Source organism: Lepisosteus platostomus, chromosome 12 (genome assembly GCF_059453375.1).
Source record: "Lepisosteus platostomus isolate fLepPlt1 chromosome 12, fLepPlt1.hap1, whole genome shotgun sequence".
Classification (NCBI taxonomy): domain Eukaryota; kingdom Metazoa; phylum Chordata; class Actinopteri; order Semionotiformes; family Lepisosteidae; genus Lepisosteus; species Lepisosteus platostomus.
In genome coordinates, this window is record NC_142622.1 from 1265489 (window position 1) to 1335335 (window position 69847).

At 50.0% G+C, this 69847-nt stretch overlaps 3 protein-coding genes across 12 annotated transcripts; 1 reads left to right on the forward strand and 2 right to left on the reverse strand.

Moving 5' to 3' along the window:
- Positions 1-1460: 1460 nt before the first annotated feature.
- Positions 1461-14491, forward strand: gsdmeb (gasdermin Eb). Of its 4 annotated transcripts, XR_015925562.1 has the most exons (11): positions 1462-1588; positions 4204-4432; positions 4751-4943; positions 7483-7654; positions 8236-8356; positions 8631-8792; positions 10629-10756; positions 11278-11461; positions 11719-11792; positions 12338-13485; positions 13914-14491. XR_015925562.1 is itself a non-coding variant. In XM_088600355.1 (10 exons), the coding sequence occupies exons 2-10, from the start codon at positions 4222-4224 to the stop codon at positions 12569-12571; spliced, it is 1479 nt and encodes a 492-aa protein (XP_088456481.1). In that variant the 5' UTR covers positions 1462-1588; positions 4204-4221; the 3' UTR covers positions 12572-14491. The 4 variants fall into 4 exon arrangements, 2 of the variants coding, with proteins under 2 accessions (XP_088456481.1, XP_088456482.1); XR_015925563.1 differs by lacking the exon at positions 13914-14491 and having other exon boundaries at positions 1461-1588; positions 10629-10788; positions 12338-12478; XM_088600355.1 differs by having other exon boundaries at positions 12338-14491.
- A 948-nt stretch (positions 14492-15439) lies between these two features.
- On the reverse strand, positions 15440-51074 carry LOC148650810 (protein PALS2-like). 7 transcript variants are annotated; one of them, XM_088600349.1, is made up of 15 exons: positions 50952-51074; positions 38178-38282; positions 36866-36896; positions 32281-32411; positions 23838-23956; positions 21967-22119; positions 21107-21262; positions 20531-20758; positions 18749-18880; positions 18531-18627; positions 18327-18395; positions 17898-18059; positions 17455-17657; positions 16971-17099; positions 15440-16558 (listed from the first exon to the last, which is right to left on the reverse strand). In XM_088600349.1, exons 4-15 carry the CDS (start codon positions 32309-32311, stop codon positions 16382-16384), a joined length of 1656 nt encoding a protein of 551 aa, XP_088456475.1. In that variant the 5' UTR covers positions 32312-32411; positions 36866-36896; positions 38178-38282; positions 50952-51074; the 3' UTR covers positions 15440-16381. The 7 variants fall into 7 exon arrangements, with proteins under 7 accessions (XP_088456475.1, XP_088456478.1, XP_088456477.1 ...); XM_088600352.1 differs by lacking the exon at positions 50952-51074 and adding an exon at positions 44479-44500; XM_088600351.1 differs by lacking the exon at positions 36866-36896 and having other exon boundaries at positions 32281-32403.
- Positions 51075-61291: 10217 nt separating this feature from the next.
- On the reverse strand, positions 61292-65354 carry npy (neuropeptide Y). The gene is made up of 4 exons (XM_088600357.1): positions 65195-65354; positions 63889-64076; positions 62590-62670; positions 61292-61575 (listed from the first exon to the last, which is right to left on the reverse strand). Exons 2-4 carry the CDS (start codon positions 64074-64076, stop codon positions 61551-61553), a joined length of 294 nt encoding a protein of 97 aa, XP_088456483.1. The 5' UTR covers positions 65195-65354; the 3' UTR covers positions 61292-61550.
- Positions 65355-69847: the final 4493 nt, after the last annotated feature.

Here is a 69847-nt window from a genome sequence, read left to right on the forward strand (position 1 = left end):
AAGTGTCAGAAAGCTTGAAGTGTGGTCTTCTGAGCCTCAGGTGAGCTCTTGGCCTTGTCACACAGAGGGGTCAGGCTGAGGTCAATGAGGACATGTGTTAATGCTTCCCTTCCATTGTAATATCCAAGTGCACTGTGGCTTTTTCCCAGCAGGGGGCACATTACCCACCTTTCCTGACAGCCTGGAAAGTCTCACTGGGGCCTGGAAGGCTTGTAGGGTCCCACTCTACAGCAGGGGGGTCACACTCACACAGTGCAGGCAGCAGTATGCTCTGACTTTTGTTCCACATTATCTCTCAATTAATTATACGCCTGTATACTACTTCTCTTCTGACCTGCTATTTGTTAAGGGTGCTGGTGCTGTACCTGTTTTAAGTTGTGTCTGAGAGCATACAGACACAAGCTGTACAGAGTCACAGACAGCACACAGAGACACAGACAGTACACTGTTATGGAAATCTATTTGTCAAGGAAGCCACAAGAAAGAGTTCTCACCTGAGTAAGGTCTTTATTGCAATATTAGGAGCCCTGCTGTCACTCTGCAGAGTGCGTCAGAGACTCAACTCGTTACAGGCAGTACAGGGTTTTATAAATGTTGTAATGCAAGGGAAAGTACAGCACTTTGTCCCTTCTAGTACTACTCCTTTCCTTAGGACAAAACAGATAACATCATAGAAACGAAAGAAGCTTAGCAGTTACCCTCGGCTAATTTAGTCATCTAGACAGTACGTACTGTGTTTACAAACTTGTTTATCCTTGTTAAACATCCTAAACATCCTTGTTAGATATTTTCCTAAAGCTCTTTACATTTTAAGAATCAATTCACTTTTTAGATTTCCATTTCAACACAGACACAGACAGCACACAGGGACACAGATAGGACACAGACACAGACACACAGGCATTTCCAAATGCTCTCAGGTACACTACTGGTGCTGAGCACTAACAGGGCAACAGAGGGGTCTCTGTACAGTACACAGGAGAGTCTGGCTGGCAGGGCAGTAGAGTCTGCTCTGTGCTGATGCCTCCACACACTCGAGTCAAGTATTTCACTCTCCAGTGTGAGTGTTCTCCCGCCACTCACGTCTCAGCAGCGCAATCTGCACACCCCTGCACACCTCTCAGTCTGCTCTCAGGTAGGGGTGCCCTCGCCTGCGCTGATGGAGGTTAACAGGGTAGTCACAAAGCAGCGCAGCCTTCAAAGGGGCTTTTGAACGGTCTTCAATATTGTCTGAACAGTACAGTTTCTTTTCTGTGTCATACAGAGGGATATAAACCCACGTTTCTATTTGTTTTTTTCAAGCTGGAAAACGTGCAGACCCAACAAGTCTGTTCTTGTCCCAACATAAGGATTTAATTTTCCTTTTTTTTTTTAACAGTCTTCGCCGGGGCTGGCCTGCGGAGAGCGGAGATAGCCCCGCCCACGGCTGGCCGAAGACGCGCTGATTGACAGGGCGGCTGTCCAGTGAGGCTGGCGGGAGGGCGGGGCTCGGGGCCCGGTTTAAGAGCGACTTGACGGGACCCTCCCTGCACGACTCTCGCTGCTGCTGCTGCACCGGAGGAGCGAGGCGTTGGGCTCGGCAATCGCGGTGAGTTTTGTGTGTCTTCACATGCAGAGCTTTGGCCGGGAGTAACTCGTGGTCTGCGGCTCGTTTGCCAGTGTTTGGGGAAGAGCGGGCGGCGCTGGAGCCGGAGGCCCGCCCTGCTGCATCTTCACCCCCGGGGCAGGGAAACGGAGCCGGCGGCCGGCAGGCGTGCTGCCGGGGAGGCGGTGGGTCCAGCATCGCCGCAGCCCGGCTCAGGGCCGTCGGTGGTTTGCACCGGGTGGGCCGGGTGCGGCTTGTCCTGATGAGCGCAGTCCCGAGCGGGACCCCGGGGCGCCGCGCTGGGCCAGTGCAGAAGGGGGCGCCTCCTCTTTGCCCACCGGCGGCGTGTTTCTGTCTGTTGCGCCGCTGTGGCTCCGGTGAGCCCTCGCTGGAGCCCGCGTGTGACTTCGGCTGCCCCGGTTGTGAATTTTAGCTGCACCGCTGAGGTATGTCATGCAAAATCTGTTTCCTTGGGACATGTAGAGATGTAGCACTAAGTGCTGCTTTACTTGACGTGTCGTCTGCAGTTGCAGCTGTGAAGTCTCTCTCTCGACTGCAGCTTTAATGAAGTACCTTCTGTACAGAAGGGGTCCTGGACAGCTCCCAGTACCTACACTGCGTGTAGCTTCAGTCTGAAAGCCTACTCGTTAATACTATAGAAAACAGAACCGGAACTGGGAGTGGGGGTGGAGGAAAACGATGTGACCATCTGGAGTGAAGTGTTTGTACTGTGTTGGGTGTATCTGAATTGGACTCGTTAGACACCTCCCGGCGCTGTAGTACCGACAGCAGCTGTGATCCCTCGGATTGCGCTGTGCTGTGAGGGTCCTGATGGCTGACCTGTGTTTGAGAAAGTACCGAGGCTGGCTCCGAAGAAGACCGTGCAAGTCAGAGCCAGAAAACCTCAAGTTTTCCTTCAATCTTCAATCCTTCGGAAAGTGACCCTGAAATCTCTCTGAGAGAAGGTCTGTCAGAGCGCCGATCTGGCGGAGCCGGAGAGGGAGTCCTGGAGTCGTGTGGGGAGTCTTCAGGAGAGCCGGACGGTTGCCTTGCTCCGGCGCCCCTCCCCGTCTCTCGATCGTGCGCCGGCACCAGATCCGGCCGGGCTTCGCTCCTCGCTGGTTCCTGGAGTTGGACTAAGAAACGTCAACTTTCTTAGATAGTTTTTGTTGTTGTTGATGATTTCTCGCAGAGTCTCCCGACTCTGGTTAACAGTGGGAAGACGCTGGCAGCCCTATGTCGCTGCCTCTGTGGCTGTGGCCTCCTCGCGCGGACCGTCTCTTCCACATGTCAGCCTGGCGCTGGGGAGGACTGGACTGTAAAACTCAGGCCTGGTGTTTACAGTAGGTTATTCCCAGTCTGGAAACCCCCCTGCCCACCCAGATGATCGGCAGACCTCCCGGACTGTATACACTGTTGCTCATTATCAAGACACCCAGCCAACAAGTCTGCCTGCAGTTAACATCCAGTGGGGTTTTTATTACAAGCTTTTCGTGGGCCTCGATTAGGATGTGAACTAGGCTGCAGAGCTCGAGGCCCTGAAACACTGCTGTGCTCTCCTGAGGTCCTGGCCTGCTGGTGTGAGCTCTTCTCTTTCACGTGCTGCTCGTCGAACCCCTGTCTGTGGGCCTGGCCTTCGCCACGCGGCTCCCACCTGCCAGCACCTCGGCTCCGAGGGAAACGCCACCTGATCTGCACATGAATTAAACACGCAGCTGGCTTGCACCTGCTGCTTCTAGTGTGAGGTTGAAATATTCATGTTAATTGAAGTGATCTTGTGAACGCCAGGGGTACTTTATTCCAGAAAAGGAAACTGAAGTCCTTCCCACGCCGGGATCTTCAGTGGCGTAGAGGGCCCGAGCTGTGCTCTTCATGTGTCATTGTGAAAGGCTGGGCTCCACCAGGCATGCGCCTGGGAGGAACTGGGCCGCACACCGTCCACAGCTGCTTGGGGGGAAAAGCCCGTCTGTTAGGGTTCGAGTTCAGGATGTTCGCTCATGAGAGGAGGACGTTGGTAACCTTGGTGTTCATTGGGAATGATTAGAAACGTGCTGTATGTCTTTAGGAATTCTTTCCGCAAAAGGAGAAATGTGATTCTTCTTTCGCAGTTCTTCAAAATGGTGGCTACGGTTGTCTTAACCCAGTGTTAATCTGTCGGCCCTTCAGATATCAAAATGGTCATGCGGCCTCTCCCATCTTGCCCTGGGGTATTTTACCTCTGTGCCGGGCTCCGCGTCCAGCCTGTGTCCCTGTCCAGGTGTGCTGCTGCCTGGGGTGTCGGAGTGGAGGAGGAGAGCTGTCAGTCCTGTTGCCGGGCTGGGCTGTGTCACGGGGAGCTCACAGGTCACAGGTCACGGGGACGAAGTCTCAGGGATGGAATCGAACCCCACTGCTGGCCAAGTCCGTGTCCAGTTTCTCGCTTCTGGAGAGGAGTGGAGCAGTCCGATTGTTTTGTCTGCTCAGGGCAGGATTTCTGCCACTGGTCTTGCGGTGTCTATTTGACTTTCTCGCACGAGGTGTTTTGCTCACCGTCTCTCTCCCTCTCTCTACGGTGACTCCTGGAATCGGCACCGCGAGGTGTCTGGGTGGCTGATGAGGGTGTTCTCTCTCCCCGCCAGGCGCGCGTGTCCCTGGAGATGTTTGCGAAAGCCACCAGTCGCTTTGTGAAGCAGATCGACTCGGGCGGCTGCCTGATTCCCGTGTCCTGCCTGAACGACTCGGACAAGCTGCAGCCCCTGGCCCTGCTGGTGAAGCGCCGGAGGTTCTGGCTCTGGCAGAAGACGAAGTACATCTCTTCCGACTTCACCCTGGGCGACGTGCTGCATGGAGACCAGCCCCTCGAGCCCGGTACTCTTCCCCGTGACCCTCCACTCGTGCGTCACGCCTGTGTGTGTGCGCATGTAGACGTGCACCAAGCTGCTGTCAGTGCTGAGACACAGCGCGAAGTGGGGAGGTCAGGATTGGGCCGTTTTTTTAACCAGTAACATAAGTGGGGAGCATCATAATCTCATCATAAAAGTTGAAATAACGGCTTGTCTTCGCGTTCGTCTGCTGTGTTTGTGGAAATGTTGATCCATGGGCAGAAAACGGGAAACGTCCAATTCCAAAACCGGGAGGGTTAGGATTCGCTGCCCATTGTCGGTTCTTGTCTTCTGTCCCTTCCAGTCGTCGTGGAGTCGGATTTCCTCACGTACGAGGGCACCTTCGGGGACAGTGTGGCGGGGAAGGTGGAGACGTCGGTGGGGCAGCTCGGCCTCAACGTGGAGGGCAAGGGCTCGACCAAGTTGCAGTCCAGCTTCGGCAGCCTGCGGAAGCAGGAGGTGGACGTGCATCACCTGCTCCAGCACTCCGAGGGCAGGTGAGCGCCGGTCTGGCGGGGCGAGAGGGGCAGGTGAGGGCGGGGCGAGAGGGGCAGGTGAGGGCGGGGCGAGAGGGGCAGGTGAGGGCGGGGCGAGAGGGGCAGGTGAGGGCGGGGCGAGAGGGGCAGGTGAGGCCGGGCCGGTCCGGCGGGGCGAGAGGGGCAGGTGAGGGCGGGCCGGTCTGGTCCGGCAGGGCGAGAGGGGCAGGTGAGGGCGGGCCGGTCCGGTCCGGCGGGGCGAGAGGGGCAGGTGAGGGCGGTCCGGTCTGGCGGGGCGAGAGGGGCAGGTGAGGGCGGGCCGGTCCGGTCTGGCGGGGCGAGAGGGGCAGGTGAGGGCGGGCCGGCGGGGCGAGAGGGGCAGGTGAGGGCGGGCCGGTCCGGCGGGGCGAGAGGGGCAGGTGAGGGCGGGCCGGTCTGGTCCGGCAGGGCGAGAGGGGCAGGTGAGGGCGGGCCGGCGGGGCGAGAGGGGCAGGTGAGGGCGGGCCGGTCCGGCGGGGCGAGAGGGGCAGGTGAGGGCGGTCCGGTCTGGCGGGGCGAGAGGGGCAGGTGAGGGCGGGCCAGCGGGGCGAGAGGGGCAGGTGAGGGCGGGCCGGTCCGGCGGGGCGAGAGGGGCAGGTGAGGGCGGGCCGGTCCGGCGGGGCGAGAGGGGCAGGTGAGGGCGGTCCGGTCTGGCGGGGCGAGAGGGGCAGGTGAGGGCGGGCCAGCGGGGCGAGAGGGGCAGGTGAGGGCGGGCCGGTCCGGCGGGGCGAGAGGGGCAGGTGAGGGCGGGCCGGTCCGGCGGGGCGAGAGGGGCAGGTGAGGGCGGTCCGGTCCGGCGGGGCGAGAGGGGCAGGTGAGGGCGGGCCAGCGGGGCGAGAGGGGCAGGTGAGGGCGGTCCGGTCCGGCGGGGCGAGAGGGGCAGGTGAGGGCGGTCCGGTCCGGTCCGGCGGGGCGAGAGGGGCAGGTGAGGGCGGTCCGGTCCGGTCCGGCGGGGCGAGAGGGGCAGGTGAGGGCGGTCCGGTCCGGTCCGGCGGGGCGAGAGGGGCAGGTGAGGGCGGTCCGGTCCGGTCCGGCGGGGCGAGAGGGGCAGGTGAGGGCGGGCCGGTCCGGTCCGGCGGGGCGAGAGGGGCAGGTGAGGGCGGTCCGGGCCGGTCCGGCGGGGCGAGAGGGGCAGGTGAGGGCGGTCCGGGCCGGTCCGGCGGGGCGAGAGGGGCAGGTGAGGGCCGGACTACTGCTCAAGCTTTCTATTTAAGTTTAATTCTCACCCCTTAGAAATATATTTCATTACACAAAACTTAGTTTGGGGAAAATCCATCCTTTGTCCATCCACCACTTATTCCTGGTGAGTGTCATGGCTACTGTAAGTAAACTGATTTTAAAGAATTGCAGTTCCCAGGATTCAAAATGATGTTTCTAATTTAATAGTTTCATAAAGCTCTTATATACTGTATATGTGACACCATTTATTGCAGCGTTTCTCAACCTTTCCCGCCTGACAGCGAGCTGCACCAAAGTATCAATTCATCAGCCCAGCACATTAGGATAAATTAAACCCACGAGTACCTTGTTTCACTGTAACAGCCGCTGACACATGCCAGTCTAATTTCAACACTGCCAGCAGGGCACCCTAGTTTTTCATGTTTTTCATGGGATTGGATCTTGTGTTTCCGATCCCAGCTCTTCCTCGGTGTTTAGTGCACAGCCCTCTTCCTCCTGGGTAGAAAACCTGGGTAATAATCGTATGCTTTTTGTGATTCATATGATTTTCATTAATTTCTCTACATGCCCATCACACTTATTAGATATTCTCTTCATTGATCACCAGGCACTGGAGCGTTACAGGGTTACAGTATGCCTCTTCCGGTGATAGCGCCTCTCTTCAGTCCTGTTTCAGCTGGCCAGCTCTGGTCCTCTGTTACAACTGTGCTGCAGTGCGCTGGCTGAGAAACGTCTTCTTTGGCGTGATTTGCCTCAGTTTTGGTGATGCACCGTTGAGAAATACTCTAGAAACATGACGTCTGAATGGAGAGAAGTCTTTGGCTGTGGTTGCCTGCACATCCTTCCCTATTCCCCTATTCCTCTAGCACTCTAGTCTGGGAGTCTGGGAATCCCCGCTTTGTCGTAGAACAAACGTATATATTCTTGTAGAACTGATTCAGCATATTTTCAGAACGCTTTCTTAGAAGAAGGAAAGAAAATGCTCAACACTCTACACTTGGATAAAAAATGACAGGATTGGCAGAGTATTCCCCTGCCTGCGGTAAAATGGTGCAACGGTAATAATATCAATCATTCTGTACACGTTTAAGAAGTGTGATTAAAAGGAACAAATGGGTAGCTGTGGAGCAGGGGTTGTGGATCTGTACCTGTAACCTGCAACTGAGAGGTTGTGGGTTCGAGTTCCAGGTGAGACACCGGCTCTGGCCAGGCGCCTTACCCAAACTGGTTGAGTAAAGCACGCGTGTGCCCGCGCGAGTGCTGGCCCAGTCAGTAAACGAATGTGCAGCCTGCCCATTCCAACATGACGTGTGCCGCAGCGGGGGTCCTCCTCCTCACGCAGGGTCCTGAACATGGAGCACAGCCTGGTGCAGCAGTCGCGGGGCCGGAGGGGCGAGGTGTTCTGCCTGCTCAAGGAGAAGGTCTTCACCACGCAGACGTGCTCCATCGCCGAGCAGGTCCAGGAGCAGGAGAGCTGCGGGGGGCGGCTGAGCTTCGCACCCAGGAGGATCCAGGCACGAGCGGGGCGAGGGCTGCGGGGGGCGGGTGCATTCCCTTTCATTCTCCAGCGTCCCATTCTGTGCCCTGGCTGTTGTAACACGTCTGCTGCAGCTTTTCAAGGGCTCTTGCCCCATTCAGCTGCTCGAGACGTTTTCCTGAGAAGTTGGCGTTTCAGTGTAAAAATACGAGTGAATTTCCTGTCTTGTCCTTGGTACTCCCATGTGAGGGAGTCTGAATCTCTTTCTCTGCTGCTGCTTATTTCAGCAGACGCATGCCTGCACTTGTGCGAACTCGGCCATTATCGTATTATTTTACTCCCCAGTTGTGGGTAATCCCCACTGTCCTGGCTACACTCCACTCTGATTGTGTACGTTCCAACCTCACTCAATTCCTCCTTAATTCATCTGGAGAGAGTGTTTCTCTCTCCTCCCCGTGGTCCGCTGTGCAGTTGGGGATGATGAAGCACCTTGGGATCCTTTGGGATGAAACCCTCTGTATAAACCCAAGGAACTATCATTAAAACGCTCTGTAGTGGTAGGTGATGGCTCACACAGCTCCACGCCATGCTGACGCAGTCTGGTTTTCTGTCTGCCAGGTCTCGGTGAATGAGAATGGTAGCCTCCAGCTGGACAGCAGCGTCATCCTGGAGATCCCCCCCAAGACCACTCTCGCTTACAGCATCATAGAGCTCGATGTGAAACTGAACGGGGAGTACGGTGAGCAAGCTGTAGTCCGGCGCTCTCTTCCATCTGGAGCTGTGCAGGGCGGGGAGGGTCTGAGCCCAGCGCCCCTCGGCAGCAGGGCGGGGAGGGTCTGAGCCCAGCTCAGGGGAGGGTCTCGGAGCCCAGCGCCCCTCGGCAGCAGGGCGGGGAGGGTCTGAGCCCAGCTCAGGGGAGGGTCTCGGAGCCCAGTGTGCGCAGGGTTATCTTGTGTGAATAGCGAGGGGGGTTCCTGTGAGATGAGTGTGCTCCTTCTCTCTTGCTGTGGCAGAGCTCTGCCTGCTGCCGGACACCCACGGCGGGTTCGAAGTGGACGGAGTGAAGAGGGTGCCGCTGTACAACATGGTGTCCGTGGTGGACGGCCTGACTGACCGCTGGCCTGGCTCTGCGGGGGCTGTCCCGAGCGAGGCTCCACTGACCGTTCTGAGGGAAGGTAGGTCACACTTACCTCTGCATCATCCTGCGGTGCAGCTGTGTGCTGTTCTCGCACGGCCAGGCCCCAGTGTTGTTGTGTGTCTTGAGTGAGCGTGAAGAATCCAAACTGCCTGTGACACTGGGGACTGTCCCACTGGTATCCGAGATACACTACCCACCCAGAGCTGCTCTTCGTGTGTTAGAGAAGTCAAAATATGTTGATTGGATTCTTTTCCTTTGCTATCCTGAACCTGAAATGGTTCAGGTGCACAAAACTCTCTTAACGGGCCACACAGATAGGCAAGTGGCCTCCATCTGCGTGCCCCAGTGGGTCACGTGAATTAGGAATAAGTTATATTTACATACGTTTTTGTCTGGTTTATTTACAATGATGTTGGCAACTATTTTACAGTTTGTGTAAGAAGTTATCATTTATTTAGCAGATGCCTACATCTAAGGCAACTTACACGGGTTCAACTGTGCACTACACAAAAATATTCACTGTGGCAAAATAATTAGAAAACAGATTATTTCTCTTTCAAAGGACAGAGTTGCCACTTGGACTTGGCAATTATCAAAATCAGTTTTTCTCCACAAGAGTGGGCCTTCAGCTGAGCGTGAGAGTTTTATTTGTAATTGAACATCAACTCCCCAGACGACATGCACTTGTTTCCCAGGGGGTGGGGCCAGCGCCTGCCCTGCATCGTCCCCTGAGCCGTGTGCAGAAGCCTGTGTCAGAAGTTTGCTTAGCAGGGTCTGACTTGGCTGCACTGGTCCCCTCTGTGTGTGTCCACTCACTCAAGCCCAGCTTGGCACAGTGGCACGCCTCAAAACTGCTCTGCACAACTCGGCAGCTCTGTGCCCTCAGTCGACAGCGCTCACTGTTCCATATGTTGTGTTGGTTCTGGTACTTCAATCGGTAGGGAGGCATATATGTAGAAATAAAAACATTTATGAAAAAAGATGCCAGACATACACCAGTGCAATTTAATGCTCTGTTTATTATGGACCTTGATTTTGTGAGCAAAATGTCCAGAAAATAAGATGCAGAACCATCCTGCTTTTGTGTACCAGAAAATGTCAAGTTCAAAATCAGCCTGCATATAGTACATATAGTCATATAGTCTGGTCTGAGGTGAGGAGACACCCAGAGCTTGGCAGTGTGTCTGTTGTCTGGTCCAGCAGAGCAGTGAATATACTGTATACACGTGTATGTAGGCTCATAGTCCACACTTCACATGTATTTTTTCCTCATGCGGTGCTCTCAGTTCTGAGAATTCCACTTCCTGCTCAGTGTCTCATATTTTTAGCTTGTAGGATTGCGTTTCCTGAGGTCTGGTTTTGAGAGAAAGCCTCCCTGACACGGCTCTTTTAAAATGCACTGACTTCTGCCACCATCAAAACTGCTTCACAAAGAAATGGCAACGAGTCTCTAACGCTCTTGCAGACTGGTTCCTGGCTCCAGAGCTTTGGCCTCAGTTCGGGCCTTGGTGCTTTGCCTCTTGATCAAAATCTGGCCTGAAATGTCTTTGCATTCTTCAGGGAATGTAGGGTTTTGTCTCCTGTTTTGCATTCGATTCTTTGCATTGGGTTCGAGTAGAGAATTTGAAGAATTTCTAAGAAGTGATACTTCTGCAAGGCTTTGGGCCGGCATGTGGCCTAGTCCTGGGGCAGGAGTGATGTCCCCGCAGAGCCCCACCAGCAGTAAGGTACTGCGAGGAACAGGCCAAGTGAACACCACGCTTCAGGCTCCTGCCTGTGTGCCGGTCAGTCAGGCTCCATCCCTGCGCGGAGCTGCTCTCCCTGCAGCTCGGAGGATCCGAAGTGAAAGAGCTGTGCCGGTTGTTTCTTGTAGACTTGGAGGCGCTGAGCGCGCTGTTCCGGGTGTTCGTGGAGCTGCCGGCGGCGCGGCGCTCGGCCTTGTTCCGGGCCGTGAGCGAGGTCCTGGCGGAGAAGGAGGTGGTGTCCGTGGTGGGGAGCGCGGTAAGGACAGCAAAGACGGTAAAGACAGCGCGGTAAGGACTCGGGAGGAAGTGTCCTCAGCTCAGAGCCGGGGCTGGCGGTGGCCCGGTTCCTGAGACAGTCTGACAGACAGCCCAGACTGCTTCATACGGGAGTCATCTGGGCCGGCTCTGGGTGGGGGTGTGGCTGGGGAGTCCTCAGAGTCTACTGGATTCTCTATGGAACAGGCCGTACTGGCCCTGTATTGGTCTGACATGGAGAAAGCTGCAGTGCAGGCTTGTAACTTGTGTATTCAGATGGTATGAAGCCGAGAGAGGTTTGGTGGAGGAAATTGCAGAATGTGTGCCAAACAACTTAACCTCGGGGGGTGAGAAGACCTCGGATTTATGACCTTTGTTGGCATTCGTTTGGCAAAATAACCCGCACACAGTAAGACCCTGTCTCTCTGTCTCTCTGTCTCTCTGTCTCTCTGTCTCTCTGTCTCTCTGTCTCTCTGTCTCTCTGTCTCTCTGTCTCTCTGTCTCTCTGTCTCTCTGTCCCAGCTTGAGCAGCTGTGCCGAGGGGAGCAGCCCGCGCTGGCAGACCTGGCGGAGCTGCAGCCTTCCCAGAGACGGACAGCCCAAGCCCTGCTGGCAGAGATGGGGCACGAGGAGGGGGAGGACACGGGCGCCCAGCCAGCCCCCCGTCTCCTCTCCGCCACTCACGCGCTGCTCAGCGCGGCCGACGGTGAGACTGCGTCATGGCAGGGGATCGCCGAGGGAGCAGTCCGTCCGCTCACGAACGGGGGGGGGCTAGGTTACTGGCGTCGCTGCCAGGGGCCAGGGGAGTGTGGTCCTTTTACCAGCTACAATCTACTCGACTGTCATTTTAGGAAGCTCATCAGCAGCTTAATGACAGAATCCTGTAATGTTTTGAAGGTCGTGTTTAAATGAATGTATGAATAAGTATTAAACATCATTAATTCTCATCATTGTTCTTTTCAGAGATGCCTGATGCTGGTCTAGCGGCGCTGAGCTGCTGCTGTAACCCCGAGACCCTGCTGGCTGTGGAGTGCTTGGTGGGTATTATGACTAATCCAGAGCCTTGACACTTGCAGCCATTCAGACTGCTAGAGCAGTGCAGGTGAAGTACTGTGCAACAGCAGGGGTACAAGAGCAGTTTCTCGCCTGGGAATTGAACCCACAGCCTCCTGGGGGTGAGTCCAGGACCCTGAACACTGCTCCACGCTGGTGCCCTGTCCCGCTGGGTCCGTGTAGATGGAGAGTTTATTCCTGAGCACTTCGGTGCCGGGAGGTGAGCGAAACCCCGCCTGCCCCAAGAAGGAAGTGCAGGCGTGTCGTGGTCCGGCACCGCCCTGCCTCCTCCCTGGCTCATTCCTCGAGACCGAGGGGGCTGCGGCCGAGTTTCACACGCTTTCTCTTCGTCGGCGTGTTTCGTCACTATTGGAGTCTGAGAGAACTCGAATCCCCCCCGACAGGCTTGTTTAGTGTAGTGCTCCTGGGAGAGAAGCCGCAGGGTCAGTTAGAGCAGGCTGGTCACAGCTCGAGGGCCACGGTGCGGGACTCTGACTGAGCGTCTTCCATCTCTCCGCTGCTCTGCCAGCTCCGCAGCTTCCTGAGCGGAGGGGAGGCCTGCCTGGGCGACGGGGCCTTGTCCGCCCTGACTGACGAGGAGACCCTCCGGACCGTCGAGCTGCTGTTCTCCTCCTGCGGCATCGCCCTCCAGAGGGGGCCGGCGGCGCTCGTGGCCTCGACCGGGCAGCAGCCGGGCTTCCTGCCTTTGGCCCTGAGCGCCACCGTGACGGGCCTGGCTGCCCTGGGCGCGGAGCGCGGCTGAGCGCCGGGCTGCTCCGGGTGCGATCAGCTCAGCTGCGCGGGGGTCCCGAGACCCACAGGCTGACCGACGAGAGCCGGCTCCTTCTCGCTGCTGAAACTCGCAGTGCTGACGGGGAGAGTGCCGGCACAAACAGAGCCCTCTGCTGGGCTTGTGTCATATTGCAGCAACACCAGAATCACCTTCCTTTTCTAACAGCTTGTCTTTTTAACCCGCTTCGTGTGTCCTGTGAAATACGTTTGCAGCAGTTCAAGACTCTTCTTACACGAACAGAGAGCACAAGACAGCACTTTTATTTTCTTTCCTAACTGCTTTACTCCCTCTCCTTAGAATTGCACCTTTTATTGTTTAAGCAAGCGTGTTTTTTTTTTAAAAAAGCTTCAGTTTGTATTGACGTGACAAGGCATATCCCAGTATCATTCGGCAGTGTGAAAGCGTCCTGTACAGCGTTGCTGGGGGGAATTACACTTCAATTAGTCTTCCCTGCGATCTCTAGATGGGCTGTGGCTGCCCAGAATGTCTTCTAGCAGAGCTGTACGGGGGAAGGGTGTGTTTGCACAATTATTCCGTAGGTTTTTCTGTAAACCCAGTCTCTTATCGTGCGGCGTTCTGTTGCGAGACAGTGTTCGTGTTGAGTGTAAAAGGTTGAGAGAGTCTTTTCAGAGACATGCACGGCTCTGCGAGTCTGGGAAGTACAGAGACGAGGGAACGTTGTGTTGTTTGCGAGAGGTACAGTACTGGTGGCTTCTGGAAGTTGCACATGTATTGGTGTCGGGAAATTACTTCAAACAAATGTTATCCAAGCACAACATTTTAAAGTGAATTTTCAAATGATATTCCTTCTTCTGTCATTGTGAAGAATTGGAGTGAGAATTGTGGTGTATTTGATCTGTCGGAGCGACAGTCTTCTAAGACGTGTAAGTATGTTTTATGAAGAAATATGCTGCCCCATGTACTTGTCTTGAGCAAACATCAAAACAAAACCAACATTCGTGACTTTTTATATTTTATATTTTTTATAGACTATTATATTTCTGTAAGTGCATCATCGGTTTTAAAATATTCTAAAGATTTTTTAAATGTTTATTAAGGATATTTTAATGCAAAGAAAATTTAATCTCTAATAATCTAATCTTATTGCCTGCTTTCCAATATTTTGATTGCAACTGACAATTTATGTATACATTTATCTGGATTTAATTGACAATTTAATTAAGTTGATAAAGTAAGCCTCACTTTTAATTTCAATTAGAGGATGTGAATGTTTAAACTTCTGTAAGGAGTTGAAAACTGTTTTATTGTTGAAACATTTCTTTAAAAACAAAATGCATGTTGTGCCCTTCAGGCTTGTTACAGATATGGCCTACCAAACCCCAAGCAAGCATGAACTGTAACAGTTCAGCCTCAGCTAATAGGTATGTTTAGACATTTCTTCTCTGTAAATTCTTCTGTGTAAGTTATATGTATTAATACATGTAGTTAGTAATATGCTGTTTTTTAAAACTTTATAAAAATGTATTTTTTAAACAAAAAAAGACATGCTCAGTCTTTATCCTGAAAATGATCTTAATATGATTGTTGTAAGAGTACAAGCCACAGGACTGCGAGAGGAATAGGCTGGACAACAGTGTCATTAGGGAGATCATTTAACTTTAGCCCATGCTGGCCCGGTGTCAGTGTGTATTTCTAACTATTTTAATACAGAAAATGCAAACACCTGCTCTATCTGCCAGAGAGAGCATGGGACCCGTATTGTCCTCGTCAGTCTGCAAAAGGATAATGATCAGTCAACCTCCAAATTCTTAAGACATCTGAAGAGGCTGTGTGTTCTCGCTTGGTTTCTCTAACCAGTTATTCAGCATTTATAGTGTATGCGGACTGCAGCTCTGCTCCTGACCAACTATTAATAAACCCTGTACTAACGCCCCCTTTATGTATAGTGTATTATTTAACCTCTATTGCGGTCTCATTGGGCTTGAAGCTGGGATGGGCAGTTTGCCTGATGCTTGTACAAGCATGTTTCACTCAGACCTACAGAGAATAAAATGAGTGTTGATGAACAATTGGGAAAAACGTTGATGAATGTTGGGGGAAAAAAAAAATACCCAAGCCCCACAGAAGGAAAACCAGGCAGTATTTATAGATATATAATTTATAGTTTTTATTTTAGTTGTAAATGGCAGTGTTAGAGATCATGGACCAAACTGATTTACAGAATAATTGATATGGCACAGTGTTTTATATGAAAGTTGAAATAAAATGTTTAATAAAAAATAACCTTGGAAAAGCATGAATTTCTTGTGTATTTCACAGGAGAAGAGATTCACTCAAACAGTGCATTAAAAACCAACAGGGCAAATGTTTATATGATGGGTTAAATGCTTCTAAATCAGCCAGGCTTCTTGCAGGTGACAAGGAAGCTGACATGTTCCACATCACCAGCATGTAATCGGTGGTGCTACGAGCACGGAGCTCTTCCTTGTTATACTTGCGTTTAAATCCAATTGCAAGGCCTGCACTGGGAACCAAGAAGAAGAGTGGAACTGCTGTCCTAGTGTTTGGGCCGTGCTTGTGCTGCTGAAGTTTGAAATCATCCGCTTGCCACACACTTAATACGCACTTGCCTGAAGTGAAAGGGACTCGGTCGGCAGTTCTCCCAGACATCGCTGACCGCATGCGTGCCTGTGGAGGTGCTGAAGGTCGCTCGCCCGCCCACATGTGCCATTCATCCCGCTGCCAATGATCAAAGACCAGGGGAATTTTCTGTCCTGCAACTTCAGTGTTCACTTCTGAATGCCAGGTGCGTGCAAGGAATTTGTCACTGCACAATGCTTTGTTAATTATGCTTTACGGTAGGCTAATCGGCAAAAGTAAGCAAAATCTTTAATTTATTGGGTTTACAAGTGCTCCCAAACATTTTCCTCCTGTAGAACACCTCTGTCTCCAGTCCTGTCCAACCAGGACATGAACGAAAGAAATGACACCACACTAACGCACAGGACACAGAAAAAAAAAGTACACATGAAAAATAACAGCTCTCTAGAAATTATAACAGTAACTGCATTGGAGACAGACATTTAAAACAATTCCTTGTTCCATGAAGAACATCATTCCTTTTTTACAACAACAAAAGCAAAACAATTCAACTAGACTGTCACAAACATTACAATCTAAAGTAGAACACTGAAAAGAAACAAGCTTGCGCCTAAAACTACAACCAAAAAACAAACAGACACAGAGGGTTTTAATGTAACAGAAGATTCTTTCCTTGAAAGTCAATCTAAAACTCCAGTACTGCCTTGGTTTTCACAAAATTCAGAAGCAACGGTTCTGGGTTAGAAAGCAGCTCTGGAACACAGTGGAATTACTGAATTAGGGAAATCCTGGTACAAACATGAGAGATGAATACAACTGGAAACCTGCCTTCATATCATTCACACGGAGCAGGTAGCCCTGCACCGCCGTGACATCGCCCCCCTTCGGGGAACACATCTGTAATCATTCTTAACGCAGAGTAGTGTCCTGTCTTGGTTAAAGCTATTGCATCCGACCACCTTGGACTTTGCAATAAATAGAAAATTAAAATCATTTCAAGTATCGTCTGTGTTTATCTGGTGGTGAGACAAAGGGACGGGCTCACCTGAGCCCCGCCGCGGTACAAAAGCTCTCCAGCCGGTTCGGCGCATTTTTTTTTCTCCATTTTTTCTTTTTTTTTTTTTACTTCAACTTGATATGATTAGAAAGATACTCTGTAAAAAGTTAGAAAAATTAAAATAAATAAGTCCGCTTTCCCTTTGGGTGTGCGCAGGAGCTTCAGTAGACCCAGCTGACCGGGACCCACTGCGGCTCCGTGCACAGCCGGTCCACCGCCGCCTGCAGCTGCTCGAAGGCTTTGTCCAGGTTGTCATTGACGATGGTCAGGTCGAAGTAGTGGCTGTAGGCTCTCTGGATCCGCCCGCTCTCATCCACCGTCTTCTTCAAGTCCGTGTCCTGTGGGAAGCCAAGCGCCGAGCGTGAGAAGACCTGCGCCGTGTATCCAGTCTGCGGAGAAGAGCCGGGCTGTGCTAGTCCTCTCTGTCACGGTCTGCCGGTCCTCTCTCTCACAGTCCAGGTGAGACGCCAGCAAACAGGGCCCGGGGTCACCATGCCCGGCCCTCAAGACAGCCCACTGCCTGCCCTCAGCCTGGGCTCCTGGCACCAGGCAGCCTCGCTAACCACTGTGAGGAGCAGGAGGGGCAGAGGGGAGAGCAGGAGGAGAGCAGGAGGGGGAGGAGGAGAGCAGGAGGAGAGAAGGAGGGGGAGGAGGAGAGCAGGAGGAGAGCAGGAGGGGCAGGAGGGGAGAGCAGGAGGGGGAGGAGAGAAGGAGGGGCAGGAGGGGAGCAGGAGGGGAGCAGGGCCTCACCGTCAGCAGCTTGGTGGTGATCCCGGCGTCCACCACGGCCTTGTGCATGGCCCGCAGTGTGTCGAGCTCGGGCGCCGCAATGAACACCACGTAGGGCATGAACTCCGGGGTCTTCAGGACCTTCAGAGCCTGCAGGCAGAGACAAGGCCTTGACCTCTCTTTACACACAAACCCACTCAGGGACCACAGCACCTGGGCTCCTGGGGCCACCCTGCACACAGCCTGGCGAGTCTGGACCAATCGCCCCCAATTTATTCACTCTCACAGTCTCTCACTCACTCACTCAAACTCTTTACACACACACACTGAAGACACTTGACATACAGCACACACACATATTAAATGTCACATGTTAATATATAGTGTAAATACTCTTTAGAACAATGAGCCGGTGCCTATTCTTTTTAGCACCTGTGTGTAAAGGGTGGCCCCTCACACCCCCAGCCCTCGGCCCCCACGCGCCCCGAGCTCCCGGCCCCCTGACCTGCGGGTTGACGTCGAGAATGCAGGTGCGGCCGGTCTGCACCACCTCGAGGATGGAGTCGATCTTGGTGCCGTACAGGTTGCCCTCGTACTCGCCGTGCTCCAGGTACCGGCTGGCCTTGACGTCCAGCTCCATCTCCGTCCGCGACACGAACCGGTAGGACTGGCCGTCCTTCTCGTCCTCCCGCGGCCGCCGGGACGTGACTGTGGCACGAGATCCGCAATTAACACGAACCACACGACCCTGCGAAGCAGGCCAGCCTGAGACGTGCACGCTCTCCGGCTGCACTGCTCATTTTGACCAGGGTGAGACTGTTAACTCCAAACAGCGTTACTAAAAAAACAATCCTGCAGTTTGAGGGAGACACGAGAGCAAGGCTTCAGCGGCTGCAGCTCCGCAGACGGCGCATGAGCCGACAGGAGGATCGCCCCAAGAAGACTCACATGGGACTGTTGTTCCGAATCTCGTAGGGTTCAGCACCATCAGCCGGTTCTTCAGGCTCCTGCGCCCCACGCCCTGGGCCCCGATCAGCACCAGGGTCTTCCTCTGGAAGGGGGGCACTCGGGCCACCTCTTCGTAGACCTGCAGCTCGTGCCGATCGAACTCTGCAGGCGCGAGCACAAACAGGACGGGGCCGCCTGCAGTCACAGCGGCCTGCAGGCCCCTCGACAGAGGACACCCCCCAGCACGGCCCACTCCCCCCTGCCCGCCCGGCTGACGCCCCCGCCCCGTGTGCACCTGACCAGCTCTCCAATGACCAGGGACAGAGAGGTCGCTGGACTTTTTCCCTTCAGTCCCTGTTTGCTTCCACTGAAACGACATGTCCCACCGTTCAGGCAAAACCCCCCCCGGCCGGGCACCTCTCTCCACACCTGCGTTTCGCGCTGTAAGATACATCATCTTCTTTTTCTTCTTCCCGCTTATTGTGCCGCACAGGACTCCTTGGGAGAAACGGAGAAAAGACGGATCAAAACCACCCCTAGGTGGTGTACACGGTGCGCCTCACACAATTCAGGCTCCCCCGCCTGGCTCACCCAGCGCTGCTCCGCCGAGTTTCTGGTGGACGAAGTACACACCTGAGCCCTCCCAGTCTCTCCTCACGAACGCTTTCCTCTTCTCCTCCAGGAACTGGCTGGGGATGAGCCCCGTGGAGCCCCCGACAACATGGCAAGCCTGTGGGGAACAAAGGGTCCAGTCACCCGCTGCACAATATGAACGCAACTGCGAGAATATGTGCAGAGACCCAGCTGGACGGTTTTCTGCTCCCTGAGCACAGCGGTGAGCGCACTCCCACCTGCCACCAGTTGGGGTCCTCACGGTTGACGATCTGCAGGACGTCTCCTCGGGAGAAGGACAGGCCCGCCTCTTTACAGGGAATCAGGGTGTCGCTGGCTGGATTGTAGTCGAAGTGAGGCTTCACGTACACCTGAGGGATGCAACGCACACAGACCAGGGTTTTCAAACCAGACAAAGCAGAGCTGTAAAGAGTTTCCCAAAGCTCAGTGCGAGAGATGTACGTCATTAAAGTTTCACAAATTTGCTCGACAGCTGAAAACTGTGAGGGAGAACAACCAAGCCTGGTGAAGACCTTTTAATAGAGGGGTAAGACTTTGTTTGCCTAACAGCAGATATTGTAGCAAATTATTTGATTTCTTAGCAAACAATTTCAGAAACTGAAATTGCGTTGTAAGAGTGTTAACTCTTACACCTGCAGGGGAGGTGTGAATGCAGGCCACGCTGTCACAAGCTCTCAGAAGGTGCTAGCAGTAGGCAGGAAGGCTGACAGTATTTAAACAGCCTCTCCACACCAGCTACAGTGCAGTTACCCCTGGTGTTTACACCTGTCCCCGCTTGCCTGACATGTGCACCAGCCTTGAGCTGCCCCTGGGGAACAGTGTCAGCTCCTGTAGGAGTCTGTATAAGGCTCTGCCACTGTCTCACTGAACAGGCTGGTGACGGGCTGACACCATATCTCACTCAAGCTTCCCTGCGTAAGAGATACTGCTAAGGCTTGAGACCTCCGCTGCTACTAGACTTCAAATAATTTACTATAAGGGGAGACCACCGGCCCAGTGACGTATTACACACTGTTCTCAGTGAGCCCGTGTGGTTGTAGGGTACAGTGTGAACGTGGGGTACAGTGTGATCCTTCTGGAAAGCAGGCTCTACCACAGAGAGAACATCCTCACAAACTGAGCTTCGCCTCAGCAGGGCTGTACGGAGACACAAGACACAAGCGCTGGTCTTGACAAGCGGAGAAGGCGGGCAGCGAAATGGACACAGTTCTCCTCTCGGAGGACAGAGAACTGCAGTTCGGTTCATTGGCACGGACTGCCACAGGTCCCCTCTGGGAGGACACTGACAGCACTGGACTCTGGACGTCCGTCTTAAGAAAACACTTGCAGTTCGAGTATAGTACTCAGTGCTATTAATAGTCTGGCTCTGTGTAGAGTTACAGGCATGATGGATTCTTAACCCAAATTTAGAGATCATTAGGACATAGTTCGTTAAGACACTTACAGACACGTGGATCTGCTTACTACTGGGAACGATTACATAACCAAGCAAACCAAGCAGCGAACCAGACAGCACCGGTGAACCGCAGTCACAGCCGCCTAGAAAGAAACGAGGCGCCTTCTCTCGGGAGACGAGCCAGCGTCGTTTCCAAACAGCATTCGCTAAAGAGGAGTCTTTTTCCTCTCGCACACAAACGGGTCACTCACCCCACCCAGGCTGACCGCGCTCCTCTACATACTGGGAACCCCAGCATCTCTGACTCTGTACCAGTTCAATAAGCACGTCCACAACGACCGCTCCTCCCGAGAGCCTTCGCTTCTCTCACCGACTAGGGCTCCTGCTTCCACCCCCCATGTTAATTCACATTACTAATTCCCTCATAACTCCGAAAGGCCCCTCTCGGCCACCTTCAGCGGAGACTGGAGAGACTGTTTCAGTTGCTCGGGGCGCTGGGGAGAGCTGTGCTGCGGAGCTCCAGAGGGGCTAACCCTAACCCTAACCCTCCAGCACGTGCCCCAGTGATGGCTGGGGTGGAGGGGCCGAGGGACTGGGGGGTTACCTGCTGAGGAAGAGCGGCGTCCCTGTAGCTGGGGAGGATCTTCAGAGTGATCCCCCCACAGCAGCTCTTCAGCATGTCCTGCAGCTCCTTGGGGTTGCTGCCCACGTCCTTGCCGTTGACCTCCTTGATGATGTCCCCCACGTGCAGGAGGCCCTGGCGGTCGATCATGCCCCCGTGCAGAATGCGGGCGATGACCAGGTCGCTGTTCTCCACTCGGAAGGTCACGCCCTGCGCGGCACGGAGAGGGGCAGCGATCACAGCCTCCGGTCTTTTTAAGGCTTTTTTACTTCCTTCCGCTTTAAACACGCGGGGCAGTAACCGCTGAGGAGCCGACAATGTGCCCTGTACAATAAATGTGCCATCTGCTCTCCCTCCTCCCCGCTTTCTTTCCTAAGCACCTTATTTCTGGTCCCTTTAAGAGAGCCTTCCCTTCAAAAACAAGACTTCTGCAGTTCAGTGAGAATTTAAAGACTACTGCTTTTTTCCTCAGACATGCTGTGCAAAGGGACATATCAGCGGGCTGACACAAGGAAAAGTGGCGCAGGGGAACAGGGGGTGCGAAGCGGACACACTTACCAAGGGCTCCCCTGCCTTCTTGCGGATGCCGATCATGCGCACGGCGTCGGCCTGTACCGCCTGGGGCGCGGCGGGCACGCCGTGGTTCGCTTCCGATCCCCCCGGCGGCGGCTCGTAGCTCTTCGACGCCACCTTGTCGTGAGCCTCGAGCAGGGACTGCGACAGAGACGCGTGCTCAGAGCTCAGAGGGGAGAGCGAGCGGGCCGACCGCCCGGCCCACAGCGCAGTCCCTCTGCTCTGCCCTGCCCTGCCCATTTCTTTCTGCTTGTCCTGAAGAAACGCCAGTGTTTGCCGTACGAGACAGAGACAAGATCCGTCACCTCACCCACGATTCAGGTGCCTTTTTTGAGAAGAAGAGAACTAATTCCTACTATAGATTTCTCTACTTCTGATAAGTCCTTTCCCCTCTCAATGCCCTGTGAGCGCTGTAAGTCTAATGTGAAAATCGATACTAGACTGCACAAGCATATGGCACCGCCTCAGTAATCTGTTGTGCTAAGTACTGCAGGGGGATTAAGCATCAGCCTGTTATTTAACCAGAGGAAGACTAGCAACATCACGCCCATGGCTTTCACAGCACAGAGCTCACAGCTCTTCTGTCTGGAGAGCTCGGCACTCCTCCCTCAGCGCCGAGACTCGGAGGAGAGAGAGAGAGAGAGAGATCCCCACCGCAGGAGCCTCACGGCTCCCTTTCAGCTCTCTTTCTTGTACTTTAAATAACCAACACATCAGCGTTTCTCTCAGTTTCCGAAGGCGTAGGAAAGAGCAACAGCCAGCCCCAGGTGGCGGAAGGGCCGACGAGCACCGTGACGGACACCCAGCAGGACCGCGGGCGTGACGAGGGCTCGCAGGTGGCTCACCTGGAAGTGCGGCTCCTTCAGGATGCGCGACAGCTCGGCGGCGCTGTCGTCTCTGCTCGCCAGCGGGCTGATGTCCTCCAGGATCTCGCTCACCAGCTCCACGTTGTTGTCGCGGACGGCCTCCAGCTTGACCTCCTCCAGCCGTTCGTGAGCCTGCGGAGAGACGCAGCACTGTAAAGGCCAGCCTGCTGGGGGCGCCAGAGAGGCGCGGTCGCACCACGGTGCTCAGGAACACAGCCTCCTCATCTCCTTCATCCCTCTGACGCGACAACACTGCTCTGCGCAAGCCGGTGTGGAATATGGGAGGAAATACATTTAAGTTTTTGAAGGCTAAAATTAGCAGATAACGTTTTTTCTGGCCGCCATCATGCTATGAGTTGTGGTTGGTGAATTTCTTTCAGAGGCTTGCGTTACACTGTGAACCTCCATTGTGCTGCCAAAGAGAAGTGCACACCCACGAACCACACCTGGATCAGACAGTAGGTGGCGCTGCAACCCGTCACCTCGTCATGACGAAGAAGCCAGTCAAACTAGTGCCGCCAGGACTGCCTGGACACAGTTCCTCTTACACCGATCAGCTCAGAACGCAGTCAGGCCCTGCGGTCAGCGGCTTGGCACTGAGGTCAGGCCCTGGGGTCAGCGGTCAGGCCCTGCGGTCAGCGGTCAGGCCCTGCGGTGCTCTGCTGATCCAGAGCTCTGTCAGGGCTGTGTTTCACAACGCACTTCATTCAGAGGGAACAGGAGCCACGGCGCAAACAGCGATACAGCACTAGAACACAACATGTCTTTGTTGGCCTGAATTGTTGTTTTTGTGTAAAAAAAAACCCATAAGTGGTCATATACTGCAGGAGCGTTTCATTTGTTAGAGAGAGAAAGTTCTCATTGTGTACACCAATACAGCTGCACGTTGATATTCTGAGGTTATTAGGCTGTCAGATGATTGTTTGATACAAGATCTTCATAGATTAGATACATAAAATTAACATTTTTTATACATTTCCCAAGGATGATGAGTGACATACATTCACAGAATAAATATTCAACTACAACAACTCAAAATTTCTATTAAATAAAAAAAAAAATCAGTTGTTTTCATTAAAAGCTTTGCAGTGCACCCATTGTGAATGTGATTGAGATTCTGTATTTGAGTGCTGCACAATTTACACCTGGCTCTTTGGGAGATGAACTCTGGCATCGATGTCCGTGATTCCCTGACTGATGCTCTCACAAACGACCTGTCCAAGTTATTCATTTTTATAGGCAAAATAAACTGACCGGGAGCTGAGGACAATGGAAATGTGGGGCATATTTAAATCATCCAGACAGGGATCTGGAGTGCAGGAGACATCTGACCTCAACCCCATCCTGTGTCTCTGTGGAGATCGCAAAGCTCCGGAGCGACTGTGACAGTCACAATAAACGACCCTGCTAAACTAGGCGATCAGCAGCAACAGACTGCACCTTGGACTTGCGCCCCACAGTGAAGAGTACTGCCCGGCTGTGGCTGGCACAGCCCGATCACGGGGTCGGTTACACACAGAGACACAGAGACTCAATGACAAGTTACGAGCCCATTGACAGCAACAGAAAACAGCAAGAGTGAGTGTCAGCGATTCCCCGACTGCTGCTCTGCCACTGCCCCAGGTCAAACACGCACAGCGTGAACAGAACTCACTAGACCCCCCTGCCCAATCATGCTAAGTGGGACTCACTAAAACGGATATTTATGATGCTTGATATTACGTTTCCAACAAAGCATCAGAATCCCACAAACAAACACCTGTAAAAAAAGGCACATGCTCCTTCTCACAGGTGGGAACCCGGAGCGCTCTGGGCGGCAGTGTTGCTGCGCCCCCTGCAGGTCTGCGTACCTTGGCCAGAGACCTGACGATGGGGCTCTCCATGATCCCGCGCAGGAAGATGAGGTCGATGTCCTTCGCCCCGGTGCAGGTCGGCAGCTCATTCAGGTTATCCAGAACCTGCTGCATTGCTGTCGGAGAGAAAACCACATTTACAGCCCTGGGAGAGACGAGAAGAGACGAGACAAGCCCAGGAGGATGTGGGTATATCATGCAAAGCACACGTTTTAGATCAGTAACTTTCAGAAAAATGAAAGAAACGCCACCTCCCAGTATTACACGGACATCTGGGAGTCCAGCAGGCCAAAGGAAAGTGGCACACCTGGCACCTACGAGGCCCACACGAGTACAGGCAGCGATGCCACTGCACAGTTTTAAAGTTTGCAGCCATCGTGGATCCTGGGAAGATCTTGCACAAGAAGAGCACAGAACTCAAACTCAAAAGCGACTCCCGAAAATGTCAGTTGAACAATTTTGAAAGCAGAACATCAAATATATCCCAGAAGATATATACAATCTATGATGCAAATGCTATGTAAGCAAGGCCAGAGCATACCAGCAGCAGCACGGTCATCCCTGCCCATCACAGAGAGAGTTTACTCTGGGCATCGTTTTTTTCTTCCTCAGCCTCTAATGATACTCATGCATTGCACTAAGACTACGCCTTTACATGGCTACTGATACAGTATTGTTCATGTGCAGCTACAGTTCATGTTAGACATGCAGAAGGAAGCACCGACCTATTGAAAGGCATTTTGGGACAGTCTGATTGCCACGCAGAAGATGACACAGTGACCTTTTCTCAGTTCAGTTTAATTTGAGGAGCAATAAGCTCAAAGTTTCTAATCATTAGCACTAATAAAGCAGTAGCCTCAGCATTTACCAGTGACTTTTAAAAACATGACTTTCCCCCTAAAGAACATCACATCAGAAGTATCTGAATCTGCTCTGCTCGTGTCAAAGAGACGCAGGACAGACCACTTTCTATACCCATTCCCATTCCGATCTCCATTCCCAGCACACTCCCATCCTTCGGGGAGGGAATCACACAGACGGCAGGGAGAGCAGGTAACGGATTGTGTTTCGGAAAACGGCTCAGCGCTCCGCAGTGACCATCCTGAACGGCAGGAGAGCAGCCGCAGGCCCGAGGGAGGGAGAGGGAGGAACAGATACAACAGGCCCAGCGAGGTGCTGATGTGGTGAGGAAGCAGGAGCTTCAAAGGGAAGTCAAATGTGAGCAGTTTTTAAGCGCTTTAAATCTGTCTAAACTAAAAGTTTTCTTCTTGGAGAGAGACAAGCTTGCAAAAGGGATAGAGAAAGGATTCACCAGAAAACACACCTAAAAGCCGGAAACTCTTAGAATCTATCCTTCATAAAACCAACTGCAAACTGCTAAGGATTCAGAATTAACCTGGGCCAAAAGACAGAGCTCACCTTTGTGATTTCAGGTGGCTTTTGCATATCACGTTACCAGACATTTCTCCTTCAGCACATCTTTAAAAAGCAAATAAACCTTTTTGGATCACAGATAGATCCAAACCCTTACTATTGTCTCTTATTAGTTCGATAATACAGTTTTAGACTCCACATCCTAGTTATTAATTTCACACTGTTTTACGACAAAGGGTTGTAATTGAAGTGTGCATACTGAAAATGTAATTTTGTCGTGCAGTCTAAAGAACAGATCAGTAACTGGCAGTTATGAATTGAACCAATTAAAATTTCTGAGAGCTTGCATATCTGACAGAACTGCGGTGTGAAATTAAAACAGCGCACGTGACTCCTCAGCAGTTCATCCATCGCTTTCTGAACAGAGAAGGTGGTGTTATTGACCGATGTAAGAAGAGATGACATTAACATTAATCTTGAGAGATAATCCCCAATCTCTCAGACATGTTCACAAATCCCAAATCTTACAAATTGCACAGCCAGATAAAATATGTATAAATCTAATGCACATTTAGGAAAAATGTCCACAGTGCTAAAGCAACAACACAGGTAGTGTGTCTGCCTGTTGCTATGGTTTCTGTAATTCTATCTGCGAGGAAACTGAAGGTGCCCCAGCAGCAGAGCAGAGCACCGGGGAGGAGCACCAGCCGGGCCTGCAGCAGCCCCGCTCCAAACCAGGAAGAACCTGCTCTGATCTGAAAATGAAGGTGCTGTTTTTTTAAATACTGTATGGGCCTTGTCCCCACATGTGACCCTGTAGGCCTTTCACAGTGCACAGCTACTAAAAGGCCGGGACTCCCTTTCCAGCCGGTGCTGCACGGGAGTCGCGTGCTCAAAACAGGTCCCATACACACGTCGGCGTAAAAATAACTCAATCACACTGCTCACAGACAAAACCGTCGTGCATTCACACCAGCACTGGGTGGGCAGCCCAGGCGAGAACAATTCACATGGGGATTATATCGTTAGCTAAACGAGACTGCAAACCCAATGGTACAGCTGACCAAATCACACTAGCTGTGACCCCGAGACCATCAGCGGTCAGAGCCACAACACCGTCCGGTGACCCTGAGACCATCAGCGGTCAGAGCCACAACACCGTCCGGTGACCCCGAGACCATCAGCGGTCAGAGCCACAACACCGTCCGGTGACCCCGAGACCATCAGCGGTCAGAGCCACAACACCGTCCGGTGACCCCGAGACCATCAGCAGTCAGAGCCACAACACCGTCCGGTGACCCCGAGACCATCAGCAGTCAGAGCCACAACACCGTCCGGTGACCCCGAGACCATCAGCGGTCAGAGCCACAACACCGTCCGGTGACCCCGAGACCATCAGCGGTCAGAGCCACAACGCGGTGCTGTGGGCGTTTGGAGACAGGCAGCGAGAAAACGCGTTGGTTTCCCCAACAAGCACACATTTCTCAATGAAGAGCACGCTTTCCTCACAGACTGGTAAAGAAAGAAAATCGGTTATTCCAAGTTTAAATGTATTTATGCTGACATTTGTGCGGGAAGAAAATGTGCTACAAACAGATGCATTTCTGCCAAGATGACAGTGGGTAGGAGCTGCCAGTCCTGTGGCTGGCTCAGCTCCTTCACTCCTGGCACCACACCACCTTCCTGGCTACAGCGTTTGAAGCTGCAACACTAGAACACCAGACGCGATTTCTCAGACACGTGTCTCACAGCAAACCAGCTATGTTTTACACACACTGAAACTTACAAGGCACACCAACAGTACAAGTATACATTACTGTACATTACATAACAGACATCTACCCATACAGATTCATTTCACAGCACTCCCACAGGAGTCCACACAACTGCATCCAGATCTGTAAATCTACTCCCCCACAGTTACACATCACCCCTGCACTCTTCTACACAATGCACAGATCGCACTTGCCCATAAACCATTACTCATTTATTGCGAACTCATTTAATTACACAATTAATTTGATTGAGTACGGGATGAAATAATTCCTCATTTTAAGGCCTCAGCTGCAGCAGCCCAGGCGTAACACCTCGCCAGGGGCCACTACAGCTCCACTATCAACACAGGCTATAATCAACTACTCTTTATATGAAACTACTACGGTAAAATTGCATTTATACTTCACTCTCCGTGCAGGATCTCTGGAAGATGTTTGAATAATAAAACTCATAACTTTGTATCTAATTGCTGCTCTCTCTCCTGGGCAAAAAATGATAATTCTGCTTTTACATCAGTCGCATGACACTACATCCCTCAGTTATTTTACATAGCGAAATGGTACATGAAGAATTTTAACTCTCGAGTGGTGCATAACTGAAGCTAGTAAGTGAATCCTGGTTTTCAGGTCTGAATATTCCCAGTGTGAGCAGTGATATTCCCCTCAGCTCTCTTCACTTTCTCCACGTTTTCAAAAGCCTCCATCAGATCGTTTCTGTCAAGCAAACAGGCTGCTGTGTTTGAAAGCCTGAACGTGCTGAGAAGCCTATTCACACAGCTAGTACTTGTCTATGGTGGAATCCAGCAGAGAAAGCATTTCAAACCCACTAACAGTCTGTTTTCAAACATGCATAATTTAATTACAGCTGTGAACCCACACAAAAGCTGAGCTTTGCTGCGTTCAATAGATCACGATGTGGAAGTGTGTGGCTTTTACCACCATTACCCAATTTCAGCTTTAAACCAGACAAACAGTGCTCAGCTCCTAGATGTGCCCAGGCCCTCTTCATCACTGAAGCTCTCCTCTCATTCCCTTTTATTTCAAATTAAGTCACTTCATCAGGAGAATCAGCCTTATTTGAAGGCTTTTCTTTCCTCACTGAGTGAGCACAGCAGCCACTCCTAGTTCTGCGATGGCGTCGCTTTGCAGAGCAGCCCAGACCAACCCGAACGCCTCCGAGGGGAACCTGGACAGAGCGCAAATTACTTTCACTACAACAGGAAGGCACGTCTTTTTGACTTTTACATTCAGATTACCTGTAAATTGCAAAGGAAAGTTTTGAATGCCTCTGACGGGGATGTACAGCCTGTATGAGTTCCGGTCAGGTGTGCACCAAGTGCTCGCGTTTCCTGGGCTCCTGTACTTTACTCGCACACAGGAGGGGACCCACTCACCCACTACCGAGCTGCGGCCCCAGGCACACATGGGAGAAAGTGTTTCACTTCAATCCTTCAGTTAGGAGGGCCAGACCACACAGCCCAGAGTAACTAAGCCAGGAAACTGGGGACACACACCCCTGCTCTAACGAACATCTTTAACGAGCGACTTGTCAAGATCTTGGTTTAACCCCTCCTACAGCACAGTGTCTCTGGTGACCATACCATGGGATACCGGTCTGGAAACTGTGCTCCGCCAACACCGGGTTTTCCTTAAGGTCTCCCATCCCGGTACTGACGGGCCTCAGGACCTCGCTGGGCTCAAGCCAGAGGGCTGCGGTGTCGTCTCAAGAGCGGAGTCGGCGAGCGCAGCAGAGCGGTCAGCCTCCGAGCCGGGGCCGCCAACGTGCCCGCCGCGCAAAACACAAAGCAGCGGCTCGGCGGGGGGGCGGGGGGCCCCGAGGCCCCTCTGGCTGGCACGCCGCTGAGGGCCGAAGTGTTTTAAAGCCCCCAGCCCCTTCGTGCTCTCATTCACAGACCCCCGCGTCAGAGCAGCCCTTTAAGGCTGCAGGGAAACAGAGAATAGGAGCTCACCCAGCCAGCACTGCCAGCGCTGAAACATCCATCTGAAACTGCACAATAAGCCCTCAGATGGGATTAAACAAAGGTTTATGTTTGTCCCTGAGCAATAGGAGAATGAAAAGGCACATTATTTAACAAAACTAATTAATAAAATCTATGTCCATACGTAACAGAGCCAAGACTATACTGCAAGAAACATTTGACAAGCGACGCATATTTCAGCAAGAACTTCAGCATTGTCCCAGATGCTTTCAAAAGTAAACGCTGTATGTAAAAAAAAAGAGGAACGCAAAGGAATGAGGACCTTCTTCAGACATTTCAGAGCTTCATCAGCGCAGGCTTAGCGCACTACCAGTCTCACTGCCCAATAGCAACAAACAGCTGGGAGTCCAAACGCCAACGACAGCCGCATGAAGTGGTTTTCTTTTAGAAAGGTTTACGAAGGGTTACTGGAGATTCCCTCCCCTCTGAAGACGAAGGTGTCTGCATGTTTCTAGAGCCGACATGCGGCATGCAGCTCCCTCGCCCGAGCGCACAGGAGCATGGCGCCACGGACAGGGAGCAACAGGGGGACAGGGGGCCACGCTGGTGGACAAGCGGCGCTCAGGAGAGAGCCCAGCAGCACAAGAGCCCCGAGCAGAATCCGAGGTCTGCTCTGCCGGACCTCTGGACAGCACCCCGACACAGGAGAGCAGCACCCAGCTCAGGTGATCCCATCCACGGCACTGACACCGTCTCCATGCTTCACAGCAACACGGACTGAACACTCATCTGACCAGAGTGAAGGCACGACACTGCAGCATCGCTGCATCGAAGAGCACGAACACTAAAACATTCCTACATATTCATGGGTTTCTAAAACGCTGCACAGCACATTTTTCACCCATTAAGTCATTAATTTGAGCTGTTCACAAGGACAGATAAATCTGCAAATATAAGACTGGGACTGGAGGAAAATGCTCACAGGCCAGTGCAAAGTCTGTCTCCAGTGAGGAAACTGTGGAGATTATGGAGCTTACTACTGTGTCACAACAGAAGTAATCAGGTACCGCAGGGATTTTATTAAGACCCTCTCTCATGGTGCAAGCTGAAGTGAATCAACATGCACGCTTGCGATAGTGACACTTCACTTCCTCGTGCGGAGGGATGAGATGGGAGTACAGAGCAGGAACCGGCTCCTTCTCCGCAGCTCCCGAATAACATCAATCCCGCCTCTCAAGAGCCCGGCGACGCGCCTGTATCTCTCCTGCCACTGCTGCATCCTGCTGTGCACGTGGGGACTCCCTCTCAGGACGGCTGCCGGCTCTTTTAACACTGCAAACGCGAGAATCCAGAAATACAACCTGAACTGGCACAGGCTGGAATACTGTTCCTGACAATCAATTTATATGACAGCCCCCACCGAAACCCCTGGTTATACTGACATTTAGCACTCGAGAGACTTAGCATAATAACAGTACAGTACCTCACAGTAAGGAAACAACTTCTCCAGAAGTCCAGACTGAACCCAGCCGCTATTTAATCGAGAAGTAACTGCTTCTTCAGGACCAGTACCCCTGCGATTTAGAGTAAGACCAACAACCAGCTCACCTACAGAAGAATTAGCTTCGCCCCCTGAAGAAGAGCTGTCTCTTTCAGGAGAGGAATCTAAACTGTCTGTATATCCTTCTGCAGCCGAGAACACCATCGCGAGGAACAGAGCAGATCCCGCACTCTTCCCTCCGACAGCTTCGTCTCCGCAGATCAATGTGACTAACTGCTGGTGGGAGTCCTCCGGTGCGATCGCCCAGGGGAATGCCAGCCCGCTCCGGGAGGGAGTGATGACACAGGTGACGTGCCCACCGCTCTGTGTGGGCTCCGGGTCCTCAGGGCAGCGACCGAATCAAGGCTGTGCGGCTCGGGCGAGCTCTGCCCTCTAATACCAGCTAGAACCTCTAATCCCACAATCCCTTGTTTTCAAGGGCTCTCCACTGTCCCCCTCAGCTGCAGAAGCAATAATCTTATGTAAGTGCTGCTGCAGCTGCTTGGAAATACAGCACCACTCCGCTTTCAGAGCCCGCGACAAGCGCTACAGTTCTGATCGAGATGAACTGCTCCTGTGCTCTTCCTCGTGTCAGGATTCACAAGAATGTGTGGATATTATTTATAGTTAATTTCTCATTAGACTCATCGCCTGCCCAAATTTCAACCCTAATCCCCAAATCTAGAAACAATTAAAGATTTTGTTCTGGTTTATTACACAGTTCACCAATGTCGAGGTAAACATTGCTGGTACTGTATGTAAATGCTGTAAGTAGCATGTCCACTCACATTACACCCCTCTGAGAGATCCAGGTTCATGTTGGACATCATATCTCATCATCATATCTTAGAATATTAACTGCGCTCTCCGTAGCTGTCACTGAACCGTGTAAGAAATTGTTAACCTTGCTAAGTTTTGTATGAACTATGTTATGTGAAATCTACCAGGTCTGAACTATAAAACACTAAGAATGTTGCTCACCAGATCATTAAAATAATACATTTTTAGAACTTTTTTTAGATGATCTTACATACAAAGAGTCTATTATAAAAGCAAAAGGCCAACAAAAATGCATTTACAACAGATGGGCACCACCGAGCTCCAGCTACAGTTCGGACCGGCCTGTGGCTTGATTCCCTGACCACAATCTTAAATTATTTCACGACAAGTGATAAAATCTGAAGTTCTAACGAAGTAACAATGTGCAGTGTATAAATCAACAAATTAACTCGGAAGACTTAGAAAGACAGTTTCTTCTAAATCTATTTTTAAGCAAACTGGTCTCCTTTTTCTAGTTTCCAAAGGCATCTTTCAGGACACCTTGCCAAGGCCGCAAGGCTTGCATGATGCCCAGCAGCTGCCTCCTGCTCCAGACCTGAAGCTCTGCGAAATCATTCTGTGCAGACAGGAGCTCCAGCTGAGGAAGCTGCAGGTCCGGAAACGGCACTGACCTCACGTCCTACACTGCTCCGCGGATCAGCAGCTCTCCCCCCCCTTCCCCATGTGTCCAGACCGTCACTCCCAGCATGGCGAAAAGGAGACCAGAAAGAGCACTGGACCTCATTCAGATCCATGTGGTACTCCACTAATTACTGTACATCTCCCAGTCTTGGCAATCACTTCTTATCTGTACTGTTCCTATCCATTGACCAGTTTTTAATCCGAAAGATATATTCTTTTTTTTCTAAAAGACTTCTGAAATTCTGAAGACTGCACCCTCTCAGCTTGTTTTCAAGGGATATTGTCAATAGCCCTTCTGGTAGTTGCACTCACGTCTTGGAACGCTAAAAGTCTGCCCATCGAGAGCTTACCTGTACAGGAATTAGAACTGGCCACAGTCATTTCCCTATACCCAGCATGAGCTGACAGGCTCACCCCACCAATGTGCTTTTTGATGGCCTTCAATCACACTGTGTAGCCTCAGTACAGAAGACCTGCAGAGCTAGAAAAGGCAAAAATTAGTTAAAGTCATGTCTGTTTACTTCGGGCAAACTAATAAAACTCTTTTTCAGAACCATTATGAAAAGGTGTCTATCTCACACATCCCAATCTATTTCATCATAAAACAATTATGACAAACCAATACATTCATGAATATTTCACAATACTATAAAAGGTCAGTGAGTTTTATTTATGGCAAATACTTAGTCTAAACTCATTACAGGAAGGTAAAGCTTAAAGCACAGTAAAAGAGGGATTGGATAAGTTTGCAGCACGTTTGCAGACTGGAGGGACTGCAGCAAGCCTGCAGAAGCCCGAATTCTGCGACTACCAATTCCAGACAATGGATAATGAAAATCGGGTTGCACCATGTTGTAAGGGGGACTGGAATCAAGACAAGAGCACTTACACCATCCTGCTGGCCTCCTTCTGTCTAGTAGCACTTTCTAAGAAACACTGTGTCACAACAACAGGACGCAGAAGATTGTTAAATCACAAATCACCCTCCTAACTGCACAATGACAAAGTTCATTTAATCAAAAACGATGTTTAATGTTTGCATGGCTGTGCGCAGCACATTGCAAGCAGAGACGTTTCGTGAAAGGCATCGAGTAAAACGTGAGCCTTTGTCATCACAAGCCACGCGTCACAAGCTGTGGGCTGTGTTCAGCAGAGCAGAGTCCTGCATGACCACCTCGCTCACGGCATCGCTGTGCGTCTGTGCCCTGAGGGATGGGCACGCTCTGCCCCTGCCTAATCCCCAGCCCTGGGCTGCACTCCCTCTGATCGCTGTTAATCCACAGACAGAAACACCGGATTAGGAAATCTGTTTTTTAGGATTTGCCCATCGCCACTCAGCTCCCAACTAGGATTTGATGTTTATGACAGCCTGACTGATGGGCGTTAAAACTGAAAGAAGCAGAAGAAGGGTCAGGACCCCCAGAGGCTGCTGCTGGGGGCTGGATGTTGTCCTGGTATTAGCTAAGGACAGGGAGCAATCCATGCTTGAAAGACAGGGCGAACAGCTCCCTCCCACGCAACCGCACACACGGGTCGCCCCGCTGACCACCGGCCTAACGTTCAAGACAAGAGAAGCGGGCTGAGTGTCCACCCTGGTCGTAAGGGGGGCGAGTCCTCCTCAGGTGACCTGCTGTTCCGAAAGGCTCCCCTTTCTTGTCCTTCCCACTGGGGTGCTGAGGGCTTTGGATGATTCAGCTGTGCAGCATTGGTTATTTCTTACGACATCTCTGAACTCGGAGAAACCTTTTTGAGGGGATTGCTATTAACTCGAGCAGAGCGTGGCTCTGGACTACACGCTGCACAGAGCACAGGACACACTGCAAAGAGCACAGGGCCACACTGCACACAGGACACACTGCAGAGATACACATGCTGCAGCACTAACACTGACACAAAATGAACTCAGCAGCAGTACAGTACATTGTAACCAAACATACTGCACAGGCACTGTGTGTGAGCGATATGCCCAACACACCAACAGTGAGCTTTCTGACCATTTTCACAGTGTATTTTAAAATAATAAAACAGGTCCAGTCTGTATTTGCCAGCTAAAATACCTGTCAACAGCTTGTAAAACTCCTGCTTTGGCACATCCAAGGTCACAGGCCAAAATAATAAAACCAAACAGAAGCACAAAACAAAAAAAACAAATGACTAATGGTGAGGTCACTCTCAGATGCCACAAGCACAACCTGAAAAACAAAAAAGCACCCACCTACAGCAAAGAGAGTCTTAACTACTGCTGAGTCACCAGGACTATTAAAAAAGCCAGCTTCTCCTGCTGAGGTGTGAAATTATTGCAGCTCTTACTTAAAAACAAGAAAAACAAACCATTTTAAAGTAGCGTATTCAGCATCACAGAAGATGCATAATTTGCTTTGAACAGCTTTCTAAGTATCCTCTGTTGGCGTAGCAACCAAGCCCTCTGCGCACCCGAAAGGGTTTTAAGGTGCTGTCCAGGGTGGGGCCTTCAGCACACAGCTGTGTTCTTAAACTACAGCACGTTACTGCCTGGGGGACTACAAAATCAGATGCATGCTGTGAATAGCTGCATTGTCTGGTCAAATGTTTGTTGCATTGTCTGGTCAAATGTTCGTTCCAGAGAAAGAAAAACTGGTAAGAATGAAGAACAGGAAACATTTAACGCACATAGGCAAACTCGTGACATATACCGTGATCACGTTTTCTTTGGCAGATGTAGTTTACAACATTCTGATATATTATATAACCTCATATTTACACTTCCACGTGGTCACCCCTTAATGGTTAAGTCGAGATTTTAAAAGACAATTCTATACTTTTATAATCATGGATTTTTTTATTTTTGCATAAAGTATCTGCACAGGGCTGGCCACCTACTGTGTGCTTTATCATGCAACTATTTCACTGTATTACATCTCATTTGAATACAATGGAATCAACGAGATATTAGAAATACAGTGTTTTCAGTGAAACTTCCAGGTCCCCCAGCTGCTGGGTCCAGCCCTGTGAACAGGCTGAGGCTCTGTGCCAGGACTGGGAGGAAGGATAGTCTCCTGCTGGACTTCATGAAGGATAGGACACCCTTTCCACACCCGACTCGGGTCAGAGAGCAGGAGTTCCAGGTTGATTTTCAAGACTTCACTCATCTCATCCAGCTACGTATTACAAGAATAAATCTCTGGGTTCGAGGTGGATAGTTTTTTCTTCAGCGGAGGCTTTGAAACAACGCAGTGCACGCTGTTCATCACTCCCCACCCCTGGGACACCGAGCCAGAGCGTACGAGACGCACAGCCGGCGCGGTGCGAAACAGGAGCCGGTGGCCTGTTCCTCCAGTAGTGACGCACATTCCCTCCCGTGTGTCTGCGGCCACAACACAGAGGGCAATGACAATGAGAAGATCACGCGTGTTCGGATAACATTCGCGTGTGCCTTTTCAGCTGCAGTGCTCTCCAAGTCCCGGATGTTTTCATCTTCCCAAGGACTCCCAGTACCCTGAGTCAAGGACGCCTGCTGGGTAAAAACAAAACCCAGCGAACTCCAGAGCTGCTCGGAGCTCCCCGAGCATCACAGGATGCAAATCTCAGACCTCCCACAGAATCTCCCTTCTCAGCCCGACTGCCAGTCACCTATACACTGGACTTCTGAGGAAGACTTCATGACCACTGTGCCAAGCCGGCTCTGGGAATGCGGCATCTTAAGAGCATCGTTCACAGCGCTGCAGGACAAACCCGGGTCACAGCCGAGAGCTCCTAGACGTCACCTGCCCCTCCTCCATGCCCAGCTGGAAAACCCCCAGGCACCGTCATCCGCAGAGCGCAGGGGACACTCTTCCAGCTCCACAGGAAGAGGGATCCACACCGCGGCCCAGCGCTCACCTCCTCATCCCCCCTGGGCACAGAACCCTGTCCAACTCAAGTCCACCTGACTGAGGAAGCGGGTCCCTGCTTTAATCCCCTGCACCTTTGACCTTTAACCCTCTGAGTGGTTTGTTCATGAAATTTCACAGCTGTGGGAATATTCCTCTCCCAAGGCTGACAGGGAGATTAAGACGCCTAGATTTCTTCATCCTTCGAAGCAGAGAAATGCACCAAGATAAAAAGATACTTAAGCTCGACTCCTCCGCCAATTAAACAGATTTCGCATCTCACAATCAATTTCAGAAACAGCGGGTTCAGTGAAAATCAACACAGGAAATGAAAGCGCCTTGAGTTTGACCGATCTGTGTCAAGGGGAAAGGAGGGGTCACTGGCTTCTGATCTCTCCACATCTACGCTAACAAAAGCACATGTTTGATCCGCTACAGACACTTGGTTCTGTAAAAAAGATCACATTAAAAGCATTTGTCTGCAACAGAAATGTACCTGTTATAGTTTTATATTATATCATCTAATACGCAAACAGAAAACAAAAAGGTAAATAATGGAGCCATTGACATTGGGTGATGTTCCAACCAATAAACATAATAGGAAGTTTGTGAAGTTATGTTCACACATGTCATCGGCAAGCAGAGCACAATGTTACTGTATTTCAATAATAAAGCTATACTAGGTCAAGCAAACAGAGTGATGGACATTACTGAACGTTAATAAACGACCACTACAATTATATGTATCCAAGGCAATGAATGCAAAACAATTATGGCTGTGTAAATATATATATGTTCTGGAAGTACCTAGTATCATGAATTCATGGAAAAAAGTACTGCCTGGTACACTGAGAGACACCATCCTGAAACAGAGGGGTGAGCGTTGCTGCCTACATCACCTCACACCAAAACACACCCGAGCGATTTCGGAGTTAAACACTAGAGTGGTTTTAGTGTGCATCTAATTAGTGAGAAAGCTGCAAGAATAGCATTTTACAAATGACAAGCTGGTGATGAAGCAGTAGTTGGGATTAGGATGATTTTATAGTAACTGTTAATGGCAGCAATAAGCAAGATCGCTCTATACCTGTAACCATGTCTGATGTGTGGCCAGGGATCTGTAGTGAAGACAACATAACAGACAACACACATGAGGTTTGGGTTCAGGTCTAGAACACGCCAGTGCAACGACGGAGGAGAGAGTCTGCCATCAAACCTCGCCCGGTTCAACCTTTGAAGAAGTCTTCCATTGCTGAATAGCTTCTCAAAACGAACAAGACCACAAGAAACCGGCTCTCCACAGACCCTCCGAGCACAGAGCAGTCTGGTGAACTCTGAGCAGGTAAGAGCCCTGCAGCCCTGCCAAGGACACACTCTGTCCTCGCACTGCACTGGAGACAAGATGAGCTCCGACACAGAAGCCTTGTCTGAAGTCCCACCTCCTTCAGGAAAGGATCTGCAGCTCCAGGCAGCAGCCCTGCGCTGTCGGTGTCACCAGGAGGGACAGGGGACGAAGGTGTGTCCAGAGAGGGGCACCAGCCACAAGTCCTGAAGATCTGGAGGTGTGAGCTAGAGGCCGTTCAGATTCCAGCTGTGCAAACTCAGAAATCCCCCGGGAAAGGGTCAGAGATGAGCACGCTATTGAATGATGCTTTGGTACTTCAAGCCAGTCAACTTCCATGTCTTCTTCAGAGCATGGGAAAGAGCCCGCCACCCAGGACGAGCAGAAGTGCTCTAATTGCCTTTTAAAAGCCAGTGCACATGTTAACATCTGGAGGAAAGGCCAGGCCAGTCATCATAACAGAAAACGAGATCCAGTTAGTTGGAACACAGACATCCTCCTCAGTATGAAAAGCAATGAGCACAGTGATAATTGGCTTGTACCAGCTTGACATAAATGTGAGGCTTTGAACTTCCTCCTCATTGCTCATGTGCCTCACAAGCCCTGGACAGAAAAGAAGGCTGCTACTAGTCTCTGCAGAGTCTTAGGAAACATATTGTTTGCACTGTGTATTAACAAGCCCCCTTATAAATCAGACTGCAGGTGCAGACAGATTCTGTTTTCTGACGTTCGGATCTCTAACAGTTATGTTGGATCAGAGGAATGGAAAAATCAAAAGTGAGCTGGAGAACAAGAAGTTGTCCCCAGTCGTAAATACCACAACCGGTAACTCACGAACTTCTCATTCTGAGGGAATGTAGATCATTTTCACCCATATTATAGAATATTTGCTTTTTTGGGCAGGGCAATCTATGACCTTAAGTCTCCATCTCAGTTCAGAATGACTCACTAGTAAATCAGTTACCTGCCCTGAACTGAAGAACTGAAAATGAACAAAATTTTAGAATTTTAGAAGAAAAGGGACAGGAATTCCCGGATGTAAAGAGTGGTCTCTCACCCCCAGGATAGCTCCAGGCAGGATCTCCCCTCAGTACAGCTGCAGGCTTCCCCTTAGCACTGCTCGGCACTTCTCATCTGTTACAGCAAACTGACAGCAGAGAACCTGCGGGACAGATAACGCTGTTAAAAACATATCACAGCTAATGAGGCCAAGATCACCCAAAAAAAGTACAAAATCCAAGAAGCTGAATAAATCTCTCCATGCCCTCGTCCCAGCTCTCGTGTGAGGTGGTGGAAAGGCTCTCTCAGATTTTAATCATGTGCGTACAGCGCGGTACAGTCAAAACCCACACGGCCACGAACAGAGGACTGCAGACGCTGCAATGCTTCCGGACCGCGCGCTGCTCGCTCCATAAGGACAAGCGTCGGGAAGGGCGCTCGGGGGGGGGGCAGAGCGTCTTTCATTCCCCCCTGGCAGCACGAACACCGCTGCACAGAACGAGAGAAGGAGCTGGGAGAAGTCGGACCGCTGGAGAAAAGGTCCTCCGCACGAAGGGTCCCGTATACACGGAGGGAGTGGAGCCAGAGGACGAGGAGAAACCTGCTTGAGACCTTACTTCCCCGACACTGCCCAGCGACTTGAGAACAGAACACGAGAGTTTCGGCCCATATGGCCCATTCGGTCCTGAGCAGCTAACCGGTCCAAGGCTCTCATTAGACTGGACCTTGACGGAAGCCCAAGTTTCAGCTTCAGCCACATACAGCAGCTGGGCAGCTTGTCCCAGACTCCCACAACCCCAGAGCCCCCTGTTGACCAAGTGCTCTTTCACTGCGTATTACCCAGCACTGCTACAAGGAGCTCCCAATTCAAACACACGTCCATTCATCCCTTAGGTAGCGAGTACTTCTTGTACTCCGAGCTCCTACCTTGGCCGGAACCTCCCTGTGTGGTCCAGAGCTGGACTGCTCTCTTAATTCTCCTCTCCTTGCTCACCATGGCCACCCGCCGACTGCTCAGTAGGCCTGGGAGGTGTCGAGTCAAGGAAGCTACCTTTCTCCCTCTCGGAATCAGAGGAGAGCTCCTCCAACGCCCTGTGGACAGGCTGAGGCTAACCAAGACGAGAGCCTCTGAAAGGGTTTAAAAAGGCAGTAACTGCCTTGACTGCGGTACAGCCGCTTAAACAAGGAGGACTCATGCAGCAGTTCACCAGGTCTGATCATTTGATTATATTCCACAGGCCACAAATGTTGCAAAACAGCAAGTCTATGGCACAGTATTAACAAACTGCAGGGCAGCTCAAGAGCATCAACTGTAGCAATCACCACTCGCACTCACACACAGCCAGATCGACTCCCTTGAACGGTTTGGCTTCACACAAAATGACAGGGGATCCATCCACCTAGTGATTCAGATTGTATGACGTCAGGACCTACTGCCTGAAAAGGGTCAGACCAGGGCTAAGAACCCCTGAGTGTCTACAGGCTTTTCTGTCCTGCAAAATATTAACAACCGAGACCCTGTATGAACTTTACTCTCACTGTACACATCTGCCCAGCTGTTGTCTCACACATTGGTTCATACCATTTGCTTGAGTTGCACAACTTGGCTTCATAAACCGATTGCAGTGAAGTTGAAAACGTTTGCCAAACTACTGGCCAGATTAGCGTTTAAGATGACCTTTGCAAGCCACCAAAAACACTCCTGCTCACTTGCTCAAGAGCCGCCATCTGTCTACCAGGACTCCTCGATCTCCATCTTGTTGGGGTGAGAGTTTACACTGGAAGCTAAGCGTCTCTAAGCCACAGTCTTTCTCAGCCTCACTATTGCCCGTGAAGGTATAAGAGACACCAGAGGCTGCTTCCTTCCCCAAAAGCTACTGTGGTTTTAAATCAAAAGACTGAATTAAGACGATGCATGCAGTGGAAACACTGAGGAATTCTGTGACTCCTGCGTCTCCGTCTGGCTCCGATTTCCAGTGTCATGTTGCGGGACAAGCTGGAACTCCTGCAGCAGGAGCTTCCCGAAACAGCTCCAGCGGGAGAGACGCTGTCGAGAAGTGCAGCTGAGACACGCAGCCAGCGCAAAGCCACGGACAACCCTGCAAGACTTCACGGGACACGCAGCAATGACACGCGTGCTGTAATTACAGCCTCTCTCATCACATCGCCAGCCCACAGTGGCGTTCTCTTTTCTAACGAGACTAATTTCTCCCAGCCACAGAATTTTTTCCACCCAAACTTTCCCTCGACTAAATTAAGCTTTTCAAAACGACACCGAAATGAGAGTTTCAGAAAACCGCACAGAGCAGAGTGCCAGACAGATTCCCAACATGCTTCAGAGGAAGTTAAAAACACACATTATTTAATTCTGCTTGAAATGTCTTGTGCTCATTGCTCATTTTTCACAGCTGTGTGCCTCTTGCTGTCAGCCGTGAAGCGGACAGCAGCGCCGGACTCGCGCCCCCACAACGCAGCCGGTCTGAGACGGCCCACAGAGGGTCACCAGTGGGCAATCCCCTGCAGGAGCTCGTGAGAATAACCCGCAGGCTACTTCCACAGTGAGACACAGAGGCGCCGTTTTGTCCAAAATGTCATCAGCAGCACAGATTGAAAGCTTTCCTCCGAGAACAACACAGGTCAGCACCGCTAAAAACAATGCAGAACATAAAAGAATTGGCTTTTTTTTTTTACACAGAAGAGCTTTCACTGGGTAGCATGTTGTAGAGATTTTACAGAACAGTGAAGCACAGTTTTTATTTATATATTTTAATATATTTATATATTATAATTTTTCCAGTAAGACTTTCACTGCATGTGCGTATGGAAGTACCAACAATGGCATTCAGGCACTTGGTGCCCCTGGGATGGCATGTCCCATGAGCCCACACCCACCCAGGAGCCCCAGCACGGTGCCTGACTGCAGCTACAGACTGCGAGCACTCATCAACAGTTCGTGAGGCCCATACCGATTTTCTGTAAGCAGTATCGGCCGATACAATACGATCCGGGGGGGGGGAGTTACTATCCAGCCAAAGACACAAAAAACGGCATGAGCTAAAACTGTCTTATTAACAAGACAACAACGATTGTTGCAACCAACTCACACGAAGTAACAAGCAGCAGTCTAACAGTTCTGTTATCTAATGAAGATGACCAACTGGCATAGCGCAGCTCTAGGTGAGAGGTCAAGCAGCAGAGTCCTACATCTTCAACAACCGAAAACGGTGGGTTATCTAGCGCAATAAATTCCATTATTTTGGTCTTGATTCCTTTTGCTTTCAGGCTATTTCTGCTGTACTTTTGGTATCTCTCCAATGTCGCCTGCACTGTTGGTTGTCTTTATGTCGGTGTAGCTTTATCTGCCTTGCAAGTTTCCGATACTCACTGTACTTGGACAGGTGATGTGCTCTTAAATGTCGTTTCAGGTTAGTTGTATTAAAATTCTTTGTGTTGTGCCCTCGACAAGACACATTAGTTTTAGAAACATTGCAAATAGCACTGGCTTGATTTGGATCAGACATTTTAAAAATCGTCCGATCGCCGATCACATATTCAGAATGGAAATCGGCCGATTCTGATCTATAGCCGATCGATCCTTCCACCCCTAACGAGCACCACTGCCCAGGTCACGCACCAGCTCCCAGATCTGCTTGTGCTGCCAGCACAGTGCGCACTAGAGCAGAAGTCAAGCTCAAGCCTTTCTACACAGTTCATTAAAGGGCATTTTAATGAGCTTGGAATTAACTCAAAACAGCTAGGATGCAACTGCTGTGTATGTTTCTAATTAAGTCATAACTTAAAAGAAGCACAACTGTAACAGCTGCTGTAGACAAATTCTGAGGAATAATAATTCAGTACAAGTGTGAAAGAAATCACACCTGCCAGACCGGAGCTTTCAGCTGTAATGTTACAGCATGTTCTTCAGCGTGAACCCCACTGCCTTTCCTTTGTCCTTCCTGATATTAATATTAATACCGCTGAGTGCAGGTGAAGAGTCAGCACGAGCATGCATCCGTGAAGCTCTCTGACCGCAGGCCAAGATGAAACTCAGCCCTGCAGCGTGAGGGCAAGAAAGAAAAAAGCACCTTCTCTGCATATTCAGCCCTGGATCAGATCTCTTTCCAACATTAAGAGCAAGGCGTGCAGTTCAAAATATCAATTGTCCACTCTCCTGCTCTATGGTGCCCAAAACGTACAAAGACTTGATTCTGTTTGAAACAGAAACAGGAAACCCACTGCAGCGATTGTGACTGATCTCACAGGGTGGCAAAATCACAAATACTTTAAGTTGGCACTGACTATAAAAACACGCTGGCCAGGCTCTCAGGCTCCGGTGTTCCCTGTTGACTGCTTACTGTTTCAGCAGTGATGCACCTTGTCCCTCCAGGTCTCTGCTGCCTCCTTTTGAAAGCAAAGTTCTGGGGTAAATATTACTTTCCAGTGGAGGTGCACTATATTCATGGGGTTATGTAACGCAGAGTACAATTATCACACTCTCAGCTATTATTCGAGCTGAAAGGCAAGGGGAAAAATGTTAATGGTTAAAAAAAACTATTACTGCAATTCTTCAGCAAATTACATGCACTGCAGCACATAATTCCCTAAAGGCTACTAGACTCTAAATAAACTGTGTACAAAGTGTACAGCTGAGCTTTTTCACTGGTTAGTGAACCATCCAGATAAAAATACACTAACAGTAATAATAATTTTCTTTAAATGTTTTTTTTAAAAAACAAAGCCCTGCACATAGCACACATAATACAAACAGGTAAAATTAAATGAAAAGTACAGCAGACCCCAAAATCCAATGGTAAAAGTAAAAACTATAAATTAAAAGATTTAACGAACAATATCCGCCTAGGATAACAATCAATCGGAACAAGAGGCACCATAAATATTCATTTGTACCACCCTGTGGAACTCTAAATGTGAGTGGGACAACATCTGACATTACCCAGAGTTCCTAGTGGCCAAACGTGAGCTGAACCTGCAGAATACGAGCGATCCCTAGCCTAGAGGTCTCCAGCACTGGGCCCAGAGAGCCCCAGGCCAGCGGTCTCAACACGGATCCAGGGGTCTCCAACACAGGTCTTGGACAGCCCCAGTCCAGCCAGTCCAGGGGTCTCCAACACGGGTCCTGGACAGCCCCAGTCCAGCCAGGCCAGGGGTCTCCAACACGGGTCCTGGACAGCCCCAGTCCAGCCAGGCCAGGGGTCTCCAACCCTCTTCTTAGAGAGCTCCAAAGCTGTCAATCTTATACTGTATGTCATCTGCTTTTAAAATTGTCTACATCTGTAAGCCACTGTTGAACCAAGCAACTGACCTATTCAATTACAAGAACTCTGCTCCTTGTGGTCCGAAGACTAGATAGACAACAAATTACCTCCTTATCTGAGCACTATGGAATTGTCTATGAAGACATTTGTGATTTAATGGTGACCCTGGAGATCCTGACTCTAGACAGTCTCCCATGAGCTGCCACAGGATGTCATGTCTGAAATTATCAACCCTACAGGCCCAGAAGGAAGAGAATAGTAAGACACCCATCAGCAAATCAATAGCTTAATGAGGGCTATTTCAGTGCTGTGTCTCTGTCTAAATTTAGACTGAAAATGCTCAAAGAGCTCATCAGATGCAAGATGAGTCTGTAATTGAGCTGCCACTGCCTGTTCAAAAATTTTAGGGAGAAAAGGCCAATTGGAAAAAGGGAAATAGTTGGTTAGACAGCTGGGGGTTCAGACTACTTTATCAACACAGCCGTGCAGACTTTAGCCCTACAGATACAGAACTGCCCAAGGTGGACCTGCGCTGTCCGGGCTGCGGCAGACCTGAGTCCCGGCCGCAGCATCGTCACGAACCTGGGGGGGGGTTAGCATTCTGCAGCTGAGAGAATGCATCAAGTCAAAGACGAATATTAAATATATAGCTATGAAGTTTTTGTTTTAAAAAAACTGTCCTTTGACACCCCCACAGAGCAGCAGAGAGAGACCCCAGCACTCCCGACACCCCCACACCCCCACAGAAGATTTCAGCACAGCCGTGGGGAGCTGGTCTGCTGGCTCAGACCCTGAGCCCTGTCGACAGGCGCCGCACAGGGCCCCTCCCGCCTGGGCCCCCGCTCTCCCCCACACCGCACAGCAGGACACAGGCTGCCTCCCGACTCGCGTCCCCGACCGCCCATCAGCGCTGCAAAAAGAAACTGAACAAACCCGTTTTTTTGCAGAAGTCAAACCTAAAGTGGAATTTAGTCAGTGGCGGACCTTCCTCTATTAGATTCAGCAAAATCAATAAACAAGGTCTAAAGAAACGGAAGTAAACTCTGCAGCACCAACATCACGGACCCTTCAGGACAATGCTACCTTTCCCCACGTGCTCAGTCTCAAGCCTCAAGAGCGGCCTGTAGGGGACAGCTCCTCTCGCCATTACGGGACCAGTCCATTCGTCTGCCAGCGAGCAGGGCCGACTGCGGAGCGCGTCACGGACAAGAACAAGGAGTAAGATCCCGCGGGCCTTCCGTGTGGGGTGCACAGGTTCTCCCCGCGTCCTCGTGCTGCCGAGGTCTGGCCCGGCACCGCCCTCCACCGACTCCGCCGGTTCGCCGGCTCACACCCCGCTGCGCTGGCGTATGTAGGTCACGGCGGACGGCTCACGCGCCGCACCCTAAGAGGATTACTCCGTTTATGGTGGGATAAGGATTCAATACGTGCACTGCAGTTTCAGATCAGACAAAAAATCATGGAATATTAATTTCCTGCCATCTGTTCACAACACACACAATCTCTTCCCACTTCAGGGCCCTGACACTTCGGGGGCGAGCGACCCCTTGCAATCTTTTCACCATTCGCACCGGGAGCAGGTCGCGGGTTCACACCTGACTGGCCTGGCCTCCCTGCGCTGCTCCCGGACAGCCTGAAGAGACGCACCCCGGCCACAAGTCAGGAAGAATGGCCATTAACCATAGCATTATAAGATGGTACCATTCGTTTTTAACAAATCGTACACGAGTACATCAGGGTCAATAAAACTTTTTCTGAGTCACAATCTATGAGCACAGGTGCCCCTCAGGGCTGTGTGAGCTCACCCGTTCTGGTCACACTTTATACAAATGATTGTTCGAGCTGTAGTCAAAGCATCTTCATTTTCATATTCTCAGATGATACATCTGTTCTTGGTTTAATGCATAGAGGTAGCAGCTCATCTGTATACATGTCAGAAATTTTTGAAAGGCTTGTGCAATGGTGTGACAATAGCCTAATTCTCAATGTTAAAAAAACAAAATAAATAATTTTTCGATTCCAGAGCAGTTGGTGATCACTCACATGTAGTAATCCACAACGAATTTATCCCTCAGGTCGATTCATATAAGCACTCAGGAGTACAGATAGACAGTAGCCTGCGCTGGACTACTCATGTGGAGAGTGTTTGCTCCAAAGATCAGCAGCGCTTACATTTCCTGCAAAAACGAAGAGGGCTTGGGGTTCGACACGAACTATTGCTACTCTTTTACCGTGCTGTAATCGAGAGCGTTATCAGATATGGTATTAGAGTGGTCTGGTCATCTATCAGTTCATTTAAATCGCAAATTACCGCCTCTTCCTCTGAATATCAACTTCTTCCTTCTGGCAGACCTTTTAGGGTTCCCAGAGTCCAACGGATACAAACATCCCTGCGTTCCACTATCCATTAAAGCTGTCAACGCAGATGTCGAGGATAAACACAATTTTGACTCTTACCGCCCACTTGAGTGCGATATGTTTTGTGATGTGTTATAAATGTTACATGTTGCTATGTGTTATACTCCACATGTGCAATAGAGTGATGTGCAATGTTTTTCTTTTCTTCTTTTTTTGTTTGTTTGCAATCTATTTAAATGGACAGGAGTGCTGGGTGTCCATTCAAAATCTCCCACAGGGGACAATAAAATCTTATGTTAAGAAATGCTACATAAATTCAAAAACAGCCGAGAAGTTTAAAAACATTTTAAATAATGTATCATGCACCGCGTCATCTCCCTCTTGCAACAATCTGGGTCATACTCTGAATATTAAACTCTTGACACTGTTGCACCAGCCAAATGGAAGAAAATCCCACTCACTCATAACACTCCTTGGATGAATGAGGAGATACTTCAGCTTAAGAGAAATTGTCACAAATCAGAGCGCTTATTGAGAAAACCTAAACTGCAGCTTCATTATGACATTCTGAAAGAGCAGATTTCCAGCTACAATACTTCCATAAAAAGGGCAAGACAGTTGTACTTCTCTAGTGTAATTAACAAACACAAAGATAACACCAAAGTACTTTTTTCCCCACTCTAGACCGTTTAATAAACCCTAATTTTTCTCGTATTTTTTCTTATGATGTATCTTCTACAAATGTGAAGATTGTTCTTATTTTATAATGACTTTTCTCATTTTTATTTATTTTTTTCAAGCATAAATTGACATTTATGCTTTACTGTATTACTGTGTTTTCCTTAACAACTGAAAGTATATCTCTTAATTTTAAGATTTTATTTTTACACTTGGTTTGTAAAGCACTTTGAGCTGCTATCTGTATGAAAGGTACACTATAAATAATAATAATAATAACAATAACAATAATAATAATAATAATAGTTTATTTTTTTATTATTATTGTTGTTCTCAAACAGCCTCCAATGTGGGAGATCAGGCAAAGGAAAAGGGCTGGTCTCTGCACTCATAAGTGAGTAAGGAAAAGTTGTGTCAATTCAGTCTCCTACAATTTGGCAGGATTTACCGGAGCTCACAAGAACCTTCCAAGTCCGCGTGCGAACGACATAGTTCTGCCTCAGCGCAGCAGGGCAGGGAGGCTGTTAGGAGCTTCTTCACCGAGCGTCACGGGAACCAGCCCTTGGCTTTCCTTCCCATCAGCCTCTGCTTCACAGCCCACCACATATGGCCCAGAGTGGCCAGAGACTTGCCCCACGGACCTGCAGAGACACCCAACAGGGGGGCTGGACTCTCTCCGCGCCTGGAGGCCGACACGGACGCGTTTCTCACACCTGGTGGACGAACGTTACAGAGCAGAGAGGCCCGGTGGCCTAATCCGTGGCTCTAATAAGTACGAACTACCACACGGGCTGGATGGGCCAGCTGGCCTCCTCCTGCAGGTAACTGCTCTCCTGTTCTCGTCCATCAGCACTTCAGGCCTCAGGTCTTTTAAAGGCAACTGGAGAAAAACTTGCAAATTTGCATTTTTGAATTCAAAGGTGTGCAGCACTTATCTGCTAATCCTTCTCGAGATGAACAAATGTTACACGAACCTCCACAGATGTACTGTGTGCTCGGGGCCTGTCTACTTGCTGTTCCTCTGGCTCCACCCTCCTGACAGTGAACGATTAGGAAGTTTTCACGGAGCCTAGTTAAGAGTGACGGGATATTAATACAACAGAAGTGATCAGAAACAAACTGCTGCAGTGGAGATCAAATCGAAGCTGACAGCTCGACTCTTTCTCACAAGCTCCAGGGTAAAACATTTATCCGAACAGACGGAGAGCGTGTCCTCTACAGCTGCTGGGGGAAGGAAGCGCTCAGACGTCCAGCCGAGACTCCAGAGCCTCGTCCGGGCCGGCTCCGCGCGCGCACGCAGGTGCCTCGGCACGACCCGGGCCAGGGTCCGGAGGAGCCTTCATCACGCGCACCGCAGAGGACACCGAGAGCCACGAGCGCCAGCCCTCCCTGCTCGGCGGCACGGCGCCCCTCTCCACACAGATGGCGCTGCCGTCACCCGGCCCCACCAGCGGGGCGTGGGCGCTCGTCCAGGCCGGGGCCGGCCGCTGGGAGAGAGGGACGCCAGCGCCACACGGAAACAGAGCAAGAACCGAGTCACTGTGCAGCACGGCCCGGGTCTTGTGCTCGACGCACACCGAGATCTGAAGATGAGACTGAGAGTGGCACAGGGGAGTGGTGTGGCGGTGAGCGCTGTTTATCTGGCCCCGGGTTCGAGTCCAGACTGGGGAGCCCTCTGCGTGGAGCTTGCATGTTCCTCCGTGCCCCTGTTTTCCCCTGGCCCTCTCCCCACTGCCCAGCGGCTGGCTGGCGAGGTTAGATGTGTGACCCAACCGGAGTCCTGTTGTTCCCGAACAGGCTCCGGACTGCCCACCAGGATAGGCCGCTCCCTGACAAGGAAAGGATGAAGAAGAAAATCATCCCTCCATCCTTTTCCGAACGGACTAATCCAGTTCAGGGCTGCGGGGAAGCCAGGGCCTATCCGGGCAAGCAACAGGCACAGGGCAGGGTGCGCCAGTCCCAGACAGACGCCCAGCAGGGCCCACTCTCCCAGAAGCATGTTTTTGTGCTGTAGGGGAAAGCGAAGTCTCACAGGAAACCCACATGAACACGGGGAGAACATACAGACTCCACACAGACAGCATCCCAGGCCTGGATTTGAACCCAGGACCCCAGCGCAGAGAGCTACAGCAATGCTCACCACCGCACAACTGTGCCACACATTTATCAAAATGAATTCTGTCCCCCAAAGCTTCACAAAAAGTTGACTAAATCTAGCAGAGGCTGAAGCAGCCTACATCTGAAGAGCCTGGGGAACCGAAGAATGCTAATTTCTCATTAAAACTGAGATCAATGGAAATCCTGACTCATGGAAAACAAAGTCAACTTTTATTTGTATATCTTCGGGGCTTCGTTTTTCAGCATCTTAAGAACAAATCAAAACGCAGGCTATGAGCTGCAGAAAAGAATTTTACGCAAAAATGTGAAAAAGAAGTTCTGAAACTGCAGACCACATCTCTCATAAACTCGACCAGCTCAGGATTCCAGCCGTTTTAAGTCGACAGCTTTCCCTTCTGTTTACGGAAAAAAAGAACAGAAAAAAATCTCACAAACATGCCAAAGGTTTTCCCCCTCTTTTTTTACAACGAGAAAGTCTTCCGTCACATCCCGACAACTTGTCCACACTCCGTGCCGGACGGCTGGGGCGCTGACCCCACGCCCTCCCCGGAGAGACGAGGGCGCGCCGCGGCTCGTGAGCTCTGCCTGAGCAGCTGCCCCTCCCCACCAGATGACCACGGGAGTCGGGGTAACACAACCCCTCTCCAGGACACGGGGTCACCCCGAGCCCACACCACTCCACGGCGGGCCTCGACCTGCCCCTCGGAGCCGGGCCGGGCCGGGCGACTGGGCGTCCCTGCAGTCACGGGTCTGGGGGGAACAATCACGGAGAGCCTCGTCCCCCAACACACAGGGCCGGCTTCACCGGGACACAGGAACGCAACAGGGGGACACGCGGCCCACCCAGCCTGCCTGGTACTTAACCGATCCCGCAAGACACCCAGGGTATCGGCTTCAACCACACGGCCGGGGAGCTGACTCCACACTCCCGCCACCCTGCACGTACAGAGGTGCGTGCTGGTCGCTCTGCCCCCCACACTGAGAGAAACACGCAGAGACCAGGGGCCCAGAGGGGGGCTGTCTGCCCCCGTGGCATCCACACAGCAGGTCCTGCCTCTCCCTGCTCGGTGCCCCCCGGCGCGCCCCTGTACAGCGCCCTGTGACCATCCAGCGCTAGGGAAAGAGCAGCTGTATCCCCGACTGGCCGGTCGATCAGCCCGACAGAGCCGAGCCCCGCCCCGAGCCCAGCGGGTCTCATCATAATCAGCGCCGCCAGAACGGCCCATTGGCCACATCGGGCCCGGTCGCTCGTTGGCACGTCATTGATCCCAGGATCTCATCCTGCCCCTTCCTGGAAGACTCTGCCAGGGCCGGCCAGATCCCCACTCCCACCTGCCCTTCCCGGCCCGCGGCCCCTGGCTCCTGCTCTGTCTCTCCCGAGACCGTGAGACCCACTTCCTTCAGGCTGTCAGTGTGGGGCGTCTGGCTGATCAGAGACCCCGACATGCTCAGGCTCGGTCAAGGCTGCTGCTGCTGCTGATCTGCGGCCAGACTCGCCGCTGCGCTCCGGGAGCCTCAGGGCCAGTGTCACGGGCAGCCCGCGGCAGCACGGCGCTGCGTGTCAGTGGGAGTGGGAGTGGGAGTGGGGGGTCCTGTCACTTTCCCTGCAACCGGAGAGCGCGCGTGGCGAGCAGAGCGCGCCCGGACCCCTCTGCACGCGTGCAGCCCTGGAAATGACTGCGAAGCGCACGAAAGTTTTCTCCTTCTTTCCCTTCCGTTGAGAAATACGACCCCGCGGGGCCGAGAAGGAACAATGCCGGAATATCAGCTCAGCTCCAGTTTCCACGGCCCGAACCCACGAACGCACGCCAGGCGAAAACCATCGGGGGGGGTCTGTGACACGGACACCGGCTGCGCCCCCCGGAGGACCCGGGCACCAGCAGTCCCGGGCACGGCGTGGAGCCGCCAGAGCAGCAAGCGACTTGCGTGCAGCACTCGCCCCACGCACACGCGCCGCAGCCGTGGCGATTGCAGGCCACGCACAGGAGGCTCCCCGCACGCACGGCTCCCGCACAACTTACTCAGCGGTTGGGGATCTTTCCCCCTCCCCTCCAAAAACAATTATTATAACTACACGTGCGGCCATTTTTATTCCCCACTCCAGCCGGCGCAAACACATGGAGAGAGCACTTCCGAGCGCCCCCACCACCACGCAGCCGTCCCGTCGCGCTTCGGCACGGCGCCCCCCCGGGAGAGGGGCGCTCGGCTCCCGCACGGCCGGCCGGCCGGACCAGGCGACTCCTGACGGACTCCCGGCGCAGGGCGAGTTAGTTCAGCCCGGAGCAGGGAAACTGCCCCCTCTCGCTGCGCACACCGGCGGACAGCCAGCGCTCCGGGCGCGGCGGGGGAAAGTGGCACAACCGCCATCCCTGCAGATCTGGGAGAAATAAAGACAGACTTACCCCCGCCGATACCCCCCTGCCGTCCAATTCGCCGTCCCGGCTAGAAATTCAAACCCCCCTCAGCTGCTGTGGACGCGCAGCTCCCCATCCGCGCTCCCGGCGTCAATCTCGCTGCCGAAGCTACGCCCCCCTAGCGTCAGGCACGGGCAAGGACCAATCAGATTCCGGAGGCGCGCAGGACCCCGCCCCCAATGTCAGTTCAGAGTACAGGGTCGTATTAACACGCGCTGTAGCAGGATCTTAGTGACAGAGACACTTTAACACACACTGTAGCTGGACAGAGGTACATTAACACACACTGTATCAGGATAGTAGGGACAGAGACACACACTGTAGCTGGACAGAGGTACATTAACACACACTGTATCAGGATAGTAGGGACAGAGACACACACTGTAGCTGGACAGAGGTACATTAACACACACTGTATCAGGATAGTAGGGACAGAGACACACACTGTAGCTGGACAGAGGTACATTAACACACACTGTATCAGGATATTAGGGACAGAGACACACACTGTAGCTGGACAGAGGTACATTAACACACACTGTATCAGGATATTAGGGACAGAGACACACACTGTAGCTGGACAGAGGTACATTAACACACACTGTATCAGGATAGTAGGGACAGAGACACACACTGTAGCTGGACAGAGGTACATTAACACATACTGTATCAGGATAGTAGGGACAGAGACACACACTGTAGCTGGACAGAGGTACATTAACACACACTGTATCAGGATAGTAGGGACAGAGACACACACTTTAGCTGGACAGAGGTACATTACCACACAGTGTATCGGGATATTAGGGACAGAGACACACACTGTAGCTGGACAGAGGTACATTAACACACAGTGTATCAGGATATTAGAGACAGAGACACACACTGTGGCTGGACAGCAGGAGCAGAGGTACTTTAACATACACTGTATCAGGATATTAGGGACAGAGATACTTTAACATACACTGTAGGTGGACAAAGGTACATTAACACACACTGTAGCTGGACAGAGATACATTGACACACTCTGTATCAGGATATTAGGGACAGAGATACATACTGTAGCTGGATAGTGGGGACAGAGATACATTAACATATTGTAGTTGGACAGTGGGGACAGAGATACAGTAACACTGTAGCTGGACAGTAGAGACAGAGATACTTTAACACTTTTACACAGAAACACTTTTCTCAGTACCACACAGTAACTCATTTTGATTAATTATGTTTGTAGCGCTCAAGTGAGGGTCGAGTAGATGTGTCTTTCTTCAGAATAGGTGAGCTTGAGAAAGAATCCAATATAGGTCAGTCAACCCGTCTGGCCTATTTGGTAGTCAATAGTTAATTGATCCCAGGATCTCATCCGTTTCTTTTCATCAAATACGTCAAGTTATCGGCTCCAGCATCTGGGCATTTTATCCCCGATTCCCACAACCCTTTGTGTCATAAAATGCCTCTGGTCTCAGTTTTCTCGCATAGGGACAACTTATTTTCAGTCAATCCAACTTTATTTTATATATTTATTTATATATCTCTTTTTAAGGAAAACAACCTCTATAAAATGCTGTACATGAAAAATTCAGGAACAAGCCCTCATTCCTATCACAGAGGTGAAGGAGACAAAGCCAGTCCTGTCATGTCAGAGGAAGTGGCTATATGCCCCAGGTGCTAGTTGTCCCTTCAGTGAAAGACAATATGCCCAGCAGCCGAGCAGGGCAAAGAGCTGCATTGTTTCTGTTTATATACAGGACTCTTACTCATTAACAGGTGGGCATGGTTTACATGTATATTTAGGCCTATATTATACTGTAAATAACTCACTACAGTATTTGCCCTTATTGCTGGGTAAATAGACATTATATATATTTATAAATCTTCCTCACCAACAGCTGGGTGAAAATTGTCATCATAAAAATAAACAAACATAAAAACTAAAAGCTTACTATAGGCAGTTACTTCTATTGATATAACTTCTACTGTCTAAAGGAACAGGAAAGTCCAATGAAAGACTTTTGTTTACTTATTCAAACACTTGAAACCAATATGCTGTTTAATTTAACTGACAGCATCATTACAGCCTTCATGCCCCTTGATGACCACCCTCCTGTTTTTTACAGCGAAACATTCGGCCACATCGACACGTTTCAGCCCTGCAGTGCCCATGCTTTAAAAGTATAAAACATTGACAGAATCATATTTTCAGCCGGGGCTCATTCTGGGTTATTTCCTCTCCATGCTTTCACAGGGTCTAGCTCCTGGGTCCCAGATAATGGCACTGCCTGCAGAGAGGGAGAAACCGCTGTCTTCCCTTGAGCAAGGCAGGCTGCATCTCTCAGACTGAATGCCCAGCTTTATAAATGGGCACTCTCCTGAAATCTGTTTGCAGTTGCCTCATCTAGTTAATTGCACATATAAAAGGTAAAAGGCAGTGAGGGAGGAAATTCACTGTGACAGTTTCTTTTCAGTTTTCCCAATGCTCTGCAAGCCTTTGCAGAGAGACACAATGAGTCTCCACGCTGGAGTGTGTCCTGAACACCACTGAGCCCTGCCTGCTCCCACACCCCATCACAAGAATGATCGCGTGCAGCTCCTAATGTGTTCCTTTCAGAAATATCGCTTCTGCCTGTTCTGCCTTCAAGAAACAGCATGGTCTGAGTGCAATAGTGACTTCTAAAATTGCTGATTGCTTTAATTCTTGTGTATTTATTTCTCTCAATTCACAAGAGAGCAGAAAAAAACAAAGTCAAATTATGAAACACCTGTCAAACCTCATGATTCTAAGGAAAGATACCATTAATGGCAGTGATTATTTTTTTTCCATTGTCCCACAGTATCTTAGAAATACAGTACATTACATACTTCGATTGCCAGTTTCCTTCACAGCCTGGTTTTTAATTCCCCGAAAGTGCCCTCAACACCTCCAGATAGCTGTACTTGTGACATTTTTCATTTTCTTTCCAGGGAACTCTGTTCTGACCTCACAGTTGTTCTCTAATCAGATAACCGCTCCTCTTTGGAGCTCTGCTGTCGCACCTGTAAGTGTTTTTACAGTAAACAGCACAACTCTTCTCTCTCACTGGTTCACTCAACCTGTAAAACTCACTCAATCCCTCTGAAGTTGCCAATCAACCATTCACCTTTAGGAAAAAGCTGCTTGTGAACGGCTCTCAGAGACAAACTGAAAGGGAGGTGTGAGCTAAGACACAGTTGTAGATCAAAGCCACGACTGAATTAACTGTCATAGTTACTCAGTGTGTCACTTGTTAAAGTGTTTAGAAAATACAGCTGAGCTTAACAGAGGAGATAGTGACATCTGGTCTGTGCACTGGATATACGCTAAGCCTGTCTGACTCCAGTAGTTTGGTGTAGTCAGATTTCAAGGATTAAAGTGTGAACGTACAGTACAATGTCTACAACAACATTTTAAGGAGCTGACTGATATCTGAACAAGATCTTGGATCAATTACTGTAGCTCCTCGTGTCCAGATGGACTAGACAGACCTCTGAGTGTGTATGTAGGATACTCGAATAACAAAATGTTCACACCTGAATTTTCTACGCCGGGTTGAAAGCAGTGCGATATAGAAGTCTGAGCCCCAGACGTGTGACAGGGAGCTTGTGGGTTCACATCTAGGACAAGGTCCAGATGCCCTGCCCCTCTGCCAGGTACGTCACCCAGAGCACAACAGTAAAGCGCTCAGCCGTGTAGGTGGCCATGGCGGCCTGTCAGGTTGCGTCACCGTCTGGAATCCTTCAAGAGTCAGGAAGACGCTGTTCTGGTAGCATTAAAGGATGTTGGAGCGCTCTGATTGGCTCAAGCGATTTTCTCTTCTCACTTCCTGATGTTTTTGTAACTTTAATATGGAACAATAAATTATTTGGCTGAACTGACAATGCTACTTTGGTCACTGAGATAAAGCAACTCAAAACAGGTGAAGCAATTTAGTTTTATAATGTAATATATATATAATTCAGATATTTGTAGCGTACAAATAAAAAAGGCCCAGAGTCTGTGGCATAAAGTAATACTGGAATAATCCTTCTTGAAAAAGTACAGATTCAGCCCTGGGAGGTCAGCTGCTGTTTGCTTTGATGACTAACTTGTTACGAAAGAGCAGAAACAGAACAAGACCTTTCAGTGACTACTGGCTCAGGGGTGTGGACTTGTGCGCTTACGTAAAGTGTAACCTTAGCCCAGCCTATTGCAGAAACATAACTATTTTTAACCTGCTGCGATTTCCCGTGAAAACTCAGACACGGTGCTCGTCCGCTGCAAGGCTCTGCAGCTCATTCCATGTTTCTCCCTGCATCCGACTGGTGAATCCCAAGCCTTCTCTTTGCGGACTCTGGAGATCCAGTCCAGCTCTCAAAATCACTGCAAAGACTTTCTCGGGAGGGAGAGCCGTGCTGCGTTTCTAAACATGAGCCAAACCCAGATTCCTGGGGACTGATGGAGCCGGATCATTTTGGATCTCAGGCTGGACTTGTTAATTGTTCTTTATCGAATTGGGTATCAAAGGTGGGTTGCGGTTTAAAAAATAGGCCCAATGTAAAAATGAACAAGTAAAGGTTAATCCCATGCTGGAAAGAGAAGAAAAGAAACACAAGGCGTTGGCTGTGGAGTCTGCGCATGCTGATGCAGCTGCCTCCTCGAACTACCAATGTAAAAATGCCTTGTAAATACAGTACTGTACGTGGAGTGCCGTTTACTCACATGGCCCTATTACCTTAATATCTAAGGTAAGGTGCACAAACCTGGCAAGCCGATGCTCTTCGGACGCTGGACATTTCATTTTCTCTTTCACAACCCGCTCCACTGGTTCTCCTCTGCAGACTGTGATTCCAGCAGTGGCAGAGGAGTTCATTGCCATATGAACACGCACGTTCTTCATCGCGCCGATCTCTCGGGACACACGCCCCGCAACAGACAGCGCCACGCGCTGTGGACGACAGGAACCACCAACATGTTGTGGAAAAATAATTAAATATGTAGTTGTGAGACCCCAAAAAAGTGGAAGACCGTGTAAAAAGTGCAGAGTGCAGATGTGTATTGAGGCTCTGCGCTTAGCTGCTGAGGATGCCTACGGCAGTGGGATAGAGGCTGTTCTTGAGTCCGCTGGTCCGTGCTTTCCAGACCAGAGGCAACAGCTGAGACTGGAAATCCTTTGCGGTCTTTCGCTGGTGTGTAAACCCCAGTAGTAGCAATCCTTCAGGAAAGCCTACAGCTGGACTCATAGGGATTTACACCAGCTGTCAGTGAGAACCAAGCCAGCCCTCTGCTCACGAGTTCAGGGAAGCTGTCTGAAGGAACGCGAAGTACTTGGAGCATCACACATTTCTCACTTTCAAACCTTCTTACTGAGCCGTAACCGAGCTTCTGCTCCAATAATCACGTACATCTTTTGTTTTTCCCTCATGCTGTATAATATCATCCAGAAAAAAAACGCAGTTGCCCTGGCTACCGAGAGATTGAGTGGTGGAAATCTCTCCGACCCTGCGCCACCCCGTGCGTGCAGAGGAGGCACAACGCCAGTCTCGCCACTAGGCGGCAGCACTTCACCAGCAGTGAGGGAAAGGTGCTGGTCGCCGAGCGCTGATGGCTTTTCTCCGGACTTTCCGCTGATGAGGCCTTCAGCTTCTTCACCCTTCTCCGCCCAGACGTCTCAGCGCTGAAGCACCACAACCACCCTGCCTGCTACCAGGCTTGTGCAACTTCGAATCTGTCTCATGTTTAACGCCCCGCTGTGAAAGCTAAGGTTTTAGGACAGAGGGTCTCTTCGCTTACCTTTTAATAGCATCAATACGGTGTCCAGTCAGATTCCATCGTCCTGGCAGGGACAGTCAGGGGGAGCCTCTTAATGATGGGTGTGCTTCAAGGGTTGTGGCTCTGACCGACACGCCTTACACGATTAAGCTTCCACCAGTCGTGTGCGTAAGGCACTTCGTGAACACAATGTTCAACTGCAAAAACAGCTTTAGCTTATTCTCCCAATTGTTAAGAACTAAAATAAAATGCCTTGGAGAACTGGTCATTTAAGAAAACTGTGGCCTGCTGGTACATTGACATTGTGCATCTGTACAGAATATGAAAACGGTACTGTGCCTAAAAAAGGTTGCACGGAGATGTTACCAATAAGAGCAGGTCATTCAGTCAACCCAGTTTGTGGGATAAAAGCGCACATTGCAGCCAGTCTGCCGGTCTGGGGACCCTCGGTTTTGGAACAACCGCCTCTCATTCTCTTTCAATGATAATAAATAATATCCTGCATTCATGGGAATGCACAGCTCTTTATACGCGGTAAGGAACCCAGTCTGTCCTGCTGCCATCTAGGAAACAAAACCCCGAGTTATCTGGGAGTTTTGAGACCGAACCGGTCGTGTACTGTCTGAACAACCTGTCACACTGTGTCACAATGACACGACCCGCAAGCGACCGACAGCTGTGTTTAGTGTTCCTGGCAAGGCGCAACACTGCAACATGCGGCCGGACGTGCTTCGCCTCGGGGTTTATTCATCATGAAACGTCCCAGTTTGTACCTCATCTGAACAGTTCTAACCCTGAGGACACTCTCGCGTATCCGGAAAGAACGAGAGCGCCCTAAAACCGACCCCACTGCTTACAACTGGGAGCCAGTTCACGAGTTAATGATCATGTAGGTGTTATATGACAGTGGTGCTATCGCGTGATTATCTCGTCATTACGAGATAGTCTGACATTTTCGGGAATATTCCCGAAATTCGGGAATTGTTTTCCCTTGATGGCAGCAATGCTCTTTCGTGTTCCCGCACGTGTTTGTATTCTTCCTTGTGCTCTTCGTGAAGAGCAGCCTCCTTCACATCAGCAATGGAGTGCGCATCAGATATCATCAGAAGCCCAAAGCCGACCTCGGTCATGGTTCGCCTTTCGTTAATTACACCTGCTTTCATTATTGACAACTCCGTAAGCGCTCTCCCACCTTGAATCGTTTAATACCCGATCTTCCGTCCTGCAGGAGAATGATACAATTTTAATTTGGCTCCTTTAGCCTCGCAGGAAAATGCCACCAGCCCTCACCCCGCTGCGCAGAAATGGAGCTTATTGGCGTGGGCTGTGATGAGAGAAAGCGACAGAGGGCCTGCAAGATCACCCGAGGAAGCTCAGCGTGCGAGGATTCACCCGGTGACCCCTGCGGTAGGGTGTCCTCAAATAGGACGGTCCAAACACAGTTCCGGGACAACGCTCGCTGAACGTTAATTGGCGGCTATACGGCGTCTGAACGACGGCCTGTAGCTGGAACTGGACCGCGGAGAGTCGGGCTGCGTCAGTCAGACTGCGACTGCGGAGGAGCCAGCAGAGATAAAGAAAGAATGATAAAGCCTGTGGGGTCTGTTCAAGTGTGGGATTACGGATTTCGTTTAATTTTTTTTTATACTTCAGACAGCACATTTCCGTATTTGCGGTTTGTGTGTGGCTCCTGTCGGAGCAGGGTAGAAATAATGTCTTGGAAGAGATAACGAAGACGCGAGTCTCTCTCCCTTCTGAGGTCCGTGAAAACAATCGACAGCGTACACGCGTGTGCGGCTCAGCAGACCTCATTATGGATCAACGGCCACGCCGTACATCCACATAACAAACAGCTAATGAAGGGAATCAGGTGTTGGAAGCGTAGCAGCAGGGTCTGGTTAGAGCACGCCTGGAGCGAGCCGTGAAGGCTATACTCAAATGAGCCGCTAGGGGGCCGTGTTAACGAGTAGGCTGGAAAACAGGTTTACTGTAAGACAAGTACGCACGACACAAAAACATTTTTTTTTAAAAAAGTGCTTTTCTGAAGAAGAAGAAGAAGAAGTATATAATTAAAACGATTTGCCGTCAAAAAATTTAGTCTCTTAGCTTTTGTTTCGACTCTGAGTTCATATAAAGGTTAATGTTTCTGTGATACAGGGATTAGCAGCCGGCACGACTTTATAGGCTGAAAACAACCGAGGACACGACTGAGGAAACAATATTTCACTGGACGTTCAACCTCTGTCCGGGTGGGCTGGAAGGGCCCGTTCCTATATAGAGGGCTTTGGGCTCCTTTGGAGTGATATATTTAAGAACAATTGTTAGCAGAACTAATGAGACGCTGAGTTTTCTGGAGTCCTAACTGGAAGGAAAGACTCTGTTGTGCAAAACGCCTCATTCAAAACCCCTCCAGAAAATTACCCGACTGCGTAAGGGGAGCTAATGCGTGCTGCTTTGGATGAAAGCATCAGCCAGCCAAGTTAGTCACGAGAGCTTTGTTGTCTTCTGTAGTCCAATAGCTGTCTTACCCTCTCTGCAAAATCAGATGCTTGGACACAGAACATGAAAGTTCATAGACTGTGACTGAGCTATCTTCACTTCCATCATACAGAAGGAAAAAGTCACGTGAGGAAACACTGACACTGAGTTACTGCACCTCAGATTTGATGCCCTGATGATACTGTACCTCCTGCAGGAGACCGAACCCAGGGACCTCCTGGTCAGGCGCACAGCGGTGTCCCTGTGTCTCTGCCTTCCTAGCTCACTGGGATGAACAGAACTCCCATTCCACTCCACACGGGACACCTGGACTCCGGAGATCAGCCTGTCCCGGGATCTGGACAGGAGTGTTGTGGAAAGTGTGCCCTGACCTGTCCTCTTCAGTCCTGCCCACAGAGGTCTTCAGTAGCTACAATTGCTGAAGAGAGACTTGTGTCTCACCATGTGTGCTGGTGACATGGTTAAGGTCAAGGTGTCGGTTCATTAAAAAGGCAATTAAGATTTTAAAGGATCAGTAGAAGCATTGCAGATATGAGTCACAGGCACCTCATGGCACCGATCTGCCAGGTGGAACATGTATTCTGTGTTGAACTATGCTTCTTACTACTTGCCAAAGAGCAATTACTTCTCCGTGCAAGAGCAAGGAGAAGCAAGAAGAATAAAATGTCTGTAAGCTGATGAAGATGAGCGAAGAACTTCAAAAGTTTTGTTTCTGAAAAGACAGAATATATGAGTGATTGCAATTCCATGAGATTTCCCAGTCTGAGAAGAAAGTGAATTTTAAGGGCAATGACTAAATCTGTTGTCTCCACTGGGAGCTCTGAGCCGACACACAGAAGAAATACGATATTGCTGTTTCCTGTGTTCAGCAGATGATCCTTTATCACCATTGTGAGTTATTTAGTGGAGCTGCGATTATGACGAATTCAGAAATATAAATAGAATAGGAATTGAAGTTTAACTTAGACGAAATTATAATTCATTTTATGTGAGGTAACTACTATATTTGGTATAAATTGGTTCTTGTGCAGCTTTTAAAATTTGACGTCTACAGTTAAGACATGAAACGTTAGTCAGACCCATTGTCACTTAATAAACCTCCATTACAGAGCAGGGCTGGAAAAAATATTTTATACCTCCCTGTAAAATGCATTTTGATGGTAAATAACTAACTTTACAAAGGAAAATGAACTGTAAAAAATAGATGGAAAAAAATAGAGACAGCAGGAAAAGAATGGCAAAACACCAAAGGCTTTTTGGACAACAATACAATTGCTAGAAGTTTTGAATTTGATTCAATGGCTAGATTTCATATCTGAAACTTGTGCATTCTCTTTCCCCACATTTTTCATTCATCTCCTTTTATTTATTCAACGCTTGCTATAAACACTTCTATATATGTTTGCAGAATTGCAGGCTTCTTTTAAAGATATTGTGCAATTTGTTCAAGCAAAACCCAACAGTGTTGGTGCAGGAATGAACTCTGTATCTCAAGAACAATTCCCTTGGCCAAACGGCTCCTGTACATACTGTAGATAAGAAGCTGGTAGAAATGCAGGAATAGCTGGACAGCTCCTGCAGGAAGAGCTGGGCTCTATCGTTGCCTGCTGCATGGATCAGTGAGTGTTATTTCAGAACCTGTGGATCTTGTTTTACAGCAGAAGCCTGCGGAGATCAGTGTGAGAGAGACTTGGCCTGGCCAAGTATTTTGTGGGGAAAGGACAAGTCCCCAAACAAAGCTGCCTGTTTCCTCCATCTACAGAAAGCACATTGACTAAAAGACGAGGACTGCTATGAGACAAACTATATTATTGGTGAAAAGGGGTATTTTTTGGATAATAGAAGTTTTCTAAATGTGAAGTTAAAAGGGTTGTGGGATTATCTAGGTTTAATTATGCAAAGTACCATTGTGTTAACTGTAAAGTCAGTATAATGGGATACAGACATTACATACAGTTGTCGTGCATATACTTCATAGTTTAATGTATTTTTAGACAGATACAAAAATGAAAATTGAGAAAAAATGACGCATCTTAACATAAGAAAATCACTTCACTGACTATGATATTTTTAAATGAATTTTAATAGCGCAATTTTACTATACAAATAATAGTTTTTTTTCCACTATTATAATTGCAATGCACAAATATATTGCTTACATAAATGTATATACAGTATGATGCAAGAGTTCTTCCTACACAGTTGGATGGAGATGGTGGCATGCAGCATCTGTCTTTGGGACCCTGGCGTCCTGGACTCGGGGTGTTGGTGTGACGGCGATGCGAGACGTGAGGGGACACACATATCGGAGAGCACTGCTCCCATCACCACAGGGTAGGGTCTTCGAATCTGAAAATATAAAAGAACAGATTTTAAAGGACTGGGTTTCCGCAGCTAAAAGATTAAAAAAGTTAATAGGAGAACCGTTTCAGGTGTGTTTTGTTTTGGTATCACGATGCATGTTCAGAATCTGCTGGAGTTTGGCCCCATTGCTCTGTGTAGTTAAGTTTGTACACAGCACAGGCTGCACTGTGTGAGTGCGTCAGAGAGCAGCGACAGGCCGGCGTCCAGGAGAGCTGCCTGGGAGGACTTCAAGCTTTCTAATGAATCAGCACAGAGGACATGTGTGGGTGGAGCGAGACATCACCGACACAAATGACAACAATAATAATAACGACGGCAAAGAAAAAGAATTTTTGTTTCTACTGAAGGATCTCAGTACGACACGGGTGGAACTATCTGGAGATGTGTCCCGAGAACTTTAATCCTACGGCGTCTACTCAAAGCCTGCTGGCGTGTCTTGTGTTCATTCCTCAGCCACGATGACAGAATGACATTAACATGAGAGTGAAATTCTGTCATTTCTATGCATTGACTTTGACAGAAGGAGTTTCTAAATGTGAGAAAGGACGCAACAATAAATCCGCTGAGGTAAACAAAGCATCAGGAATTACTTTTCCATCAGCTTGAGTGGAAAAAGCTCCCTATTGAAGAAAGGGGACAGCGATGTGGAGCTGGAACGCGTGCAGTGTTAAGAAAAGGCACTGTGAGAAAACAAGTGGGAATTCTGTCAGAAGGCAGCTCTCACGTAACGTTTGAATTCAAGTGCCCACTAGCAGACGATTCTCCTATTTTGTAATAAACTTTGCAACAAAACTTCAATGGCAGCGCCGTCCCAGCGATTCTCTACAGTGTGCCACTGCGGGCCCCTCCCGGCAGGAGGAGAGAAATTCGGAACTGCGCTAGGGTTGTTAAAAGGGATAAGACATTCACAAACATTTCAAATCTGCCAAACGCACTCGGCACTGCGTGGAAGTGAACGGGCCTTTGTACCAGGTCGTCTGCCACCTGTTGGCGCCCTACCTGGTCCTGGGAATGCTCTCTGTGCTCTCTCTCAACAGCAGGTCTGAGAACAAGGAGTCGGGGCTGGACCGCTTCCCATACCTGTGGAAGGACACCGACAGGGTCGTCAGCAACCCCATCCTTCGCTGAAGCCGTCAGACGTGCGCAGCGCAGAGACCATGAGAAACACTCGCTTCACCGCGCAGGAACAGCTGATCTTAAAATATCTAGGCGTTAATATCTAAGCCTCGGGCTGCCGATGAGAACGGTCCGATCTCACATGCGGCTGTGAGCTTCGAGCAGCTCGGGGAAACTTCCGCGGGCCCGGCTAATGGTGCTCCGCACCGGGCTAGGCGGAGCGATCCTGCAGCCCCGTGTTGTCGATAAAACGTGCATCTCGGAGCCGACATGACTGCGGCAGCTCTGGACTCCAGACTCGACCGGCTGACCTGGCCAGCACGTCGCAGCCGGGCGGAAAATACGGTCTGCGGCCCGGATTCGAACCCGTGTTCCGAGGCAGCTGCGGATGAATATTTTCCCTTGAATTCTCTCGCTATCCACGGTCTGTCCTGATAACTTTATCCGTGTCTTGGAAGATCCGCGAAAAAAAGGAAATTTAGCTTTGCGAAACATCACGCTCTATTATTACAGGAGAGGGGGAAGTAAACGAGTTTAGTTTTTCTCAGAAGTAAAAAGGTCTGTTTCCGCAATTTAAAGTACTTGACCCAGGGAAAAGCACAGGCTAGTAATGTCACTTTTGGAAATGTTTTAAAACATTTTAAAATACATTCTCAGAACTAAAAGGCAGCCGGGTGGCGGCTGAACGCTCATCTCAAGCTATTTGTATCTATTTCCCACTCGCTGCGGGCCAGACGCAGCGCTCAACAGCTGGGCGGTCTTACTGCGCTGCTGAAATTGGGAAAAACGCACGAATATATGTTTCACATCGCTCCACAAAATACGACTGACAGAGACTTTAACAAAGGCTCTCTTCCACTATTTATTACAATCACAGCTTGAAGATGACGCAGAGGCTACTACAAGAGTTCTCTGCCCTGACAATCCTGAACAATTTCCGAAAGTGCTTGTGGCACCTCGGGGTTTTAACAAAACAAAATGTCTCGAACTCAGCGAATTCCCTCTGCTCGACACCTGTTAATGAGCTATGTTTATACCATGGAATTAATCCCAATAACATCAACGGGAAAAAAAATCCAAACTATATATTTTTTTTTTTGTAATCGAAGAGGCCAGTAAGAGACAATGATCCGTATCTGTGAGCGGAAAGAAGACTTTTCCAGACCGCGGTCGCGCCCTTACCGCTGCCGGGTGATGAGGTTGATGTAGTGCCTCAGGGCCGAGTAGTATCTGGCCAAGTCCTCCGCCGGCGCGTCCTCGCCCGGGTTGTCGGGTCTGGGGGGGTACGCCTCGGCCGGCGTGCCCGCGCAGATCAGGGTGCAGAAGGCGACGGCCAGCACTCCCGCCCACAGGCCCAGTGTCGACTGCATCTGCGGGGACAGGGAGACGGGACCTACCCTGATACAGGCTGTTCAAAAAAGGCGTTTCAGCGACCCTTGCCACTAAATCGCCATCATAATTAGTATTTTGCAGAATGGATAACTGTTTACACAACTATGCAGACCTGTACGGAAACAAAAGGAATATGGTTTTAGCACGACTAATCTGTAGCGTTGTAAAGGATGCTATCTGGTCAGACGTTGCGCTTTCGTCTTTGGACAGCTGTGTGTATTGTACACCGTGCCACACCGTTTCCCACTGCATGAATGACTTTCAAGCAGTCGTGTTTCTGCCCGTTTCTAAATATGGTCTTTAATACAGAAAGAGACAAGGTGTCCCATAAAAAAGTATAAAACTAAATATACATCCACAATTATGTACTGTTAGCTTTTTAGACAGCAATTGTTTTTTAAATAAAATTGAGTTACCTTCCAAAACGTTGAGCAAGTGTATTTATTCTGACCGTGAGAGGGAGATAACTGTAAACCCAGTAAATCAGTTTCCACCCGGCGTGTTACTCTGTACGTCTGACATACCGACGCTGACGCTCCTGTCTGTAAAGGCGCCAGACCGATCGAGCCCAGTACCTGGGATACGGCCTGTTAGTAGGAGCTTGGCTAGTGTTCGCATTACCACGAAAACAGCGTGGAGAAGCGGTTAGGATTGTCGTCTAAGTGCGAGGTGAGGTGAAGTTTGACACGGCTGTGTCTTCCCGACACATGATCTGCTCAAGCGAAACGTAAGGTTACCACGATACACCTAGATCCCCAAGTGAGAAATTGGATATGTGACCTAGGTATCGAAACACAGCGGATTACAGTGGTTAAAGTAATTAAAGAGAACCCCAGAGCTCCAGCTCGGATAATTGTGTCGTTAAGCGTTTAAGTGAAAGAACCGAAGAGTTTTGGAGAAGCAAAGCATCGCTTTATAACATACTTTCTTACATGGATCAATTCAAAAAAGGGGGCAGTTTTGCAACAAAAATAAATGTCAGTTTACAATACCCTCACAGAGTGGACTGAATTCCCCCAGTGCGCCATGCGAAGGCGCTCAGTAGTGATACAGCAGTCGTGCAGGAATAGGAGCGAGCGGCGGGCGGTGTACTCACATTAAGCTCTGGAACAGGTGGTCTCAACGCGGTGACAGGGGTCCAGGCGCGCTCACAGATGCTCTCTGGTCGCGATCTGCCATTCGGGGGATTTTATACAAAGCGCCATTCGCCACTGGAGGAGGGGTCTGGGTTCAACCACGCACCGCTGAGCACAATTCTCTTATCGCACCTTTGCAAAAGGAAAGCACACGTCAGTACATGAGCTGTCATCCCTCGTTAAAAACGACTCCAGATAAAAATGATTGCTTTCCGTCGGAAATAGGGAAGAGAAAAAAGATTTCCCCCTAAACACTTTATTTCTTCTTTTTTTTTAAATTCAACTCAAGAAATGAACTAGGAGGAAAAAAAGGCGAACTACACAAAATAAGAGTGAACTGAAATAGCATTCGAAGATGCGACAGGTGCAGGTGTAAAGGCTGCGGTGACGGTCCTTATCTTTAACGATAGAGCGCAGTGACAATGTGCGCGGAGAAAACGTGGGCAGCCTCGCCAATCGCCGCTGCACTGCCGAGACGAATGCGGACCCGTCAGCTCCGAATCTGGGCCCCTGCCAGAGTTCCTGAGGGCTGAGACTGTGGCTTCGATTCTAGCAGTTTTTCAGGGTCATGAATACAAGTGTTCCCTGTTCATAAATCCAGCCAGCTGCCCTGTCGGTTCATTTTTTAAAATATTATTTAATAAGTCCTTTATTAAAACATGGATAAGGCGAACGAACATGTTGACTAATGAAGCGAATCATTACATCGAACAGGTTATTTAAGTAAAGAAGAAGACACTGGGGCACTGTGGGTTTTTTTTACATCTGGCGTGCTCTGTTTCTCTCGTTTTCTCCTTTAACGACACACAGATCAATCAGCGACACACGGACCACGGGACACACGAGGAAAGCCCGTGGAAGAGACCAAGGGGTGCCGGAGTTTGGAGCGGCCGTGTTGCCGAAACCGATACCCTGGCTTCGTTCAGCTCTCTCATGAGTTTAAAATTCACATATAATCCTTTTTAGAAATAAAGAAACAGGCGCGGAGTTCACAAGCGAGATAAATATATTCGTGGTACAGATAATTCATAATTCACACCAGCCGCTCAGCGCTCATTTCTATCCCTAGTCAGAACTTATCCAGACCTCTGACTTTATTTTCTCCCGATGAAGACTTGAAGAGGCGACGCCACGGTGCACGGTCCCTCTCCCCGTGAGCAGTTTACTCCTGCGGTTGAAGAGAGCTGGGCTTTGTGAGGAAAGACCCCAAAACTTTTGACGGAAATTAAAATCGAAAGAGTCCTCAACATCGTGCCGGACATCATTTGGGTCCCACGGCTACGGCAGGCGTTTCAAGAAACAGCATCCTTCAGAATAAAATATGTCTAACGTAAACGCAAGAATGCAGGTACCCATGAATTTTCTTAATCTCATCTTAAAATGTATTGGCTTTAACATATAGTTCAGCTTCTGAGCTCATGGCCCTTGTAAGCGGTTCTGTTACAGTGTGCCCTGAAGATCACTGTCCAGGATGTAGTGTCTGCCCAACGGAGGGGTTTGGGGATGAGGACTCTGTGCTCTGGCAGTGCAGCCTTGTACTAGGATGGGCAGACTGTGGCCTCTCCTCATATTACAACATACAGTACAGTGCTTGGGCCGCGGGTTCGAGTCCCTGCTGCAGACACTGCTGTTGTAACCTTGGGAGCACCAGTCACCCAGGTGTGTGAGTGGAGACCAGTATTGCTGGGGCGTGCTCCCAGTGGTGGACTGGTGTCCTGCCCAGGGAGGAGTGAATGGCTCTCGGATCGCGTCACACCTGGGCACCAGGGTGAGCTCCGGGCCAGTGGGCTCCCAGGGCTCCGGTTTGGAACAATGATAAAGCAAAATTCGCCATCACAAGCCACAAGCTGCCTGAGCCCTTGGAAAAGCCGCGAGATTGAAGGAACTTTCTTTGCGCCTGTGAACAATTTAAGTGTCATTCCAAGTGGAAAGGTTCTCTGCGCTGGAGGGACAGGTCTCCAGGGAGAACAGGGGCAGGCTGTCTCTTAATTAAACAGAATGAGAGACGCGAGGGGGGTTATTGGAGAACGGGTTCTGTCCAGAGCTTCCTGAACCGAATACTGTGATACACGCCCAGCCCCCCTGGGAGGTGACGGGCCAGGGGCTGAGGGGGAGTAGTACGTTCCTGCAGATTGATCGTTTCGATCAATCACTTTCCACCCTGACGCCAGAGGAAGGGGAGAGGAACACTGCAGGACCGTGTGATATTGATCGAAAACACAGCTATCCCCCCGGAGACGGGCAGTCTGCGGGCTTGTGTGGACACTGTGGAGGCATCTGTCCACATGTCTGTCCCCGGGCGATGTTCTGGGACCCCTGTCTGACAGTGTAAATGTGAATTATGTGTGTGTGTGTAGCTGTGTGAGACCCTCTCCTTTAGCAAGACACATTGACACTCATACACACACTATTACACACTCACACACACAAACTTACTACAGTCACACAATTACGCCACACACACTCACACACCACTCCAGCGCCCTGAGCCACCAGCTCATTTTTCCCTCACTGACTGGAGCTTCACAGCCTTCACAGTTTTGGAGACAAAACAGCAGCTGAGAAAGTGAGGCTGTTTAAAAACCAAACCTCATCTGTTCAATCAATTCTTATAAATAAACAATAAAGTGACTAACAAGTAATTTACCTTTCACTTTATTCCATTTCATCTTCAGATTTCTGACCCGGCTTGATCTCTGTGGGTTCCTGTCACAGAAATAGCTCAGGAGTGTACCTGAGAAAAATCTGTAGTTTTCCTGCATTGGAAGAGCAGAAGTATCTTATTGAAATTAAATCAAAAAGATGTCTCAAGGAATGGCTTTGCAAAAGTAAAGACACTGTTAATACAACAATGAAAAACACGTGTTGACCAATTTATTTGAGAAATTTAGGCCTCTGATTATGTAGTAAATTAAAGACATAAATGAAGAATTCAATATGCATTTCATGTTTACTAAAATATCTCAGATACGTCTTAATAAAACTATAACTTTTAAAACTAAAAACTGAAAAAGGTTGCAGTTCTTCTGTGAGTGTAGCTGTGTATGTGTGCAAGGGTGTGTGGAGTGTAGCTGTGTGAGTGAGTGTGTGTCGGTTTGCAGGTGTATGTGTGCGCCTGGGGTGGTGTGTTACTGTGTGAGTGAGTGTGTGCCTGTGGTGGTGTGTTGCTGTGTGAGTGAGTGTGTGTCGGTTTGCAGGTGTACAGTATGTGTGCGCCTGTGGTTTTGTGTAGCTATGTGAGTGAGTGTGTGTCCATTTGCAGGTGTATGTGTGTGCCTGTGGTGGTGTGTAGCTGTCTGAGTGAGTGTAGCGATAGTGGTGTGTAGCTGTGTGAGTGTAGCGATAGTGGTGTGTAGCTGTGTGAGTGAGTGTAGCGATAGTGGTGTGTAGCTGTGTGAGTGAGTGTAGTGATAGTGGTGTGTTACTGTGTGAGTGTAGCGATAGTGGTGTGTAGCTGTGTGAGTGAGTGTAGCGATAGTGGTGTGTAGCTGTGTGAGTGAGAGTAGCGATAGTGGTGTGTAGCTGTGTGTGTGAGTGTAGTGATAGTGGTGTGTTACTGTGTGAGTGAGTGTAGTGATAGTGGTGTGTTACTGTGTGAGTGTAGTGATAGTGGTGTGTAGCTGTGTGTGTGAGTGTAGTGATAGTGGTGTGTAGCTGTGTGAGTGTAGTGATAGTGGTGTGTAGCTGTGTGTGTGAGTGTAGTGATAGTGGTGTGTTACTGTGTGAGTGAGTGTAGTGATAGTGGTGTGTTACTGTGTGAGTGTAGTGATAGTGGTGTGTAGCTGTGTGAGTGAGTGTAGCGATAGTGGTGTGTAGCTGTGTGAGTGAGAGTAGCGATAGTGGTGTGTAGCTGTGTGAGTGTAGTGATAGTGGTGTGTAGCTGTGTGAGTGAGTGTAGTGATAGTGGTGTGTAGCTGTGTGTGTGAGTGTAGTGATAGTGGTGTGTAGCTGTGTGAGTGAGTGTAGCGATAGTGGTGTGTAGCTGTGTGTGTGAGTGTAGTGATAGTGGTGTGTTACTGTGTGAGTGAGTGTAGTGATAGTGGTGTGTTACTGTGTGAGTGTAGTGATAGTGGTGTGTAGCTGTGTGAGTGAGTGTAGCGATAGTGGTGTGTAGCTGTGTGAGTGAGAGTAGCGATAGTGGTGTGTAGCTGTGTGAGTGTAGTGATAGTGGTGTGTAGCTGTGTGTGTGAGTGTAGTGATAGTGGTGTGTAGCTGTGTGAGTGAGTGTAGTGATAGTGGTGTGTTACTGTGTGAGTGTAGTGATAGTGGTGTGTAGCTGTGTGTGTGAGTGTAGTGATAGTGGTGTGTAGCTGTGTGAGTGAGTGTAGCGATAGTGGTGTGTAGCTGTGTGAGTGAGTGTAGTGATAGTGGTGTGTTACTGTGTGAGTGTAGTGATAGTGGTGTGTAGCTGTGTGTGTGAGTGTAGTGATAGTGGTGTGTTACTGTGTGAGTGTAGTGATAGTGGTGTGTAGCTGTGTGTGTGAGTGTAGTGATAGTGGTGTGTACAGTACGAGTGGTGGTTTTAGTAACTGTATCAATTAGCTACCAGCTGCCAAACAAGCTGCTGTAGCCTGGCCTCATTGCCACATCTCACCTATAAACTTGACTTTGTA

Excerpts from the sequence above, each read along its gene's own strand:
- npy (XM_088600357.1), bottom strand. The coding sequence starts at position 64,076 with ATGCAGTCGACACTGGGCCTGTGGGCGGGAGTGCTGGCCGTCGCCTTC. Across the intron at positions 62,671-63,888 it reads AACCTCATCACCCGGCAGCG|GTATGGGAAGCGGTCCAGCC; the intron begins GTAAGGGCGCGA and ends GTCCTTCCACAG. Across the intron at positions 61,576-62,589 it reads GAGAGCATTCCCAGGACCAG|ATTCGAAGACCCTACCCTGT; the intron begins GTAGGGCGCCAA and ends TTATATTTTCAG.
- gsdmeb (XM_088600355.1), top strand. The coding sequence starts at position 4,222 with ATGTTTGCGAAAGCCACCAGTCGCTTTGTGAAGCAGATCGACTCGGGC. Across the intron at positions 4,433-4,750 it reads AGACCAGCCCCTCGAGCCCG|TCGTCGTGGAGTCGGATTTC; the intron begins GTACTCTTCCCC and ends TGTCCCTTCCAG. Across the intron at positions 8,793-10,628 it reads ACTGACCGTTCTGAGGGAAG|ACTTGGAGGCGCTGAGCGCG; the intron begins GTAGGTCACACT and ends TGTTTCTTGTAG.
- LOC148650810 (XM_088600348.1), bottom strand. The coding sequence starts at position 30,634 with ATGGTGTTCTCGGCTGCAGAAGGATATACAGACAGTTTAGATTCCTCT. Across the intron at positions 23,957-30,537 it reads CGAAGCTAATTCTTCTGTAG|CAATGCAGCAGGTTCTGGAT; the intron begins GTGAGCTGGTTG and ends TCTCTCCGACAG. Across the intron at positions 17,658-17,897 it reads ATTCGGAACAACAGTCCCAT|TCACGTCCCGGCGGCCGCGG; the intron begins GTGAGTCTTCTT and ends CTCGTGCCACAG.